Genomic DNA, 60,948 nt, shown 5'->3' with positions numbered 1-60,948 from the left:
AAATATAAATTACCACTCCACCAGTCTATGTGTATAAGTTGAGACACGTTTGTAGAAAACACTAAAAAGGCAAACTTCTAAACAATTTTAAAATATTTACAACTTTAATTATATAGAAATGTTCATAACACAGTAAGTAATTCCATTAGTTGCATAAGCTTTTACGTGAGTCTTTTTAATTAATTGAAAATTAAGTCTGTAATAACTCCTAAAATAGCTCCTGTAATACCGGTACTTGATAATTGCTTGATTTCTAGCAACGAGTACACAAAAGTTAAAAATTCAACAATGCATTAACATAACAAGCTCTCTTTCACGCTGCAAGACTAGTAAACGGCAGAAGTAAGGCAGAACGGCAGAACTGCGGTATTGGTTTACCATACACGCCTGCAACGATGCGCTGCAAACCGCGCGACGAGTAGCTAAATGAACCGTAGAGTAAGTGAGCCTTCTAATATTTGTAGAGGGTTCACTTACTCTACAGATCATTGTGCCAATGAACTGTAGAGTAAGTGAGCCGTCTTCTATTTGTGTAATAGTTATCATGAAATAGGCTCGTATAGTATACGAGCCTACTCCTGTAATTTATTTAAATTCAGTATTTTGGCTCGTATACTATACGAGCTTATTCCTGAATTATTCAAGAATTCATACGCTTGGCTCATAGGCACTATGATCTGTAGAGTAAGTGAACCCTCTTCATTTATTTGATATTTTTGATCGGCTCGTATAGTATACGAGCCTGTAGTGCAAGTGAACCTTCAATATTATTTACGAAGCTCGTATAGACTATGATTTGTAGAGTAAGTGAGCCATGTGTTTTAAGAATTACATATTTGGAGGCTCATTGTGTCAATGATTCGTAGAGTAAGTGAACCCTAACCGCTACAGCGACTCGCGAACACTGTTTACGGCGAAGGCTCTATGACTAACTGAATCGGACTGTACTGGATTGAGTTAGGTATCGTTCTTTCCGTAATATTCTAAGCTTTCTCCTAGGTCTGTCTCTAAGCACTATTCATTTTAGTTCCGAAAATATTGTAGCAGACAGCTGACTGAGCTGACGTGCGTGCGTGTATTTGTAAACAGCTAGGTTACCCTCGGACCGATGACTGATGTGTTTTATTACATTTATCATTGTTTTAGTGTTAAAAATCAAAAGTAGTGATATACGTGGTGCATTATAAGAAGATTTAAGTGGTTTTGAAGTGCTGGTTGATGATCCTGAAGAAGTAGGTAGTGATATTGATGTAAATTATCAGCCAGATTCCTAGCTATGGTTGGGCTATGCATTCTTAGCTAAACGCTATGTACTGAAATCTGTTTTTTGCCCATAACATATTTATTTGCAAATCTACTTCCTTATATTATTATATATTTGTAATCCTCATAAAATTTAGAACAAAGTGGCTATTTTCAAATATTTATAGGCCTATAATTTATACAATTTCATTGAGCGCAAACTTATTTTTTTTTTTAAATTTTCGAAATTATACATTTTTTTTTACCTAAAAAATTTTTTTTTTAAAAATCTTTCTTATGTTTTATATATAATATTGAAGCCCAAGATTTTCCAAACAAAATGGTATATAGAACAGTATAATTAACATTGTTTTTAAGCTTCTCAGATCAGTTTTAATAAAATCTTGCAAATGAGCAAAAAATAGGCTGACATTAAGGCCAAAACACGTGACACTCGGAGGGTTAGATGATCCACAAAAACTCAAGCTTGTTTCTGCTTCATCCTGCATAAGCTGGATTATTTTATCAGTATAATGTTGAAATGGAATTTTATGTTTCCATCTTCAACAGTTCAAGTTCTGCGTCTAAAAACCAAAATATTACTCTGATTCAACAGCGGGACGAGGTCAATGTCAATTTTTGTTAGTTTTGGCGAATTTTCCCATAGACAGATCTTTATTACCGTAGGTAGCTCAGACATGGCTCAGACATAGACCCAGGATTGATTTACTTTTTCATTTTGATGTCCTTCATTTTCATTTTGTGTAATTGTTCGTGAACACGATAGCTCGAGTATTGATGGTACAACTCAAAATTGTCAATAGAGTCGTCGTGTAGAGCTTGAAAAAACAAATATTTAGTTAATTGAAGAACTGTCGTGTGTCAATTGTGTCCTACAACCGAAACTTCTCGAAATTTACCCTCACACCTGCAACGTTCAACGTTGTCCCTTCCCTTTGTAATTGTTTACCAGGAATCCTTCGAGGCGTTATGAGGGTTGAAAAGATTTGTGAAGTTGTAAATCTAGCGGGATACATGGCATTGGGACTGTTTTCAAACTGAACCCTATTATTGTTCGCGCTCTCTCTCCCTCTCCCTCTGTCTCTGTCCCACCCATCGGCCCCTCTGCACTCTCTACGTGACCTACCCCACGTGGTAGCTGCAACGGTGCAACGACCGCGTGCTGCGGTCTGTGGCGAGGAAGCTTCTGGAACTGTGGGAGAGAGAGAGAGATAATGAGAGAGCGAGGAGGGTAATTTTCTGAGGCTGATGGAATATTCCATGACCGAAGAACACAAAGGTGCACAAAAGCCTCTACGAATCTAGAATAATTACCGGAATTTATTAATTTTGTGTCACAAATGCGTTAAAAAGACAACCAGAACTTCTATTACCGTATTTTTAACTCTACTATCATAATTCATACATTATTATTAGTGAGAAAGATTGGATGTATGGATGTATGTTTGTGACAAGTAAACGCGAAAAATAATACTAAACCGACAGGGTTGAAATTTGGTATGATGATAGCCCACATTCCCGATTAACATATAGACATATTCTTATTGCAAAAATCCTTTCGGGCTCCACCCTAGTAGCCCTGGAGTTTCCCATGTTAACCATATGAGAATACAAAGCATTGCAGCAAGAAAACTAAACATGTGTTGTTTCTAAATTAGTAGTTGACGAATTCAAAAGCATGACGAAACACGTAATTTATTTTTATGGTAGTATAATAAATACCCCCGCCGCAGCAAACCTGCAGACTAAGCGAATTTCCATTTGACTGATTTGATTTACACTGAAATGTCTACTTAAAAATATAACATTTATTCCCGATTTAAATAGAATTAGCAAGTACTTAGGTTTGCTGCATCAGGGAGGGTAAAACTTTTTTTTATGTTAATAGTTAGTAAGAAATAAAAACATTTTCCAAATTTAATCAAAATATGTTCATAAACAAGCAAACTACAACAGTTTACTTATTCTCCATAAGAATAACATGGGAATTGTAAATTTACAATTTTTTGGAATTTTCTCCGTAACCATTAGGCGCATAATAACGCTTCAATATACTAAATTATTTGTTTTTTTAAGCTCTACAAAATGGTTTGGAAAGAAATTGCTAAATTTTATGTTTTTTGGGTCAAAAATGGGAAAAACCTATTTTTACCCCATAAAACCCCCCGTAAACCCCCGTTCCCATAGTCCGATCATGCTGGATCGCGAACTCGTTCGAATAAACGTAGGTTTACACGTTTGTACCAAATTTCATCAAAATCGGACCATTTTTGCTCGAGTTATCGTGCTAACGGACACATATATAAATATATATATAAATATATATATATAAATATATATATATAAATATATATATATATGAATTTGAACGGATGGTGTTTTTGGCCTCTAGGGACCTCAAAACGAAAAAAAAAATCGGTCCCGCGTCCAAGTCTTACCATGAGTACTACGGTAATAGCTTATTCCCTATATGGGAAATTCGCTAAAACCACACTAAAACGAATATTCTCACACAATAAATCTTATTGTTGGGACAGGATTTTGATGGCTACGCTCAAATACGTTTGATTAAGTGCAATCTCAAAAATCTGGTAGTCATAAACACACAAATACAATATAGCGAAAATTCTCCAAATGAGGTTACATGCGTAAACGTAAACGCATGAAAGATGGCTCTATTGATGTCGGTTGGTTCTAGAACAGAACAGCTGTTTGAATGGGAGGGGGGAGGGGGAAGGTTCTAGACCATTGTTGTATCGCTCAGCTCTGGAACGTTCCAGAACCTAAAAACCGTTGTTCCCGTCCCGTTTCAAACTCCTAGTTCCAAATAATTCAGTCCAACGTATCCAAGACAATGAAACTACAAAATAATTGTGGGAAAATATAAAATATTTAGAGATTTTGTCTGATACTAAATGAACTGAAAAATTACTATTAACTGAAAAAGTATTTTCAAAATCGAACCCGAACTGTTTACTCAAATTATTGATTCCTACCGAATGAAAAATAATTGGGTACTTTCCTGTTATCTGGTACCTGCGAAAAAATTCTTTAACAACTTCGTCGATCCAGAGTCCGGAGCACATACTACCGTTTAGGTTAGGTTTGGTTAGGTTCGTTTACTTACAATACTCATGTTATTGATAAACTAACCTAACCTAACCTAACCAAAGTACAACCAGGTACCAGATAACAGGAAAGAATTTTTTCGCAGGTACCAGATAACAGGAAAGTACCAATAATTGATCACTGAAATGTTTTTCCATTTTTACTATTTCATTTTCCTATGACTTAACGTATTTTCTGACTTAGTTCACAATACAGTACTGTCTACTGTCAATGGTTGAATTATATTTGGACCATCATTAGACCTCACATTCACATTGGGAATAAAGTAATTTCAGCTCAAATAAATTTTCATCCAATCTAAAAACTACGCTTTTAACTAATCACACACTTGGGTAATCTCTTAGTTTATTGGAACGTAAATAAATTCAATCCCTCATTAACGTAGTATACTAACGTCGTACATTAACGTCGTATACTTTATAAAGTATTAAGTTTGAATAAACCAAGACATTTTTTAATTTCACACAATTGTGGTTTTTGGCTTTTCAATGAGCATTTGAATTAGAGCCAGTTGTAAAATTGTTTTGTGGCGTCCAAAGATTATTGAATCTTCTTAAATCATTTTGCCCTATAGCTTCTACAGTTAACACGTACAGGATACATCTACATTGGTATCTAATATTGATACCTTCGTTCTTGAGGTTAAAGTTTAACACATTTTTCATATTCATCCCTAAAGGTTGGTCCTTTACCGGTACTACACGAAGAGCGCAGGCAACAAAAGAAGGTAATTAATCCAGTTCTCAAAACTGGGATGACACAAAAAATTCAGAGTTTTTGTTGTCAAATTAAGTACATGGTGAAAGAGTACAAAGTAAGGGAAGCAAAAAACTACATTGTCGGATTAGTACATATTAATAAGAAATAACATCTACGATCGAGGGACTATGTTTAATTGTGTTAGTTACGTTGCTGCTGTTGTTGTAATTATTGTAGTATTTATATCACATCTTGCTTGGATTTTTATTGTTATTTCTTGTTATGTATGGCTATTTTATTGTTATTTCTTGGTAATGTTTCAATGTAATGGGTTTCCCGTTGGAATAAATAAATAAATTTACGATGAAAATATACTCAGAAGAAATAAATATCACCTGCGATCAAGATCGATTATTTACAGACTAAAGTTATTATAACCCTTTAAAATCTGCAAAACTTGCGATTGGAATATATTGAAGTAAATAAGATTATAAAAAACAAGGATTAGTAGTAGTAGTGAGAGAATTATTTAAATTTGTTCAAGGTCGAATATAGGTCACTAGCCTGCTATCCGAGCGTAGTAGTTGAGTCACATTTGTTTAGTTTTTGGCACGTGAATCAGCTGTTGTAATCAGCTGATAGAGCTTCTAGATTATTGTCCTAATTCTGGCACACACCCACAGACAGCCTACGTCACAGCTGTCTTCAATCTATAATTAGCATCAGCTGTTTACCTAGAATCTTCGGTAAACAGGAAATTTTACGTTGGAAATCTATAGACGTTTTGGAGATTTGTATTGTTAGTCAAAGTAAATAGGCAAAAAATAATAATTATAGGTGTTGATTAAAATTGATAGTATATGGATAAACAAGTATCAAAAGCAGCTATCCAATTTTGTGATATACTACGGTAAAAACCACGAAACCGTAAAACGAATATTCTTCCATAGCATGTTGTGCTGTAGTTTCATAATAAAATAAAACAACCTCGTTTAGAGTTAGACCGACAACAAGGATATTTTGTACGAATAAAAGGACGGTTTCTATGTTGGCTGCTTCAATGTGGAGTTTGAATCTCTGATGATATTTTTGTTACAACCAAAAATACCTATGTGCGGTGGAACTTTCAAAGTCAATGAAAATACAAAACTGACCAAGAAGTTTGTGATTTTTACATCAGGCAGGTTTTGTACCGTTTTTGATCAAAGGATTAACCGTGCCCAATTTGAGAAATTACTGTTCTGTTTAAAATGACACAACTATTAACTTAGACCTATTTACTCTGTCGTATATAACCTAATGGCTAATAAATAATGTCCTTTTGGTAGCTTTTCACTACAATTGTGCAACTATCAATACAGTATTGTATATTCAAACAAACTGAAGACGAAATTATTACTATATTTCCAGAGTCAGTTTCAGTTTTCTTGATCAAAAATGACCTGAGAAAAAACTAAAATATCTCCAGATTCGTTGCCTAAATTACACTTGTATATTTGGTAGGTACTTGATAAATGAATAATTCGATTTGAGTATAAATTATCAGCGTAATAATACAAGTTTACCAAACCCAGTTTCATTTATGTTGAATAAAACAACAAATTTGAGCTATTAACTTGATTCGAAAGATGTGAAGGTAATTTAGTACAAAGTATGATATAAAAGTGTTTACAACTTCAACAAATAAAGTCAATAATACAGTTTATTGGTTCATTTCTAAAGATATATAAACCTGATAATAATATTAGAATAATTAAATGTTAGGTAGTTTCTAGAATTTTAAAGTACTTAAAATGAAATAAATATTTCAAAATCATATTAAATTTATAATTTAAAAATGTTTCAAATGTTTAAGAGATAAATAATATAAAATTTGAAATAATATTGATGTCTGTATTTGTTATCATAATAAATTAAATTCACAATTAAAACCAATAATATTGTAATAATATCGTCTTAATATTGTATAGTTAAATTCACACGAAGGAAAACGAAATTATTTTGGCAAAGTTATTCCCAAAATAGCGTTGTATTCTACAAAGAATCAGAATCTGACAGAAGTTTGCGTTTGCTAGAAAGTTCGTGAAAGAGCGGGAACAGCGGTGGAGATCAATACACGCGCCGTCGACCAATCAGAGCGCAGCTCGAGAAGCTTCTCGGCCAATGAGAGCGCCGCAGCGCCTCAAACAGCTGAGAAGCTTCGAGAACAAGTCAGCTGGTTATAAATACGAGCCGCTCGCCCTAGCTCTTCAGTTTGAAAGAGTCAGCGCAACACAAAGTGACTAAAGCGATCTTATCCAGTGCGTTTATTTGTTCAGTGCGATATCTGAAGTGATTTTATTCTGTGTCAAGTGTATTATAGACGATCATCATGCCAGGAAAAATGCCAGCTATTGGAATCGACTTGGGAACGACCTACTCCTGCGTTGGTGTGTGGCAGCAGGGGAAGGTGGAGATCATCGCCAACGACCAAGGCAACAGGACGACTCCCAGCTACGTCGCCTTCACAGACACAGAGAGGCTGATAGGAGATGCCGCCAAGAACCAGGTAGCCATGAACCCAGAAAACACAGTATTCGATGCTAAAAGATTAATTGGCAGAAAATTTGATGACCCCAAAATTCAACAAGACATCAAACATTGGCCATTCAAAGTAGTTAGTGACTGTGGTAAACCTAAAATCCAAGTAGAGTTTAAAGGTGAAAGAAAAGTATTTGCCCCAGAAGAAATTAGTTCCATGGTTTTAACAAAAATGAAGGAGACCGCAGAGGCCTACCTCGGCGGTACAGTTAGAGATGCAGTTATCACAGTTCCGGCTTACTTTAATGACTCGCAAAGACAGGCTACAAAAGATGCGGGGGCCATTGCTGGGTTGAATGTCCTCCGAATCATCAATGAACCCACAGCAGCAGCTTTAGCTTATGGATTAGATAAGAACCTTAAAGGAGAGAGGAATGTTTTAATTTTCGATCTTGGCGGCGGCACTTTTGATGTCTCCATCCTGACCATCGACGAGGGCTCCCTCTTCGAGGTGAAAGCTACGGCAGGCGACACACATCTGGGAGGTGAGGACTTTGACAACCGTCTAGTCACCCATCTAGCCGAGGAGTTCAAGAGGAAGTTCCGCAAGGACATCCGCTCCAACCCAAGGGCTCTCCGCAGGTTGAGGACAGCGGCCGAGCGAGCCAAGCGCACTCTGTCATCCAGCACCGAGGCCAACATCGAGATTGATGCACTCTACGAGGGTATCGACTTCTACACCAAGGTCTCGAGAGCACGCTTCGAGGAACTCTGCTCAGACCTGTTCCGCAACACACTACAGCCTGTCGAGAAGGCGTTGAATGATGCCAAACTCGACAAATCATCCATCCACGATGTAGTCCTTGTGGGAGGATCCACCCGCATTCCAAAGATCCAGAATCTGCTGCAGAACTTCTTCAACGGCAAGTCTCTAAACCTCTCCATCAACCCTGACGAGGCTGTCGCCTACGGTGCTGCGGTCCAGGCTGCCATCCTCTCCGGGGACCAGAGTACTGCCATCCAGGACGTGCTGCTTGTTGACGTCGCTCCTCTGTCACTTGGTATCGAGACGGCAGGCGGAGTGATGACCAAGATCATCGAGAGGAATGCCAGAATCCCGTGCAAGCAGACACAAACCTTCACCACCTACGCAGACAACCAACCAGCTGTCACCATCCAGGTCTTCGAGGGCGAGCGTGTGATGACCAAGGACAACAACCTCTTGGGAACATTCGACCTAACAGGAATCCCGCCCGCACCTCGAGGCGTACCCAAGATCGACGTCACCTTTGACCTGGACGCCAATGGTATCCTGAACGTCTCCGCCAAAGACACCAGCTCTGGTAAATCAAAGAACATCACGATCCAGAACAACAAGGGTCGACTGAGCAAGGAGGAGATTGACAGGATGGTCAACGAGGCCGAGAGGTATAAGGAAGAAGATGAGAAGCAGAGAGAAAGGATCTCAGCTAGGAACCAACTGGAGAGTTACACCTTCAACGTGAAGCAGGCGGTTGATGACGCCGGGGACAAACTGAGTGAAGCTGACAAGAACACCGTCAAGCGAGAATGTGACGAGGTGCTGCAGTGGCTCGACAACAACACTTTGGCGGACAAGGAGGAATATGAACACCGACTCCGAGAACTGACCAAGCAGTGCTCTCCGATCATGTCCAAGCTCCACGGCGCAGGCCAAGGTGCTCCCGGCGCAGGTGGTTGTAACCCCGGTGCAGGCGGCTTCAACCCCGGCGCAGGTGGCTTTCCCGGTGCAGGCGGCTTCAACCCCGGTGCTGGTGGCTTCCCCGGAGCAGGCGGCTTCAACCCCGGCGCAGGTGGCTTCCCCGGCGCAGGCGGCTTCAACCCCAACTCTGGCCGAGGAGGACCAACCATTGAAGAGGTTGACTAAATTTCACCACCCATGTATGTTGTATTTTAATTCTCAAGACTGGTTCCTATTTACATCTTTTTTATAATTTCCTGTTATGATTTTTGTTTATTTTAATTAAGATTAGCTTATTGTGATGTTCTGTAGTTATATTGCATTATACACAATAAACTAGTGTTAATTATTTAAAATCTGAGTTATTATTTTCCCTAAATACTCTATTTTATTTTTAGTATCAAACTGACAATTAACTTTCAGTAATATATAGGCCTGTGAGAAGAAATTATAAATTTTTAAAAACATATTTCAAAGTGGAAGTAAGAAATAAATTAGCTTATTAAATCAGTGTCCAATCTACTGGTTAAAAAAATATTTTTTTGCTATAATTTCAAAGAGAAATAATATGTCTTCCTATTAGAAAGTGTGTAAGAACAATGAGTGTTCAAGAGGCAATTCATAACTTGAATATATCATTTGTGTAATGGCTTAAACATTAGGCCTATATTATTGATATTGAGTACAAAAGATAGAATACAATAGAAATATAGTTAGCCAAAAACAATCAGATAAATAATTGAGCCAACATTATCAACAGAACTGACAAAAATTGGTTACAAACTATATCTTTGGTTGCAAGTTTTATGTCAGAAAGATCATCTTAATGGTGTCCATAAAGAAATCAAAAAGGTATTTACAATTCAATGATTGTTATAAATTGAGGAAAGATAGATATCACAGATTAGGAGTTTGAAATGCTAAATAAGAAATAATCAAAAAAATAATTTATAATAAATGTATTTAATTGTTTGGATTGCATTAACTAATATCCTATGAGGATACCTCACATCAATGATTTTTACTTAGGATACAACAAAGTGTATAAACTATAGGCCAACTATAATTGTTACGTATGAGTGTATTTATTTAAAAATTGAATATTAAAAGTGATTATTCATAGGTAAATTACGAAGGACCACCGCAAATTACATTGCGGAAAATAATAAGAAACTTGAAAACATGTACCTTTACAAACTCCAGTGCAGACGTAGGGGGAAGTGGGAAAGATGGCGTATTTGAACTTCAGATTAGTGTCGGCGCTGTGACGAACCCTTGGTAGTTGGATGTTGGATGAGACGATTTTCGCTCTTCTTTCTGCTTGAAGGCTTGATGTTCGCACGTAACGCTAAGTCTTTTATTGTTCGTGGCCACTTTAATTACACGGAAGTCGCGACACCGCACAGGACACTTTGATTACTTGATGGTGCATGATTCGTGAGTTAATAAAACGCAAATAAAAATACTACTTGTCACTAAAACAACAAAAAATAACTTCAGAATAAGATTGGGCAATATTAATTGCAATAAAAATGAAAACTGAAACAACTTGATGAAATAATGTAAATAGAAATGAGATTAAAAGAGGTGGCCGGTACTAGACCATATTAATAGGGCCGTGGACAGAGAGAGAATGACCAGGATACCTGTCTGAGGCGAACGACAAGCGATAAGGACAATGACATGAATAGAGCGATAAGATTGTTGTCTGAAGATAAAATGGACTTGGGTTCTGTGGCTTTGGCGTTTGGCATTACCATTTGTATTTAAAATAAAATAAATATTCTTCTTTTGAATTAATATAAAGTTAATAGTTCCTTTTTCCTTCTAAATACTAAACAATAATGATTTATAAAGCTACCAGTTTGAAAAATGAATAGCTTACATATGTTCGTAAGCAACCAAATGTGAAATGTCTTTTACAAGGTAGATGCTATCAACTTTTCAAGATTAGTTTTGCAAGACAATTTAAAAATTGAATGATGTCTGTTCATGACACAATACTTAATACTTTAATACATGGCTTTTATACACATTCACTACCAGGTGTCAGTAGACTACACAAAGGCCTACAGAGGAGAGTGAACTTGAACTAGTAATTGTTAGTTGGTTTACTGGTACTTGCACAATTGCCTAAATCTCACTTTACTTCATGATGCCTACCATAGGCACAATTCCATAGCAGCTACTTCTGATTGGGAGGCCTGCAGAACCAACAACAATACAAGCAGCACAAGCACAGGTAAAGGTAAGTTTCAAACCAGATAAACTGTAAAATTATTTTAAAATCATGTTTTTCATGTCCAGTAAATACTAATGAGTGAGTGATTAAATAGTTCTCATATTGGTAAAATTAAATCTGCTTTAATCTCTATAGGCTATTATAAACGCGCAGTAATATAAAATATAAAATCACCCAAGATATAAAAATGTTTGTTTTACCATTGTTGCACCATGACTCGTCGGTGATACGTTGGTGAGGTATGATGCGGCGGTCTGGACCATGCGCGGTCTCACATAAATTGTTTTACCTTGGTTGTTTATTAACCGATCTTTCAAAAATCTGTCAAAAACCGTTGGATTAGTCATAACATTTCCTGAAAACGTATACTCTTGATAGTTTTTGTATCATCACTGGTTTTAAACTTATTTACAAAATTTTTTAAATGGCTGTCATTTTGGATTGGTACAATTTTTATAAACCTGATACTAGACATAGACATAGACATACTGTCATTTTGGATTGGTACAATTTTTATAAACCTGATACTCTGTGCAAAGATTAGACTTACCTGTCACTACTTAGGTACCAAGTTTCAAGTCAATCGCAAGGAGTTCGAAAGTTGTGGATTCATTTTTGAAAATTACATACACACACATAGACAGAAAACCAGTCATCTTAGCAACTTAGACTCATTCTTATATGGTGTTTATTGCATTTTTTTAACGTAAGGAACAAATAAATACACAAAAGAGAGTTCCGGGACACCCTGTATACCAAACCGTTTGCAAGACGAAGGCGTCATGATGATGTGTACTTACGTCCCTTTCTTACAAGCGACATAATGGAATAAAACTTGTAGTAAATGATGTAGTTAGGATGACAAAAACCTAAAATTTTAATCAAAAAGGTATAAAAATGCGATATACTTGTACAAAAATATTTTTTTTTATTTTCAGCAAACCAACAACTCTCAAAAAACTATAAAATTGAAACAAAACGACTAATGGTAGATTTTAACAGATCTCTAAATATAGTTTATGATTGACCTTCAGTCCAAACAAATCAGACGTGAATATTCAAATAGAGATTTTTCAGTTGCCTTTAATGCCTATACTTGGCATTAACCTATTTTAGACGGTTTAATCACACTACTCTAAGTAAATGCAAATGTAAATACAATATGTGCATTTGTAACATATAATACATTAAGATATTCTTCAAAATATACTGAAGCAAATAATATATCTACAACTAAAGTCAGATCTATTTAAATGTCACTGCTACATCATTTGACGTTTTTGTATATCTTAAAGCCCTTTGACTTGTGTAAGCTAGTTGGACTCGGTCCCTAAAAAACGTATTTCACATACAATTAATTGTAAAATTTAGTTCAAGAATTTAACTTGGAAGAGCTTCTTGGATCTTAAAAACAATACATAAAATACTACAAATAAATCTTTTTATACCTAAACACGAGTATATAAATCTTACAACAAAATACTTGTTAGTGTTAGAATTTAATTATTGATATCAGTATGTCAGAAAATATTTGTCGGTATCATAGAAAATGTTACATGAACAGTCAATATAAATTACGTTTATGTCTTTTAACACTTAAATAAATAAGTTATTTCTAGTTTGAAAACAAATAACACCTTGCAAAATAAACTCTTATTATATATCAACAAATTACTGTATTAATTATAGGTAGTCATGGAAGAAAATATAGTTCAAGGCTTTTGGGAGGAACAAATTGGAAATCCCAATTAAGGCACTTCATTTACAACTATCACAGATATATGATAAAGAATACAGCTTGTGTCTTAAAAAACTAAATCCATACATTAGTATGAAATATAGTATGTACAGAACCATGAGGCACGGAATGTTTATATTAAACGGAATGTCTTACAAAACATAAAACATATAGCCTCTACGCTTTAAAATAATAGACTCAAGCAATCAATTTTATTTCTAAACTTAAAAATATTTTTAGGTATGTCAGTTTGATACAGATTTTTAAGATTTATAACAAAAACTGAGAGTGTGGACGGATTACAACAAAAATAGTCAAAAATTGTAGCAAAATATTTTTTGGCTAATATAAAAAAATGCAGTTTCGTCTTTAAGGTAATTTCAAGTGAAAATGTCAAATATAGTACGATAATGAGACAATCATTCTTAATCTTAGGAAGAATTAACATACCACATGTTAAACATCAAGAAAATCAATGGTTGGCAGAGTTGGAAGACGAAGTAAGAGTTTCAACAGGAAATGCACTTTCAAGCAATCACGTTCTGTATTCTACAGGCTGCTTCCTGCGACAACGCAGCTTCCCTCAACACCTGAAAAATTATAACAACATTTAAATGTAACGATAAACATGACATAAACCTAAACGTTAATGCATCAGTTGACTGGTTTGCAGTGTCGAGTTTCCTGGGTTTCCCATGCAGCCTACACTTTTCAAAGTGAGCACTCATCTCCATTAATACGGTAGGCTACTTGGCTTAAAATACCTACCTTTGTATGGTCGCCATTTCAGATTAAAGTATTAAAGTAAATTATAAAGTATGCTTTGACCATGAAAGCCTACCTCCTACTTTATTGTACTGTAGTTTGTTATTAAACACATAATGTGAGCCTTAAAAACATATCCATTCGATGTTATATACGGACTGATGGTTTGGAATTATTTTATTTTGAAGAGCGAGAGGGATTATACTGTGATTCTCTCCTCTGGATTGAATCGCTTTACCACAAGTTATGGGATTTTGCACTGCACACTGTATTGGCCAAGGAAAGATGTCTTATTGAAATTTCTGAGAAAATGTAATAAATTAGAATGTTCTAAACACATACCAAGAGGTGTGTGTCCATTTCCGCAAGTGATTGTTGTATCCAGTCAGGCTTGGTTCCTACGCGGGCCACCAGAGTGAGGTGAGAGACAGACAACACCAGACCCACCGTCCTCGCTTCGAGCAGTCTAGCGTCTAGAGGAGGGTACATGGCCCTTACCATGTCATCTGCTCTGATAGAGATCCTCCTAGCCACCTGTAATAGCAAATATCTTACCTAATATTTTGTTTCACAGATACCATGAAGTACTACCCACATACCAAATTTCTTCAAAATCAGACCACAGATGTAATTTTAGCTATGTACACAACCACACACACACACACAGAGATATCACTTAGAAAAATAACTTTTTGGGTTCTAGGGGACCCAAGGGTCAAGACAAATATTGCCACCCTAAACTCAAACTTAAACATTTTTACGAAAACAATATTTTTTCCATATAAAAGGGGGAGAAAGTAAAAAATCAGCAGCGCATTTTATCGACAAGGGAACTTTCCCTCGGAGGATTCACACCCTTCACATTTCCTGACTGCATCACCCACCTGTATTATATCCTGAAGTCTGTTCTGGTGTTCCGGATGAACCGCGACGTCTGCTACGTGGTTGACCAGCCGATGGCATATCTTGAGTATCGCCATGCAGTGAGACACCAGTCCCGTAGCGTCCCCCACCCATTCCTGCGCAAGGATGCTCTCTATGTGCGGATGCAGGCAGACCTCACCTAACTCTACGTCCGATTCCATTAAGCAGTCTTCAAATTGGCTACAACATGTTGATTATCATTACAGTACAATTAAATATGAAAGCATGATTAGCGTAGTTTAGAATAGAGTGGATCTGTGTATCTGTGAGTCTTAGTAAGATAAGCTGTTTTATTAGCCAGGACCATTTATTTAAAGCCCAATGGCCAAGGACAGCTGGGCTTAGTTTTAAATTGTCGAAAAGCTACTGACATTTCTCAGGATCGAATCGGCCAGTCAGCGACTTTCCGATTGTGAGTTAAGCAAGCACTATAACAACTGAACTTAAGCTATTTTATCATCAGTGAAGATATAGGGCCTACAAGGATTTTGAACTACGCCTATTGAGTTTGCAGTTAGAGGCCAAGTAGAAATTGCCCCAGATTGAACAAAGTCACACAAATGTACTTCGCTAAAAAACCTTATTAACAAACAACAACAACAAATTAAATGTGTTTTAATGTGGTCGACCCTCAAAATAAAAGCAATACAAACATCTCCAAGCTATTGGATAAGTGGAGTTAAAATCCATAGTGAATAAGAGGCTAGAATAAACTTAAAAATGTTGTGTAAAATTGTGGGTTGAGAAGCAACAATTTTAAATGTTAAGAAATGTAGTAGGCCTAGTTAAATTACAACATTTTTTTAAATTTTGTCTGGTGGATTAATCCAAGGGAGTATTTATTTCAATTTGGGTCTAGAAATAAACTTCATAGGCTACATCATATAAATTCACACTAGGCAACTTACCTTACATCAGACTTAGCAAGCTTTTTTACGTATCTTGAAGTTTTGTCTCTAATATTCTTATGTTGGCAGATCAAAACCAAACTTAGGAAAGCTCCAGTAAATATGACTCCAAGAATCACAATGGCTGCTGTGACGACTAGCTCCATGATCAGATTCAGATTATTTTCCTTTCAAAACTAGCAACAAACACAGAACTGACCAAATTCTGAAACACACCAGGGTAACAGCTTTAAAAATTTAGGTTAGTACAATTGTCATATTATCAAGTTAGGTATAAATTTTAATCTAGTCTAGATTTTAATTAGCAGAGTCTTGAGTGTCCATTTTTACTTTCTCCCCTTATAGGCCTAGGTATAATGGAGAAGGTATTGTTTACACAAATTTCTCAGGGTGGATTGGAGGGGGGTACCCCCGAACACCTCGGTTCACACATCCCCCCCCCCCTTGTGACTGTTTCAGATCCGCCACTGTCCCAAAATAAAAAATCGGATTTTAAAAGCTTCACCGATTTTGAACCAAATTTTTTATGGTATCACAACTTTAAGTTTAGTCCTTTTAATTCTATAAAAAATGCAAATGTTGTGATGATCCTTATAAAATGTAATTTTCCATACATCCACCGCTTAGGCTACCCATGATAAGGGTTGTTAGCTAATTGGAGAAAGTAAATTTATTATTAAATAAACGGTATTGCTGATACCGTTTATTTAATTAATTTATGAGACTTTCTTGAGGAAGATGAGATGAGATTAAAACGTAGTATGCTATTTATGTGTGGTATGACTGTAGGCTACATCGTAGCTGGTCCTCAGTAGGAACCTACTCAAGACAAGTTTTTTGGACATGTAAGTTAGGCTGGGGTACTTGTCTGCAATCTAACTTGCTCTCGATTTTATCGCGTGCAACTTATTATACTTCTTAAACTTTCAAAACTCTCTTAGCTACACCTCTTGTCTTAGTCGCAGCCCTTTGCAACAGCCAGATAATCGAAAAATTGACGCAAAATCTAGGGCTAGGCCTAAATTGTTAATGGAACTTGGTTGATAATATGGTAAACATATCCAACAAAATTACGTGTTGTCTTCGCCTAGGCATGGGTGTTTAGTAATGAATTGTCTGATAAGCAAAGGTACCTGTCTTAAGTAATAATGCAGGGTCTAATTGACAAAACCAAGCAGGCCTGGCCTAAATTAGTACAACAGTGACAAGAAAACTGTTTCTATAATAAACTAAAATATTTAAATGTAAAACATATAAATGATTATCGAAAGCTTGAAAATGCTTTAAGTTAAAACGTAGTAAATAAGTTAGGTATATTACCACACAAATTAATTTGATAATAAACAACTTAAAAAGACAACACAAAACAAAAACACAACAGACAGCCTGACTGAGACAGAGACATAACAAAACTCAAAGACATCCAATCCCAATGACAACGATTAACATTTCTCCACCGGCCCCTAAAATAAATGAATAATACAGACTAAAAGTATAATAACTATTGACTATTGATCTAAAGGTCGCCGTCAAGCCACCACGAAAACCCGTCATCGGCGCCTCCTCAGTGTTATGGTCAGAGGGGCGAATAACCCATCACCACAAAAATACAAAAGTAGTGGGTTACCTACCCTACCCATTCTAGGCACCACCACAACCACGGATGCCTTTAACTCCAGGCCGCGGCCTTCGAACTGGCAACGTCGCAAGTGGTATTGTAACAGCCTGTTTTGTTTGGAAGCAGCTAATGGTATTTGTGTACTGTATTTACGAAAGATTGGTTACTGGACTATGTCAATATTGACTCCCCTTAAAATTGTACAGAATAGATATAGATTTTTAATTCATATTGTTTCGGTTTTAGATTCTGTATGTTCTATTTTCAATACTTCAATAAATTTATGTTCATACATTTTTTATTTAAATCAATAAAGTGCAAATTAATGAACTGATGTCACCTGTCTGCCATGTTATCTTATGGGACGTCTGTCACTGAACAACACATCTTGCGACGTTGCCAATTCTACCAGGCCGCGGCCTGTAGCACAGCCACCTCTAATACACCTGTAGTTACCGCCACCAGCAGTTTAATCATGGTGGAAGGAAAAACATAGGTGTGCTATTCCCGTCATATTCTGACGTCACTCGGATTGCAAACAAAAGATCACCAGATTAACTGTCAAATGTAACTGTCAAATTAGTGTTTTGTTTTGGTTTGATTGTTATTGTTGGACTCCAAGTTCAAGTTCCAGGCTCGAGTTCCAATCCAAGTCCAACTAAGTCCAAGCCCAAGCCAAGAAGAGTGAAGTGAAGAGTCCAAGCTCCCTCCAATCCAAGCCTATATGCCAATAATAATTGTATTGTTCAAGAAATCATCAATGAAGTAGGAAGTAGGCTTATGAGGCCGGAGTTATTCACAACAACGATTCCCGAATTGTTGTGACTTTTGGCGGTGTGCTAATTTATAATCTAGCAATAGATTTCCCAGGTAGGCATAAACTTATCAATTCCCTTTGTGTTAAGACAAACTAACCTTAAACTAAACAAGAAAATAGCCTAGGCATATCCTTTACTAACTGACAAGGTGATTGATTGAGGTGATGCTACATAGGCTAATCCAACCAATTAAGTAAGTACCGGCAAAGCCGGGTTTACACTATGTAGCAAAACCTACTATGTAAATTTTGCTATAGCCTAGGCCTATAGCTTAACCTCACACACAACCTCATTCGCATTCCGTATCGAAAATCTCACGCCGAAGAGACATTGTTCGTGGCAGCTATCAGTGCTATCACAGTGATCTTAGGAAGTCTGAGACGGAAGTGAAGGTTTTAGCAAGTTTTAGGTTCAACCGCTTCTTGCTTTGAGAAAAAAGTACAGTGTAGCTGATTTACTACGGGACCTTAATGATGATGATCACGCTAACGATTCATAATTAAAACGCGAAATAAGGCAATTTGGTAGCTTCAAAAACGTTTTACGTATGACCACAACACCGGTTGTCCACGGAAAAGTTCAAATTGCCCACGGAACAGTTCAGATTGCATCCCGATCCTGCGCACTGTCCAGTCCTTCCATTGAAACAAAGATCGCTGAGCAACCAGGAGGCTACAACTGTGCACCGGTGACACTAAATGCTACATATAGCAGATGCTAGACAAAAAATATTTTTATAGGCTAACATTGCTACATGTAGCAATGTTAGATGTAGCATGTATTTCTGTTGATCTGTACCGACTCCCGGTGGATAGCACAATTTTTGCTATATATAGCAGGATCTGCTACATATAGCCTAGCAGTGTTATATAGCACTTTTAAAAAGTTACTTTTTCTACTTCTAGCAAATGCCATATAACATTGCTAGATGTTACACAAATCTGCTATAGCCTATAGCAGGTTTTGCTACATAGTGTAAACCTGGCTTAAGGCCTATTATAAGCTTTCCACAGTTTTTTGCACATTACAAATCAATCACTAACCCACTAAGTTATAGACTTGGGGTTTAGTTTATGAGCCTACCTCAAGCTTAACGTAATAAAACAGAGAATGGATTTTATATTCTTTAAATAAGTATACTTAAGGCCTAGCTAGACCTATATTAACTTATACTAGTCATGTTATAGCAATGGGTTCGGCTGCAGTTCCAAGCGTACAATAAGTTATAGGCCTAAGTATATGAAACTTATTGTTCGGTTTGATAGCCTATTTAGATTAACTTAACTTAGTCTATATTTTTCTATTAGGCTATAAACATTGATTTCAAAATTGGTTTGTTTACGTTTTAATGAATGTATAGGCTAACTATAAATAAGTAAAAACAAAAACACAATTTGTTGTATAAAAATTAAGTTAACAAAAAACAATTACTAAAACGTAAATTAAATTATAACTTAGTTAGATGAAAATATAAAGAAATATATACCTACTTAATAAACCTACTTAATTAACGTTGTTCTGATGCTTCGATTTTGAGGATTTTTTGCATCTAAAAATTTAGCTGGTTTTCAGCTATTATTCTGTTCTTCATCTTGTCTCCACATATTCGCATTTTGCACTGTCGATGCGATACTCCCTGGTGTGGATTAATGTCCGCACCAGTGAGTACTACGACTATCCGCAGTACTATCCTGAAAATTAGACCAATTCGTATATACCAAGGCAAAAATATGGTTCGGATTCCACTATAAACTGTAGGGTCCCTTAGTTGCCATTAGCTGTATTGGCTATTAATTAACAGCTGTGTCTAAGGAATAAGTCGGCCTTAGTCACTAACAAGACTACAAGATCGCACCAGTCATCCTACACTCATCTCCATTCATAATTGGCTTAAAATACCTACTTTGTATGGTCGCCATTTCATTAAAAAAGTATTAACAGTTACTGTAGCTTGTTTTGGAATCAAACATTTTTCTGGTATTTATTCCGTATAGGTGCCTCCAAACGAATTGTTAATTTTGATATCTTACTTTATAGTTTTTTACCTCCTGAATCCAAATATACCATTATTTTTCACCGCTGATAAATATTTCTCAAGATATCGCCGTAAAACATGCTTAACATTACAATAAACAAGATAGGATGGATAACATTTCAAGTGATTCTGTAGTCAAATAACTTAATGTTCTCTATAATAGGAATTTCGTCACATTATGGAGATATAGATGGACTGGTGGACTAATTACTTGTAGTTCTTATTTAGGCATGTCAGGGTGGTAGGTCGTGCTGTATGTGAATTGGTAATGGATTAAGTGTTTTGAAGTTAGGTTAGATTAGGAAGGTAAAGTTTAGGTTATAATGTATCGAGTTGTTAGTTTATGTTGCCTGCAGACTGTTTTTGTAAAATTAAAATCCTGAGAAAAACACTTGCTTGCATTTTTGAAATAGTAATTTGAAGTGTTTTTTCTGGATTTTAATTTTACAAAAATAGTCTGCAGGTAGCATAAACTAACAACTTGATACATTATAACCTAAACTTTAACTTACCTAATCTAACCTACCTTCAAAGGACTTAATGCAGTCACCAATTCACATAAAGCACGACCTATCACCCTGACATACCTTTTCTGACATCAAAAGGAGTTTGCTTACACATTCTAGAGGTTTGGTTAGGTTAGGTTATGTTAGAATAGCACCATTTTAGTATGTAATTTCTAAACGGCGAAATATAAGTAAATCAATAAATCATTAATAAGGATAAAATACCCATAGTACATTCCACTTTTAAATGGCATCCATCCTACCTTGTTTATTGTAATGTTGTATATTATTACGGCGATATCTTGAGAAATATTCATCAGCTAGCTGTGAAAAATAATGGTATATTTGGATTCAGGAGGTAAAAAACTATAAAGTAAGATATCAAAATTAAAAATTCGTTTGGAGGCACCTATACGGAATAATTACCATTTTTCTTTGAAAATCAACAAAATTTACAAAAGTGATGATAGCCTATTGTTAGCACACAAATAAGTTTAACTTAAGTTATCTAAAATTCACAGTTTCTTCCGTTTTTAAGCTAAGTTAGTATTTTTTCCGTGGAAACAAGGGATATAACGGTGTTGTTTTTGTTTATATCAAATGGTACAATCAAAATCGTTAAGATATTATTATAGATGATAAGTTGTATTTCGGTATGTATCGTTATTCATCCGATAATATATCGTAAGCTCTAGGCCTATACAGAACTGCAGCCATGGGTTCCGTTAATTTACATTCAAAGCAGGATGAGCCAATGGTAACAGCTTTAGCCGCACAACCAAAGCCGCTGTTGTCGTTGCTTAGGATGCTACCTTAAGCTAGCCAATGACAGCCGCCATTTATTTTCTTCCGTCTTTTTTCACTAGCTATTTTTATAGAGGTACCCCAATAACATTGTTTACTGGGTAATTATGCAGGAGAGGTTAAGTGTATGCCTAGGTTATAGTAAACCAAGTTGTTGATTTATATCACGTCCAGACTGTTTTTGTGTTATTCAAACAGTGGGTGAAACACAAAAAAATAAATACTTCAAAAACGCTTGCATCGGAGAGATCTTTACACCATGTAATATTCAGCTAAACATCTAGTTTCTGGTGATAGCCTATAGGCCTAAATCAATATAGGTAATGAACTTGGTCACATTATTTTAAATTATTAAGTAACTCAATTTTACTAAGAACAAAAAAAATCTGAAACACCTTTTGAATGTCAATCTTGGGCCTTTTGTTTTTATTATAGGGGAGTAGCCTAATTTGTTACAAGAACAGAACACTGACGTGTGTTATTTCCTCCATCGGTAGCACTGCTTGATGAGTTTCATCTACGGTAGCTACCACATTGCATCTATGCTTTGTAATGGGCGAGTTCTGTATCCATCCTGTACTCATGCGCTTTTCTACAAAAGGTAGGCCACTAATTCAAATAGAAAAGAGTATCAAAATGGTGTTATTCAAATTTCCTGCCTATTGCAACTTATAATACAAAATGCTTTAACGATTTTGGGTTTTGTTCTAGGGTTACTAAAATGTGGCCATGTGTCTCATAGTTTTAGACTGCAGCACCTAAAGCAAGTGCAATAAAATTCTATAAACTGCAAGATGAGTAACAGAAAAGTAAATTACTTCTACGATCACGATGTTGGGAACTTTCACTATGGACCTGGACATCCGATGAAACCACATAGACTGTCAGTGATTCACAGTTTAGTCATGAACTATGGCTTGCACAAAAAAATGGAGATTTACCGACCTTACCGAGCAACTTCCTTAGACATGTGTCGCTTTCATTCGGAAGACTACATAGAGTTCTTGCAAAGAGTAACGCCACAGAATCTACAAGGGTATACCAAGTTCCTTACTCAGTGTAATGTGGGGGACGATTGCCCATTGTTTGACGGACTCTTTGACTTTTGCTCTATGTACACTGGTGCGTCTCTGCAAGGTGCGACAAAGTTGAATCATAATTCTTGCGACATCGCAATTAATTGGTCAGGTGGGTTGCATCATGCAAAAAAATTTGAAGCGTCAGGGTTTTGTTATGTGAATGACATAGTAATCGCTATTCTTGAACTTTTGAAGTATCACGCTCGAGTGCTGTATATTGATATTGACGTGCATCACGGTGACGGCGTGCAAGAGGCGTTTTACCTCACTGACCGAGTAATGACAGTTTCATTTCATAAGTTTGGGAATTTCTTTTTCCCCGGGACAGGGGACATGTACGAAATCGGAGCAGAGAATGGTAGGTATTATTCCCTCAATGTTCCGCTGAAGGAAGGTATAGACGACACAAGCTACTACCAAGTATTCCAGCCAGTAATACAGTATGTGATGGACTTCTATCGTCCGACAGCTATTGTGTTACAGTGTGGTGCAGACTCACTGGCTGGAGACAGGCTAGGTTGTTTTTGTTTGAGCACCAAAGGACATGGTGAGTGTGTGAAATTTGTCAGAGATTTGAACGTACCTTTGCTGGCCGTTGGGGGAGGGGGTTACACGTTGCGTAATGTCGCACGTTGTTGGACTTATGAGACCTCCTTATTGGTTGATGAACCGATCAGTAACGAGTTACCTTATACAGAATACCTCGAATACTTCGCTCCCGATTTTACTCTTCATCCCGACATCGTGACAAGACAAGACAACGCTAACAGTAAGCAGTACTTGGAAACGATCGTGAAAAACGTGTACGACAACTTGAAGTTGTTACAGAATTCACCGAGTGTTCAGATGCAAGACGTTCCTGGTGATGCTTTCCCAGACATGGCCAACAATAATGTTGATGACAAAGATCCAGATGTGAGAATAACGAAGGAAGAAGAAGAAGCTAAAATCGAGCCTGTAAATGAGTTTTATAATGGTGATAAAGATCAAGATGGTGAAGAGGTATCGACTACGTAGTCCAACACTGGTGGAAAAGCTGCTGAGAAAAATCTGCCTCTAAAAACAAAAGTGTAAAACAGTAAAATGAAACAGTAGAAAAACTGTTAAGTGGTACATAATCATGTAAAGACTGAATTACAATAGGTACTGTTCTAGGTACTTTAGTAACAAGGTTATGTCTGCCCTCCTCTTGGTTAGTGTTTGCAAATAATAATGATGACAACATAAATGCTTAGACACAAAAAGTACTATACCTTTTTGTAAAGCTTCTTTTTATATTACTATACATAAGAGAACAGAGAGGAAGATGCTGGGTGTTTAAGCTATTCCTTATTTATGTATTATATGGTATTATTAATCACATTTGAATGTTGTACTTTATGTACTCAAAAGTTAATTTTTATACAAAACGTTATTACTTACAACCAAGATTTTACATTATTATGTATATATTTGTATAATTTTTATTTTATCATACGATCAATGCAGTTATTATCACCAACTTTATATGTTTTTATTGTGTTTTTGTTTTAATTATGTTAATATTTTTTATTAGGCTAGATGTATACTATAGGAATATTTATATTTTATTGGTAACTTTCTATTTATCAATGGAAATGTTTACAAATTATAATAACTAGGCCTATGCTATCATATTTATTTTTTGTTTTTACACCGAATGGTTCTGGATCAGCCTCAGAAAAAATCACAGTTTTTATAAGAAACATTGTACAGTAATCTTAATGTAATCTTATAATCAAAGTAGACTACAAAACTACAATCTTTTAGGTTTATTTATTAGGTTTATTTATAAACTATTTGTTAAGTTATAGACAATTTTTAAATTTATTTACATGCTTTTAGCGAATTTCCCATATAGGGAACAAGCTATTCCCGTTGGACTCATGGTAAGAGCTGGCCTGAGCCGATTTCATTTTTTGTTTTGATATTGGCCCAGAGGCCAAAAAACACCATCTGTTCAAATTCATATATATAATTGTGTCCATTAGCACGATAACTGAATAAAAATTGATCAAGTTTACAAATGTGTAAACCTACGTTTATTCTAACAAGTTCGCTAACCAGCATGATCGGACCATGGGAACGTAATATGGGGAAAAAATAGGGGGGTTTTCAATTTTTTACCCTCAAAACATAAGATTTCCCAATTTCTCTCTTAACCATTATCAAGAGCTTTAAAAAAGAAAGAATTTTGTATATTAAAGTGAGTTTGTGCAGTCAATGGTTACGGAGAAAATTCCAAAAAAGAGTTAAGATGTTATTATTATGGTAGACTGTTGTAATTTGCTTGTTTATGGATATATTTTGATCAAACTTGGCAAATCTATTTAATTTATACTAAGCTATTGATTTACAAAAAAAAAAAACACTTTTTTACCCTCCCTGTAACAGCAAACCTAGACGTACTCGTTAATCCTAATGTTATTAAAATAGATTTTATTGAAAATCAAATCAGACAAATGGAAATTCACTTAGTCTGCAGGTTAGCTGCAGCGGGGTTTTAAACTTAGATAAGAGTATAAATAGTATAAATGTTTAGGCCTGGTGGCCTTAATCGCTCATAATTGTTTAGTTCGCTGGGCAACATTTCAAGAGATTGTCATATGCAACCTATTAACTATTTTTGTCTAGATCACAAAATAGCATTACCCTTTTCTGTTAAGCAATCTCAAAATTTCAAAAAAATTTACTATATTGATTTACAACTTAACAATACAGATTGGGAGGTTAAATATAAAATACTTGTATTATCAAAGACACGTTATATTCTGTATTTACAATCTACAAGCCTTAAAAATGAATAGCATAACATTTTTGATTCAGTACAATAAGGCCTAATTAGGTTTAAAATAAGCTGGTACTGCAACTTAGCAAATAATCATAAACTACTATCAGAGTTTAGAATGTTGTTTTTTTTTTCATAATTTGGTATTCTTGAAATTTGGCATTGTGTATGAGAGGTTGTTATTAACTTAAACTTAGGGTTATTTAATTATATCAATAAGATTAAACAATATGGATTAAGATATTTGCACATAATACATTTTGGAAGATTCAAATAAAAACTCATGTGAAGCTTTGCAATTTAACTTATTACAAGTATAGAAGCATGAACGAGGTTAGTAATGTGTTTTTTTCTCAGCTATCTGTAATTAAAAAAAAAAATGTTCCTATTTTAATAAAGGTAACTATCAACAAACAGACAATATCAAGAAACCAACCACACTAAGTTTGTTTACTTTTTGATAACCATCAGGCTGCGATGACACCTTGTGCTTTAGAAATACTTTTGTATTTTAAATACCTCGTTCATGCTCTATGCTTTGTGTATAGCCTATGCTAGATGTACATAACATTTTTAACTGTACGAATTTGTGTATTTATCAGTAAAAAAAATATCAGTTTGGACTGTAAAACCGTATGTATATATTTATCATTAAAATTAAATATATTTTTGTCAAACTATGTATTTATTTATTTTTCAAACCTTAAACACATTCCTTATTAAAAATAGTTTAATACAACATATTTTGTCACCAAGTTTCAGTTAGTTACTATTACAAGGCACTAATCTCTCCAATGGGGAAAGGAGGGTAAAAAACAAAATCAAATTTAATAAGCTTTGAAAACCTTGAAACAGTTGGATTGCAGGTAAAGTTTTAGAGCAAAATTTAACCTGTAGGTAAGTGATAATAAAATAATACACATAAGGTTTAAAAATAAAGGACCCAGTTTGATTTTATATTGTAGTGAAATAAGTGTTTTAATAGACTCCAATTAAAACGTAGCCCACTGATTAACAGTAAACTGTTTTAAAAATTTGTTTTATCGGCCAAAAGTATAAAAACCTAGAAAAAATGTAATTACTGAAATTTGTTGTGTCTGAAACTAGGCGATACCTAAATATTTTGAAAGAAGGTGAAATGAATGTCTATCAGTTAGTCTCTTAGTCAAGCCGATCCCTTTAACCAGTAAAAAATCACAGTGCACACAATATTATCTTCTTATTTTGATAAAGCCAATTTCAATTTCCATTTTCTGTAGATCACTTAGGCCAATCTACCTTAGAAATCACATATACATAAAAAATAAATATTGTGATGCAATTTACAAAACTCGCATGTTACACCATATTACAGTTCCATCCCGCACAAGATTGTGGCTCGTGTTCGGAACTTCCGCCCGTAACTGAGATGGCCTTGTTGCTAGGGTTCGTCTCCCAAAGTCCCGGTGTTTGGATGATCTGAAACAAAATGTTTATTTATTCATAAAATCAAAAGTAATACCTTTTTGACCACCCTGGCTTTAAAGCTACACAAGGTGCATTCAGTGGCGGATCTAGAACAGTCACAAGAGGGGGGAGACATCCCAAAAATTTTTTGTAAACTACGTCTCCAAAATGGCAGTTTTATACAATTTCATTGTCCAAAGTTAATGTGACAAATTATTTTACGCAATGTATGCACTTAGTAAAAAAAATATATATATGTGTAGGCTATGCTCGAGAGGGAGGGGCAGTCGCCCCCTTCGCTCCCCCCCCCACTGTATCCACCTCTGGGCGCATTGAGTAATATAAAAAAAATCACTACAAATTAATGAACCCCATTCCTATCCGTTCCTGCCTCTACTACTACGGTGGGGGGTTAGCAGTGGTGGGTTGGTGGGAGGACACACATACATTTTTTGGGGGGATACAGAAGGAAGGTTAAAATAAAAATTTGAGTTATTTAAACGTTGGTTTAGGCCAAATTTGTTCATATAAACTGTTTTATTCATACTGTAAATGGATTTCACTGTGTCTTTGTTTATCACTCCTCACCTAGCTCATACCTCTCATACGTTGGATAAATATGTGAAACAGAATTCATAATTCATTAGCATCCCCGAACAATACTTCTAGAGAAACAATAGTATGCTAGTCAATTAAATAGCACCTCCAATACCGGCGGATGAACATAGCCTATACGAGTCACTAAATATACTGCATTCACTTATTTGACAGATTTTCTGTGTTGACGATGCGTCCATTATCAACCATGCAGGAATAAATATCATATTAATGTTTATTATTACTATTGTCTAGAAAATGGGAGGACTCCGTCCCAGAGTCCTTATGAACCAACCTTCACTGGGGATTAGTGTACAATGTAACCTTGAATTTTGTTGATTAAGGACAGAGGATTGAAAATATAACCTAATCGATCCCAATTGCCGCAGCAAGCTGTAAAAGGGGTAGCCTCAAATAAAAAAAAAAAAAATTAATTACCTTTTGGACAAGTTCTTCAAAACAACACTGGACTCCGTCTTTGGTTTTGACGCTGGACTCTATGAACAACGTGGCATGCCTCTTGGCAAACCTCATACCGTCCTCCCTCGACACTTCTCTGTTGCTCTGGAAAAGATCACAAATGTTTACAATAAACAAGATAGTGTACCGGTACTTAATTTTAGTTCATTACTTTTTTTAACAGTTTCAAATCAAATACAGAACAGTTTAATGACATTAACAGCACTGAGAAATAACTCGGATGTGTTCCTATAGTCTCAGATTATCAGCTGACTGTTTATCTAATATATCAAAAAACAGCTGTTTCCAGTTGGGCTGTATAACAATAGTTTTAAGTTGAACTAGCAGCCTGTGTCACTTCCTGACTTCAAAATCCTGGAATATTTGATATATAGTTGATCTTGATAAGGGAGAAAACGATTATTTCTCATATCCCTATTATTTGCTTTGCGTTCGCGATCTCTTCGAGGCATCTAAGTAAAATTGCAAATGCTAATGAAACATACTATGAAACCACAAAATCTCTTCTTTACATTTTAAACATAACAATATTTTGCTTAAATTCCCTAAAACATCAATAAAACATATTGAACATAATGAAACCACAAAATCCAACGTAAGTCAATTTCTTCTTTACATTTTATACAAATAGCATTACAATATTTTACTTTAAAGCAAGGAGCTACCTAGTTCAACGGATTGCTATGGCCTTTCAAAAAGGAAATGTCGCCAGCGTCATTGGATCCTCACCCGCAGACAACAATCTTTCATCAATATTTTATTTGTAAAATTATTGTAAAAATGTTTATACTAGCAATAAATTATTTTTCAACACCAAAAAAATATTTTTCATTAATTCACTGAAACCTCACCAACTACAGATAACCCCATTGTTGTATGCATGTAAACAAAATTGTATTATGGCCATCTGTTTTTATGTAAACAAATATGTAAACTTGAAACAGTTCAGATTAATGACAACAGAATTCAGCACAAACTCTGAAATTGTAAAAAGCCTGTAGGACGAAGGGCTTTCACGATATATCATCCAAAACCGCAAAAGGCGCATCTAGAGGGCTTTAGATTGATGCCCAATACCTATGAAAATAAATATTTAGAGGTTGATTTGCTGCACACAAAAATCCAACAAATTCTTTTAATAATATATATTGAAATATTACAATGATCTGGGAAAGCTGAGGAAGCAGGGACTACCTACTATTGCTTTATGGTCGAGGTCGACTATAGATTATTTTATTTAATCATGCCCCAAGCGATGATTAATATATGGAAATTGAAGCTTAAAAATAATTTTGTTTAGTTTTGAAACATAGTAGGCCCTACTAATTATGCACATACTTATCAATTGCTTTTTTCAAATATTAGTTTTGGAATTTTGTAATTGAAGCATAGGTAACTACTATCAAATTGTAATTTTCATTGTACATAACCACTTTCACAGAGGGCTACACATGGTTCCACTGGCAGTTCAGTGGTTCCGCAAACTCATCACTGTCAGTCTTCATTTTTGTGTTAATTTTATTTACTTTTAAAACATAGCACTAATCAACGGGTCTGACTTAGGGGAGGTACGAATGAGGCATTTAGTTCAAAATTCCTCCGCGAACAGCGCTGTAGTAGAGAGCACTTTGTCAATGAAGGTTTACTATTCGCAAAAATAGTTCTGTTCATAAAATAAAATTATAAATGCCTCAAATTCAATTTTATAATTTTTTAATTATAAAATTAAACTATCATAACCTAACCAAACTAACCAAACTTGCTGATAATTAAATCATATAAATAAAAAAGATTAGTAATAGTAAAAATAATTATGTTTATTAAATAAAACTAGAAATTGCTCAATTAAAATTTTATAATGACTTAATAATAAAATTAAACTGTCATAACCGAACCAAACCAACCAAACTTGCTGATAATGAAAAAATCTGAGACAAAAAGTTAATGCAACCAGCGAGATTCGAACCCGGGACATTTGCACGCCGGCCCGGCACGCTAACCACTAGACCACCGAAGCCGTTGTCCACAAATCGTATTGTTACGGTAATAGCGTTCCCTCAGCTAATAAGAAGCCCACAGCTGTCATCGTAGCCTCTTCCGTACCTCCCCTGAGTAAATACCCTAATCAACTGCATACTTACCAAATAAATGCTTTCATTTTTTAGATTCTACATTTGAACTTTTTGTAGTTTGAGCATAGTTTCTATTAAATTTTGATTTTTGTCATACATATATACTTTACAATATGGTGAAACACATTTGTATTCTTTTTTTCTAAGATTTAAAAAATATTAAATTTTTGTAACTCTTTATAACGTCATAAATGATAAATCAGATACAAAGTGTATTATTTCATTTACACAGAATAGCAACTAACATAAACAATAACAATTCAAAGAATAAAGATCATATTATCAGCTGGTAATTAAAATGCAGTCTATTAGAAATTATAACAATAATCAATGAATTGTTTGGAAGATTTAAATATCTGACGTATAAAAACTCCCATTTTTGAGGCTTAGTCATGTCCATCGTAATGTATGAAAGTTGAAGTTTAAAAACAATTTTTTGTAGTTTTGAAACATGGCACTAACTATCCGCATAATAATTACTCATTGAATTCTTCCTTTTTGTTTTTAATATTCCTATTTAAATACTTTTATAAATTTTATATAAATAATCATACAAATTAATATAATAGTATCTAAATATAAATAAATAAATATATATTTATACCTATATGTAGGCCTATATATAAAGCAAAATTCTTCGCAATTTGCAACTAGTGTTTTTTTCCCGGATTGAGTAACTTAGTACATAAATAATTTTTCTAAGAAACTGAACTTAATAAATTTAACTTAAGCTTTATATAAATCTAGCTTAAAGTGAAATACGGTAATACAGTGGAACCTTGATAAGAAGACCCTCGATAACAATTCGCCCTTGATAACAAGTGTCATTTTCAAATCCCCTTAAAATTATTTTACACCTAATCACAAACCTCGATAAGAAGTCAACCTTGATAACAAGTCTTATTTTACAATCCCCATGAGAGTCTTGTTATCAAGGTTCTACTGTAATAACTCGTCAAGATGATTTTAATCATAATATCATAATATTATTAAGGATTACACACACTGAAAAAATATAAATTTTGGTTCAATTGCTTTGAAAACTCCATAAGTTATCCCCAATCACATTTTTACACAATTGTTAGGAGAATTTTACAATTTAAATTACGTAGGTAATAAGTTTAACAACCTAAAAACTACTTGTATTTCCATTTAACCAATTTAAATGTCAATGGTTCTAAGCCAACAAATAAAATAACTGTTCATAAACAAATAAATATTAATCATAGGATTAACTTACTCTGTCAATTTTATTGCCGACCAACATTTTGACGATGTTACTCTTGGTCGAATACGTATCCAGTTCATTCAGCCACATCTCCAGCTTATTGAACGTGTTTTTGTCGGTAACATCGTAAACGAGGATGGCTCCTTGAGCATCGCGGTAGTAGCTTGGCGTAAGCGTTCGAAACCTTTCTTGGCCTGCTGTGTCCTAAAGGAATAACAAACCAATTTAATTTTTGATACTTAAAATAATAGAATACCAGTACTGTGAACTACCATTAAAACATATAAATTTAATTTATGAGTCCATATACTTTTTTTTACAAGGTTTATTTTGATAAAGATAATTTTTCAATGTTTTGGATGATTATGCTTCCTTGAATACAGGTTCACAGTAGGGTGTATTTTAAACTAGAAATAAATACTTGTTATAGACATTTTTAACTTTATGTTTAGAGAAAGGAGAAATCAAATAAGTTTCACATGTAACTTGCCTGAAATAAAAATAAAGACTACAGAAAGACACATTTGTGCATAAAGACAATGGTTATAACTAGTGCACCCACTTACCCAAATAGCTAATTTAACTGTGTTTCCATCAATAGTTAATTTTGTAGTTTTGAAATCGACACCAATCGTTGTTGATTGATCAGGGTCGAATCTATCTTCTATAAACCGCAGTAGTAGACTAAAACAAATTAAAAAATCATAAATTTATTTAAATGTTTATACCTACTTTACAATAGGAACGAACATAAAAATAATTTAATATGCTGTGTTAGTGCACAGAGAAGTAAATTACAGAGGAAACACGCTTATGGGACAACCGTTTGTATTCAGCCCTAGTATGTTGTGTCGGAAATAGGCTAAGTTGTGATTAGCAAGGAAGAGCTCAGCAGCGGAAGATTCAGAACGGAACTCTTGTTTGCGACTGCTAGAGAGTGTTTCAGTCAAAATAGGCTGAAACTTAATGAAGAAAAGACACAGAAACTGATCTGCTCCCTGAAACCATCGCTGGAGCAGGTGTTGAGAAATGTGTCACTGCTTGGATTTATTCTAGATTCTAAGTTAACCTGGGGAGACCACATTGATAACATCTGCAAGAGATTAGCGAGGGTCGCCTTCCTGCTCCAGAAATTCACCAAACTGGTCCCCAAATCCTACCTGGTATAGTTCGGTCGCTTAGAAAGCGACCTCCTCTAGCAATGGTTAGAATTAGCGCGCAGGTCGCTTTCTAAGCGACCGAACTATAGTGAAATGTTAGTCTATGCCTTGTTCAATAACCACGTCTTGTATGGTCTACAGCTTTGGGCCATGCACCTGCCTGCCTCAAAATCCTACGGCAGCAAAAGAAGGATTTGCGATGGATGGAGTGGTCAACTTTGTCAAATGCCTTGTCAAAATCAATAAAGGCAACATCAAGCTGTTTACCTGATCCTAAAGGCCTAGCAGATGACATGCTTTCCTCGAATATCATCAGGTTGGTTACGGTTGATCTAGAGGAGGTAAAACCATGTTGACTGGGACTTATTAGCAGGTTTAGAAAGGGTTTAAGGGGAGAGAGCACTAATATTTCAAACACCTTCTCCACTGATAAAAGGATGGTGATAGGTCTATAGTTCTCGACTTTTGATGGATCACCTCCTTTTAGAATCGGAACAATATAAAACAAAATAAATTTAAATGTATTTAAAAATTATATGGACACACCCTATCCAGTGCAAACTGGTCTCAGGCAAAGAAGGAGGAAGGTGATTTCATTCAGCTATTCAGGGACCTTAGAGCCTACCGGTACCTACTCTAAACAAAATTGAAGATTACCAAAATCCAGCAACACTCCACTACATACAGGGCCACGTTTCTTCAACCTACTTCCAGAACATCTCAAATCCCCAAACGACAACAGTAAATTAAAACAGTACGGTGCATATTTGACCGTTCTCTGAATTCATAAAAGAACACAACTTTCAACATCGAAACTTAGGTAGCCTAACACACAACTACACAAAGCCTACGATAAACATAACAAAAATCACTCTACTGCCAAGGAGTGAAGAAACTTGAAGAAGATGACGACTCTCCTATTCCTTGGATAGTGGCAAGGACTTCAGACGGTAACTTAAATGGTAAATGACAAGGATGGAGAAGGACCCATATCTGGTCAATTCTATAAATTAAGATGCATCCTCCAATAAGTGACAGCAGTAGGAAGGTTAGCTAACCAAACTAGGCCTAGCCTAAGTTACTTTGACAAGGTAGGCCTAATAACCAACAACCCAATAAGAAGGTGGGCTCAGTACAATATATGGAACCATAGCCTAGTCACCCAAATACTTACCTAAACAGGATATGAACCTAGAGTGTTAGCCTAAGTTGACAATGGACTGTATAAACCAGTAGCCTAATAGGCGTATGCTTGATACAGTTCTTTATTCCTGAAATACACCTATTTGTAAAAATTACTTACCTTGACTTGCCAACACCACTTTCACCAATGATAAGAAGTTTTAGAGTAGTAAGCACATCCTCTTCTAGTTTAAAAGATGACATTTTAACGTTGGACTAGTACAATGTTATTTGTAAACACAGAACTTACAAAATGGTTTCAAATCTTTTTATGGAATAAATAAAACATACGATACAAAAACTTGGCTGCTATATTTAGCTATAATATTTTCTTTTTAGTTATTTGCAATTTGCAATAGGTCTTTTAAGGTTTTATCACTGAGCACAACTGTTTGCTGCAAATAAGATTGACAATGACATGAATGGATGATGACATTTGACAATTTGTTTTATCGGCTGTCGTATTAGTATTGCGTCTTTCTCTTTTACGTCTGCTTCAGCATATCAGCACCATCAGCACCAGCAGTAGACCAACGAAGAAGAGACAGACCAAAGACCAACAGACAAGGCGATGTTTGCGCAAGAACTAGGTTCTCTATGGACGCGATTGCAATCTTTTTTACAGTACAACCACAACCATCACTGAGCTATAGCTCAGTGACAACCATAGATAAAACATACTCCTCAAGGAGTATGTTTTATCTATGGTACGACGAAGTACTAAACGAGCACTATTATGTGCTCGTTGGTGCTGTAGGAATTACAATTTATTCGATGCTCTTTGATTTGGAGCTATTACTTTAGAATTCTATAAACAAATACTATACAGAGTAAAAGTTTCATAACAGCATATTTAACGAGTTTTATATTTAATTAATGAAATATCTTAAATATACAGGAAATAAAAATCATAGTTCTTTGAATGACCAGACACGGTCACATGTTTCAATATAGATTTGGAGTATGATTAAATTCAATTGGGCCAGGGGAGCACAAAAAACTTGATAAAAAAAAGATTGTGAAGGGTCAAACAAAAATAAATGTTCGTAGTACAAATATAAATTTAAAGAAATAGGTGGACTTTTAAGGTCTGGTATTATGTTAAAATCAAACCTTTGGAATTTTAAATATAGCCTAAGTTTAAATTTTTGAATGGGTTATACATTTAAGATTATGTTTTCATAACTAAAGTCAAAGGCTAAAAAAGTCTAAATGTTTAAATGTCGAGCCGATCACTGAGCTATAATTCTAACTGGAGGTAGCACTGAATGTCAAAGATGCGTGTCGCCAGCCGCCATGTTTGCGTGAGGTGGGTGTCCATAAGAAGCCATATTATTGCTATAACTATTATTATACTTGGCTTAAAATACCTACTTTGTATGTTCGCCATTTCAAAGAAAATTATTAAAGTATTAAAAGTATTCAAGTATGACAAAAATACTCACTGCTATACCAACCTAGTTATAAGAAGCCATGTTATTGCTATGGTAATAAAACTTACTGCTATACCAACCTAACAAAATCAGCGACTCGCTTTTGACAGACTTCTGCCATGGCAGTGCTACCTCCAGTTATAATTTTAGCTCAGTGGAGCCGATCGAATGGCCAATTTGAAAGCCTTTGCGGCTGGAGCGGAGCCTGAAAACCCATCCAGCATATTTCTGCACGTGAAAATTTTATTTTCTTATAAATTTTTGGTATGTATTGTCAAGTTGTGGATAATTTTGGTTCGATTTAAGTTATAGGTTAATTATTGGAAGTATTTTTCATTATGTTTTCCCCAATTAACTTAAATAATATCAAATTTGCACGTCTACAGAACAAAGGTAGTTGATCCCTTTTTTGGTCAATATTGGTTTCGCATAAATCCCTGTAGGCCCTAATAGTTTTAACATAAAATATCATATCATTGAACAAAGGTTTATTAAAAGGCCATACCCTACTTTACATTAAGAATGGTTCTAGATTGGCATTAGGTATTTTGCAAAATAAATGTAATAAGGGTGGGATAACCTAAATTTTCTAAGTGTATAACTTAACTTATAGCCCAAGTAATTGAGTAAGCCAGTATGATTTAATTCATTTGGGCTAGGGGAGCACAAAAAACTTGATTATAAAAAATGATTACATGTATGGTATAATAAGTTAACTTAGGCTGATTATATTTAGCTATTGTAAGTTTAGCCTATATTTTAAGTTTCACACACATCTTTTCCAGTTGAATCATAATCATGCCTTCTGACGCCAAGAAAAAACAAGCTCAAAAGAAGAAAGATGCAGCAAAGGCCCGCCAAAGTGGGAAGAAACCTGTTGGCACTAAAGCCGAAAACGGTGATAGGGAAACAAGTCCCAGCGAGGTCAACGGAACTCAAGAAAATGGATCTGTTGAAATAAGTGCAGAAGGTAGGCGCCCTTATTAATTTAGCCTTCTCAACTAGATTTATATCTTTGTACCTAAATACTTAATTTATACATAAATAAACGGTATCAGCATTCTGACACATACTTTCTCCCATAAGTTTGCCAACAACCTTTATCATGTGTAAGTGGTGAGAGTAAAAATACAGAAATGGGATTTGTACAATTTGTTTCAGAATTTAAAGGACTAAGTTATAACACAGGCCTACCTACTAAATTTTTATCAAAATTGTTCTGGCCATTTTTGGGAAATCCTAACCTACCTACACTATTAGTGGTAGTAAATTAACTTAAGTGGTAGTGAATCACCAAAAAAACAATATAGGCTACGATTCATTAGAAGCATCACCAATGAAGTTCTACCTAAGGTACTAATTTTTTATCATTTTATAATTTTCAGAGGCTCTCTGTCAAAAATTGGAAGCTGATGCAAGATTGAACGCTGAAGCTCGCTCTTGTACGGGGAGTTTGGCAGTACATCCTCGGTCAAGAGATATCAAGATTGATACTTTCTCGATAACGTTTCATGGCTGTGAATTGCTCCAGGATACCTTGCTAGAATTGAACTGTGGTCGACGATATGGTCTGATTGGTCTGAATGGCAGTGGTGAGTATTTAATAAGTATTCTCAAGTTTACCCATAAGGCTAGAAGATACGTAATTACATCACCTATGTTGATTACAAAAATAGCACCTGTTTTCAGATAAATAATTTTTTGGGATGAATACAATAGATCTTATTTTTAATCACATGCTGTGGAGATAAGCATTTGGTTCCCATCGCCCAAAGTGGGAGTGGAAATGCCAAGATTCCTAGAAAGCTGTGGTTAAACTGAACTGCTCTCAAAGCAAGATCGGTTAAAACAAACTCAAGCTGTAATATTTTACGATCGTGGGCAGATAATCTGATTAATGGTTAATTATTGATCTGGTTAATGCAAGGTTGTTTAAGGGGGTAGTTTTTTTAGTTACAATAATCTATCACTTTCCATGCTTGTTCACATACTGTTGCACAACTTATATTTAGTCACATGGTCTTTGGAGGTTAGTTTAAAATTATTATGTAGCCTATTTCACATATTTACGGAATTTGATTCAATGCCAATTGATGTTTTTAGGTAAATCAACACTACTATCAGTTTTGGGCAACCGAGAAGTTCCTATTCCCGATCATATTGACATATTCCATCTGACGAGAGAGATGCCTGCTTCGGACAAATCTGCCTTGCAGTGTGTCATGGAAGTAGACCAGGAGAGAGTTCGGCTAGAGAAACTTGCAGAGGAATTGATTGCTTGCGATGACGATGGTAGGTGCAGTTGAAAATATATATATTTTTTTTAGCCTGGAATTGTGGTCCACATTGCTTCATGCTGGTTCTACTAAGGGTCACGGTATTACCACTTGGATAAATTCACTAGTGATTAACGGGATTTTAACCCAGGGCCTTCGGGACTGAAGACCTGCGCTCTATACCATTAAACCAGCTTGGTCTCTACAAAATATATGTTAGAAATTAGTTGTTTCCTAGGTTCAACAATGCGTAAAGAATTATTTTTACAGAAGACATGAGTAGATCTAAGGTTTGTTTAATATGAGGTAGTAGACTCCCTCTTATCCGGACACCTTTTAACTGGACTACACTCGGTGGAAATGACATCTCTTTAACCGGACAATTTTTATCAGCACATCGGTTTAACCGGACCAGATCGGCAGGAAGTGGGCGGTACTGAAACGACTGTTTTCGTGGGAAAGATTTGAGACCAGTTATCATGTCTCTAAATACGATGCTCTCCTAAATTTAAGTAAAATACTGTATACAGTATGCATTTAAATGGTCCGTTGAAACCAGTTTCTGGAGACATCGGTTTAAACGGAAAACCCGTTTTCTGTACTGGCCTCTGTCCAAATTCAAATTCAAATTATTTATTAACTCATAACATCTTTTGGAGTACAATGTACATAGATAGGAGTTTTGTCAATATTTATAAAACTAATACTACACTGATATATTTGATATAACTAATTACAATTATTCAAACTTTAAAAATGTAATAGTAATACTGTAAACTAACTAAAGCATTTCATTTCATTCATTTTTACAAAAAGAAAAAATATCTGTCAATTCTTAAAACTAAGCTCAAACTACATGACGAAATACCAGTCTGGTCTGTATCAGGACAGGATATAGGCTTTGTCCTGTATATAATTCTACTACAGCAAAAAAAAAAAATAATAATATTAATAATAGGCTAATAATAATAGTAAATAAATAAAATAAAAATAATAAGGACTCTTTAAAGCATTATTGATTGCTCAACAACAATGATATGGAATATGATATGGAATTATATACAGTCCCGAGAAGTCCGGATAAGAGGGAGTCTACTGTATGTAATATTTTGAAGCCATGTCAATGATATTGTGACTCATTCGTGAACAAGTTTTATAAGATTGATACATTTTTCAATTATTGTAGCCTAAGCATTGACTTAATGAATTACATAGTCGCCTTATCCAATAATAGAATATGGTCAAATGAGCCTCTTACTGAGTGCACTACACAGTCAAAATTAAATGTTTCTCCTACACAATGATTTATGGTGATGTGATCTAAAGAATGCTGTAAAAATTATTTAAAACCGTTGAAAATTGTTTAATTTGTAAATTTTCTTGTAACAAAAAATAATTTTAATCAAGATAACTTTGAATATTTTATAGATTCATTGTGGAAGGTAATTAAAAAGAATAGATCTACAGATACTGGAGCTACTAAGTGTATACCGTTATGTAAAGCCTCGTCTTGCTTTCTAGATGCCCAGGAGCAGCTGATGGACGTGTATGAGCGTTTGGATGACATGAACGCAGACACGGCAGAGGCTCGCGCCGCGTACATCCTGCACGGTCTCGGCTTCACTAAGGAGATGCAGCAGAAGAAGACCAAGGACTTTTCGGGTGGGTGCATGATTTAGTTAGTGTTTCATAACAACTATGTTTTGGTCTGGAATGCATAAACAAATGACTAGATACTTAAGAATACATTTTGTTGGTTTTTTAAATGTAAAATCGGATGAACCACCTAGATTTTTCCAGGAGGACATTTACAATAGAGTTTTCCTTTCACGTTTGAGAATGTTTTTATCTTTGTTTCCATTCAGTAAAATATCAATTATTGTCATTTTAGTAACTTAAACACCTTTAAATTTACTATATTCAGATATTGGTATCACTATTGTAAAACATCGTGCTGTAACTTTACTGACATGCTTGCTTTGGTACACAGGAGGTTGGCGGATGAGGATTGCACTGGCCAGGGCATTGTACGTTAAGCCTCATCTGTTACTGCTCGATGAACCTACCAACCATCTCGATCTGGACGCCTGCGTGTGGCTTGAGGAAGAACTCAAAACGTAAGCTTAGGCAACCATTAGTATTACCATAGACTAAGCAACACAAGTAGACTCCTCATCCCATTGTAAATTTTGATGCTTGTTTTTAACAAAACATAACCTCTATAGTTGGACGTACAGAACTAACAATAAAATTGGCTTCAGCTGTTCCATTAGGATGACTAATCTACTAAGGGAGTATGTTTTATCTATGGTATTACCCTACTCAAAGACGGAATCTTTAAACTACATATGAAGTTTAAGTTCTGTAGGCTACTGTACCACAATGATTTTCGAACAAGCAACTAATTTTGGATTTGATGCGGGTTGTACAACATCCGGGAAGACGCTGCTTCCAGTTATATTTTTTAAATATTGCACTAGCCCCTAAAAGAGGTATTTCAGAGGTTTATGAATGTTACTTAGTAGATTTTCTGCAACACTTGTTGTTATGTAAAGGTTAGTGACATTTTCTGATTATCCTATTTCTGACTATCCTATTCACACCTCAGTTTTAAATCAATGTAAGGGTGAGAAGGCAAAGGTGAAATTCCACCAAACCATCCAATGTTGGCTAAGAACACATTAAAACCCCAAAAGGCATACAGGATCCAAGGTTCAATCGAGATGTTGTTACTGAAGAATTTGTAATATTTTGTTATGACGGTATTAGATCAAGTGTTGTCTAAAGCCTCTGAAAGTGACTACATAGTTTGAGCTATGATAGGCTAGTATTGTTGAATTTGTTAGATACAAGTTTAAATTTACTTTTTATAGGCATACTAAATACATGGACAAATTCTTCTTCTGTTTTCCAGTTATTTTACATGTTCTAGGCATAAAGTAGACTTCTTCCCTCCTAGATAAGGTCAAATAAGCCCTCTTCCTTCCTAGATAAAGCCAAATAGCCCCTCTTCTCTCTTAGAAGGTCAAATAGGCAATTTTCCTTCCCAGATAAAGTCAAATAAGCTCTTAGATAGGGTCAAATAGGCCCTCCTCCTTCCTAGATAAGGTCAAATAGGCCCCCTTCCCTCCTAGACAGGGCATCTTCTCCTATTCACAGTTCCCCTGCACCATTTTCCATCTCACTCATCTTTTCACTACAATTCTCTGTACCCATCCACAGTATCCGCCTTCCTCTTAGTCTTCCCCTGAATATACTTCTCTCTATAACCTACAACTCCATACTTTGTGTAAAATGTAACCAGCTCATTCATACCTAAATTCAACGGTCAAAGAGGAAGCTCAAAATTACAAACAATTTTGTTTTCAGGTAGGCTATAAAAGAATATTGGTGATAATAGCTCACTCTCATCTTTTCACTACAATTCTCTTCACCGTATCCGCCTTCCTCTTAGTCTTCCCCTGAGTATACTTCTCTCTATAACCTACAACTCCCATTCCATACTTTGTGTACAATCTAACCAGCTCATTCATACCTAAATTCAATGGTCAAAGAGGAAGCTCAAAATTACAAAACAATTTTGTTTTCAGGTATAAAAGAATATTGGTGATAATATCTCACTCTCAAGATTTTATGAATGGAGTCTGCACCAATATTGTCCATTTAAATAAGAACAGGCTAAAATACTATACTGTGAGTATGCCTACATGTTTATTGATCAACTAAGTATATGTAGAGTTGTATTTATAATTTTAAAAGTAGTGCTAATGTTAATTGTAGCGATTATTGTCTTATTGTGAGCTAAAATCTTAAAAACAAGTTAAGTATAGTGGTTACTGTACTACCGACTAATGCTCTCCAGACTGGAGTCTATAGTCCTCGCCACCCTAACTTGAGGCAGCCCAAGGCCGCACTAGATAGACGGCGTGCGGACTTGGGCAGCCTCAAGTTAGGGTGGCGAGGACTATACACTGTGTGAACAAGCTGATTAAACTGTAATAGTATATGTCATCACTAGGGTGTAAAGTGACTCTTTTCAACCCGAACTTGAGTTTAACGACCGAGGAAAATTCAAGGTTGGAAAATGTGTGAGGGTTGTAAAGGCACCTTTTGTCTGTGTGATGAACTATATTTTTCTAACAGTATTTAATAAACTAAGTTAGAAAAAATATTTTTATATATTATTTTATATAAAGTATACATTTTTTTATCTATTTGTGTTTCAGGGTAACTACGATGCCTTTGTGCGTACCAGACTTGAACTGCTCGAGAACCAGATGAAACAGTACAACTGGGAGCAGGACCAGATCGCCCATATGAAGGTAATACAGAATGCAACACAAGGACTTTCAGATGCCTTGGTTTTAATACCTCCTGTGCAACAGTGTGTTATTTGATAGAAATAGGTTTGGTGTAAACATATGTTTTCCCCTACCAAAAACCTAAAAAGGTCAATGTCGTTAATTCACAAAGAACAAAAGGCTATGTTTGAAAAGTTGCAATTTCAGTAAGTCACTGATGAGTCAATTTCGGAGTTGGAAACACTGTTTTTGTACATTCACTTATTTCTAATAATCTTTATCAAAAACTCATGTTTTAGAGAAGTATATGCAATTCAGCCGTAGAAAAAATTTACGGTCTCAATGAATTCCCTCCAACGTTGGTCCTTGATCGTCCGTTGTCATGGTGTTGAGCATTTGGAACTGATGACAGTACGATACAAACAACAATATGTAATGGGATTCACACAAACTATTTCCCATACATTATATGATAATTTTTGTTTGTTTAGGTTTACACCCTAAATTTTACGCTCAATACACTAGAATTATAATCAAGAAAACCACACTTGAGTCTAAAACTTAGTTTGGTTGCAGAACTACATCGCCCGGTTCGGTCACGGAAGCGCCAAGCTTGCAAGACAGGCTCAGAGTAAGGAGAAGACGTTGGCCAAGATGGTCGCTCAGGGACTGACGGAGAAAGTCACCAACGACAAGACGGTGACGTTCCACTTCCCTTCCTGTGGTACCATCCCTCCCCCGGTCATCATGGTTCAGGTAAGCACCAAGGGTGAACGTTGCGAAAGGGAAGTTATTTTTTAGAAACACCTTTGTTTCAAGGATTTACCACAAAAAAAGGTTATACTCATTTGCACATTCATTGTGCCGAACGTGTCTTATAGGAGAGAGTTGTGCTATTACCATTGCTAGAAATTTTACTAATGTGTGTGTAGTATACAAACCTAAAGAAAATGAAAAGATCAAGAGTGGTTTACATGGTCTTTTGAAATAGATTGCTTATGAACACTATGCAAGTACTGTAAAGTGAAAGTGGAAACATGGGGTAAATTTTTAGAGTTTTTGGATTGGTAGTAGGTTTACCTGAGTGCAAACAAGGTCATACTGGCACATGAAATACAACATTTTAGACTAGTCCTAAAAAAATTAATATTCAATTTTTCCGTGACAGCATGTTCAACAGATGAAGGTTTGGATTTCTGGAAGTTAGAGGAACTACTTGCCACCATTTTACTTTGGTTGGAAATGCTGTCAATGAAAGTGAAATAGGCTATTAAAATTTCTGTGAATAATGAAAAATGTAGCGTTTCTTGTGTCAGAGAATATTTTTCCATTGAGGCAAGCCTGCTTTCCTCTGAAAAAATGTGGATTTAAAATTTGAAGGTTAATGTAAGTAGAGTATTTTATAAAATATTCGATTGTTAAGGACCTTTTGATTGAATTTATTGAATGAAATAATATTCTTTTGTCCCTTGATGTTGAATTCAATAGGCTAGGCTTACAGGCTAATATATGTCTTTTTACAGAACGTCAGCTTCCGTTATACAGACGACAGTCCGTATATTTACAAGAATTTGGAATTCGGAATTGATTTGGATACACGACTCGCTCTTGTGGGTCCGAATGGAGCGGGAAAGAGTACGCTTCTGAAACTTCTGTATGGAGACGTAAGTTGGTTGCTTTTTTAAGTTCGCTCTTAAAATCTGAGCACAAAATGTAACTGATGAATAAATAGTCCCAACCAGGTTGAGATTTGCAACAGCACAAAAAGACATTAGACGTTCTAATCTGTAACATTCTGTTCATTACAATGGCGGATTACCCAAGTTGCTTGATTACCAAGTGGCATCAAAAATACCCGTTGCTGCGAGTATAGCAAAATCTAGGGATGGACGAGATTGGATTTTTAGTTCGAGACGAGACGAGATTTTTTATTTCTCATAAAATTTCGAGACGGGATTTCCCTTCTCATACACAACGGGAAATGCACGTTCGGAATTTTTACCTGATTTTGTAACATTGTTAGATGACTGTTTAAATACAAAAATAATGATAATAGGCAAGAATATTTACAATCTTGCCTTGTCGGACATCAACCAATTGTCTAATAACGCCTGAAATCTGAAACAATATTTCCGAATGTAATCAGAAGTTACATTCGGTATTAATATAGCCTACCCAAGAACATTGCCATTGCTGGATTATAAAATGTGTTGCATTAGCAGGGTTATATTGTAGCAGTGTCTGAAGTCAATGGTTAAAATCAGTATCTTAAAATACTTCTCAACAGGCACGTATCTTTTTCCAGAACTAACATTTAATGTTTCTAAATATTTGATTCTCGGATAGGCCTATGACAGAAAGTATTTAATATCATTCTGATTCTCTCCTCAGTTGATCCCCACTGAGGGAATGATCCGTAAGAACTCCCACTTGAGGATCGCCAGATATCACCAACATCTGCACGAGCTGCTGGACTTGGACATCTCCCCGCTCGACTACATGTTGAAGAGCTTCCCCGACGTCAAGGAACGCGAGGAGATGAGGAAGATCATCGGAAGATACGGTCTAACCGGTAGGCAACAGGTACTGTGCTCGGCTGTTGATAGATGTGAAGGTTTGGTAACGGCCAAAGTTTTTGCTGTTGATAGTGGTTTATTATCTGTACTTTAAGGTTAGGTTTTTAAAAATAGCCTACATTCAGGAAGAAGGAATGTATACACAACTATCTTCTTCAAAGAAACCTCTTGTAGGGGTTAAATATCAAGTTTATTGTTGTGAATATTATTTTTGCTTTCAACTAGCTGGAACTCTTTTCTAAGGTTAGTTGTCTATCCATTCCTACCTCCTTAATGTATTATCTGTACTTATTTTGCATATTTTAAGCTAAATGTGAGTGAATGGATTGAGATGATCTGTGTAGCTTTGCTCTGACCAAAACGCACTGCATTTTAGCTATGACCAATTATTTTACTAATGCGCAATCAAGGAATAAACTAACAAAAAAGTACTGCTCAGGATGAACTGACAACTTTTGATTGTCTGGCGCACTTCTAAGCTTTTATCCATTGATTGGTTTTGACTGTTTAATATTTGTTTAAAAAAAACGTTAAGGTTCAAACAAGATATCGTCACCGTAGTTGGCTTTGGTCAGATATTTTTGTGTATTAAAGACTTTCTAGATATGAAGTATACGGTGTGTAAAGTCAAAGATATTTGCAACTCTACTTGATATATTTACTTTTATTGAAATTGTTTTCAAGACAGACCAGATAAAGATGTTGTATTGGCTATTAATTTTGAGCAGTCTCACCAGTTATCAGAAGGCCCCATCCAATAAAATCATTTTAAGTGTACACCTAAGTTTAGTTAAATGAGAATTAATATTTTAACAATACGGTAAGTTTTGACCTTGAAGTTTTAAATTTTGAACATGGAAAACACGAATGCCCTTTTAATTTTATTTTAATGACTGTACACTCTTACTCTTTCTCCTAGGCTATAGCCCGGAATAGTTTTTTCACCTACAGGCGAGGCTAAAGGTTTGTGGATGACATACATTTTTAACTATTTAGGACTTACGTAAATAAAACCCACTGGTGATTTGGTAGGATTTAAACCCAGTAAGTTTACCTCAGGGACTGAAGTCCCATGCTCTATACTCTACTACTAGATCAGCTCACTGCGCAACCTAATTTTAGTGAAATTTTAATCACCAAAATTTGTGTTTCAGATCTGCCCTATCAGACAGCTGAGTGATGGCCAGCGTTGTCGCGTTGTGTTCGCCTACCTGGCCTGGCAATGCCCACACCTGCTGTTGTTGGACGAACCTACCAACCATCTGGACATGGAGACCATCGACGCACTCGCCGAAGCCATCGCAGAGTTTGAGGGAGGTATGGTCCTCGTCAGTCACGACTTCCGACTTATCAGTCAGGTGAGTTTAGGACAATCCTAACATTACAATGTGCTGATTTTAATTTGATAGTGTGAACACAAAGATATTATATACAGAGAAAACACGTTTATGGGACAACCGTGCACTTTCAGTTCTAGTATGTTGTACCAGAAATACACTTGTGACAAGCAAGAAAAAGTCTGTGCAACACACACTGTGCTGAAATTCTTATTGCAAAGGGTCTTGTTCCACCATGAGCTTTGAAAAATTAGGGTGAGAGGGGCGTTGTTGGACTTTGCCATGCTGCACTTAATTGTACGATTGAATTTTTCTTCTTTACTTTACTTCTCTGTGGTGTGAATAAATTATGTTTGACTTTTTGGAATTTTGTGTGCCATCAATTGGTCAATTGGTCTCTAAACGCCATTTTCTATGTAATTGAAACTTGACTTTATTTTAATACTTAACTTAATAGCCTTCTTTTTTTCATTTTTGGCCTCACCGTCATTACTTTTTATTCTGTTAGAAGATGTATAACCAAATCTATTGATTGACAGTCTTTTTCTACCAAGTGGTATTCCTTCTGAGGCTCTTAGGATTCGAAAAAGAACCATTAGGTACTAAGTCTTAATTAATGTACACTAATGTTTTATCTTTTGTAGGTGGCCGAAGAGATCTGGGTATGCGAGAAGGGAACAGTGACTAAATGGCAAGGCGGTATCCTGGACTACAAGGACCATTTGAAGCAGAAGATTTTGAAGAATGCGAGCAAAGAAAAAGAGCCACCAATGAGAAGGAAATAATGAGTTTGGTAAGAGATTGTTTGACTTATTGTACTTGTTACAATCTTTGTATGAAAGTTGTCCGTAATATAAGGTCTCCAATGAGCCTAGACGCAGTCAGTCGATTCTGTTTGGATTTCAACTAGCTCGCTTGGCTGCGTTTGGTGCTTGGAGACCTTACTATTTGGACGGTCTCTTGAGTGTTGTATATTTTTCCTGGAGGTGAATGTAGGCCTACACCATGGTTGTCTTTTACCGCCAGATTACAGCGTTATCATCATTGCTGAACACCATTCTTGATCGGCAGGATTGGAAGTCGAGCCTCTTCCATAAAAGAAAGTTCTTTGCTCCAAAAACTACTAACTAGAACACTAATAACTTTATGAAATTTGAAGCTTATTGTTTTCAAAATGTTGGTTTTGTTTCAGCCCTCACTCAACATGGCACACAAAGACCCTCCTGACGTCCGTCGGGAAATGAAAATATCTCGGTTTTCCTGGAGCACTCTGCTAACTAATTGTTACTGTTTTATTGGAAATATTGTTTTAATTTAATTAGATTCAATCAATCATCATATTGTATTCATTTCTTTAATTAAACTTAGTCGAAAACCGAATTATACTTGTTATAAATACCCTTCTGCCAGTCCTGTTATTTATTTTTTAATTGAGAATATTAAATTTAAATTTTTTATAGTTATTAGTTTTATTTTCTTCCCTCATCGTTTCCTAGTGTAAGCTGTAGGATTTAATTTTATAATGTAGATTTCATGTGCTGCAAGTTATAGTAATCCGTGACATTGGCTTTGTTTTTTGTATATTAGGGAGCTAACCAGTCTAGTGGAACTAACGAGGAACTCCAGTCCTGAGTTTAAATCCCGCCAAATCAATGGATTTGATCTAAAATATGTTTTCGTCATACTTGCAGCAAAAACAGCCGTTTTTTAAATGCATTTGTTGCGGGTCTAAAGTAGCATTTTTAGTCTCTAGGGAGTAAAAGTCATCTTAAGCCTAGATCTAAAAATAAGTCTAGGGAGTAAAAATCAGCTGTTGTAAATTTTGATTGTTGCAATTGTATCGATCTAAATTATTGATTGATTGATATATTAGGTAAGGTTTAGCCTATTGTTGTTGATGGGTCGAAATATCGATGGTATAATGTACTGTAACACAATCGTAATAGACGAAATGATTGAATCACTTACTAAACAGCTGCTCATTTACATTAGTGGAATTGAGTTGTTTTGAGATGTTATCTTAACATACAAATTATTTTGTTTTCTAGCGTAGTTTGTTAATTAATGATGCAATCTGACGAAAAATATAGTTCACCACACAGGCAAAAAGTGTCTATTAACCCTTGCTCATATTCCGACCTCGGCTTCGCCTTGATTGTAAAACTTGACCTGTGGTCAAAAAGAGTCCTAGTGATGAAATATACTATTTTAATGTTTTTTTGTTGAAACATAGACTAATACTTTCATGTTCTTACAAATTTTGTAGAATAAAAAACAAGAACTTAACTGGTCTTTTTTCCTTCATGTATTTGGTTAAAGAAAATCAAACACATTCTGAACCAATCACATTTTTGTGGTTTTACCACGGATTGAATTAATCTTAGTTCAAGACAACCATTAGGCTTACAGTGAAACTCCTTACAAAAGCAATACTTAAAAGTAACAAAAAAAAAATTAAAATCAATTGAAAAATTAATGGGGTCCTGTGCCCAACAGAACATAATGGAGCAGACTACAATACAGCTTTCATACCGTAATAGAATAATGGTCAGAAAATACAATTCAATATTTGAATAGGTTATGTGTTTGTATCTCACCGACAGCAATTAAAATATTGTAAAAAACTACTGTTATATGTCTCTAATAGCCTCTAAGTTCCAACCATTGATAAAAAAAAAGGTTATTGAAAAAGCTCCGTCCTCTTTATTTTGGTTAGTTAAGGTTTTACTGAACACCAAAATTGATTTCACTTTATTGATTCAAATGATATCATTCCAAAATTGTTAGAAATTCCAGTAGGCCTACATAGCTTTCATTAAAAACCATGGCTTATGAAAGTGAAAATCTAACAGATTTCACATTAGCCTGCTTATCAATTCATTTATTTAATACTTTGAACTCAGAAAAATAAATTGAAGAAGAATGTTGAAAAAGAACTTTGATATTAACATACTTTGGATGTAGGTTTTTTAAGGATTCCAGAAAATGCTTAAATAGATGGAATTAGGTTTTCAATGTAAAACACATGACCTTAAAATAACATAATTTTATCTTGCATTTTTGTTACAAAAGACTAACGAATAGCATAGTGCATAAATGTACTGTACTTAATAACTACAGTACCTAACTTAACACTGCTAAAGTTAATTCAGCTCTTCAGAGTGTAATTCATATTCTGGCCTGTATTTACAAGTAAATGCATCATCGTTCTTTATATTTTTCACATGCTAATATTCCTGGTCTTATGGTCTTTGTCTAGAGTTGTATTCATTACTTAAAAGTCTGAAACAAAAATAAACCAAATATATAGTATCAATAAATGTAGTAACCTTCTGTGATCATCGGTGACTATCCAACAAAGATAGGCCTACTGGGATAAATGACGGGCGAGACTGTGGCAGGGCCTTCATTGTAGATGTTATCCTCCGGATTGTCAAATAATATTAAAAGGTTCAAATAAGTTACCTGCTATTAGGCAATCCAATGTTGTAGTAAAGTAAACACAACTAGTTTCGGTACCTGTATGGCACCAACATAAGGCTGTACAAGGACAGTTTTCTTACTTCATACAAAGAGCGTCATATTGTTTAACAAGAAAAAAAATAATTTTATAAACATTTAAACATGACACAAACAAGAATACGAAACATTTATATAGTAACTGATCAGTTAAGAAAACAGACGACGCTAACACGGTGGATTTGAGTTTAGACTACCCCTAAGCGTGGAAGCGGAGTCCGTCTTAGGTAATTTGATGGTAATGTTTTCCAATAAGTCAAACAGACTGCCGCTGGATGAGCAGAAGATCGCTCCCTGTACTCCGTACCAGGAAAATTTATTTAAATATTACCTATATGCTAAGCAAAAAAATTTTAGGATTACTGAAAAACTTTTCATTAAATTCCCTCAACTGTACTAAATAATAAAGCGTTTTGGCTTTTAATTCATTTGTTGCACTCAAACAATGGATTAAAAATGGTCAGTATCTGACATTGGGTCTGTATGGACGTGCTAACAGAAAACATTTGCTTTCACAGCTTTTTTGGCGTTATGACATAATACCTACTGTTCTCTCGCTAGGTCTTCAGATTTTAAGAATCAGTTTCCTATTCATGATGTGTTACACAATCAAAAGCCTAAAAATTAGTAAGGAAGAACTTTCATTTTTAAAAGACTCTTGATAGCCAAATCAATAGTCATAATAATTAAGCTTAACCTAGGGCCTAGAATTTATTAAGTTTACAAAATGATAAAAACAGGAACTTATAAGTTAGACGTTATAAGTTATTGTTGATAGGTCATCACTTTACTTAAATCATGTTCTTGGGTTGGGTTACGCTAGGTTTTTCACTCTTTGTTTAGGCTATTATACTCTAGATTGAAAGCGTTCCGGTTATCAAAAGAAGAGTATAGGTTCTTCATAGAGCCAAGCACAATTTTGAAATAGCCTAGTCCTACGATTGAGAATATCAATTGAATTTATGGTTATTGATATTTTTATGAATACAATGGAGTCAAATAATTATTTCACTAAATAGGCCTAAGGCTACCGGATACCTTACCCTGCTACCGGTGTTTAGGGGCTATCACAGCTTCAACTCCGAGGCAGTATCAACAATTGTCTCTCTTCCTTCTTTCAACAAATCTTCTTTAGCAGATTTTTCTTCCTCTAAAAGTTTAGGCCTTACTTTAAATGTGAGCTCATACATGCCATACATAACAAAAGCAGTGCCAACCAGTGTAGAGGCGATGCAAATTTTGACGAGCCCAATATGAAGTCTGCTAGCCAAATTATTTAACTGCTTGAGATTCATGGTGATCATGAAATAATAGACTTAAACTTTCCTAGGCTATTCAGGGTTTTTTTAGGAACCTAAAACACAGCAATCCACCAAGTTAAATAATTGCAATGACACATCTAACACACTGTAAATAAATAGCAGACGACGGATACCAATACAGCTGTGACACTGATGAGAGCTCAGCTGACATTCTTTTCCCCAACTGACTTCACTGACAGAGTAGCCACAACACAAAACACAATAATTATTATCTGTCGTAAGCGACCTATTAATTGCATTTAGACACTATAACAAATTCAGCATGGCTGACAAAGCCTTATTTTATCATTTTGGAACGGGACTTAAAAATTTCATAGAACTAAATAAATTGACTGTCTAATTTCTGCTACAATAACTTTGTTTTTGAATAACAATAACATTTTTACGACTACGTACCTATATATTATTAATAATATATAAGAGATATACTTAATACAATAAGGGTTTTCTCTGTTACATCCGTTTTCCAGCCGTCCTACGATTTCCGACTTTTACGATTGAGGTGTAATTTTTAAAACTGATGATCCGGGGGCCCTGCGAATGGTAACGATAAAGTGACTTCCATAAGGGCTTCGCCCCATTTCAATTATTTCTTAGGTTCCCTTTCAAAGGTCCAGTGTTGCTGATAAACTTTCTTGATAACTTTTTAAATATGAATTGTAATCTAACATCTAATAATTCAGTCGAATGTTTATCCAAAGTGAGATTGTAAAAAATACACAGACGATATAGTACGATAATAGGTTCAATAATTAATTTTAAGATCAAATACCAAATTTTTTTCTTGACGTGTCATGGAGAAAAACAAAAAGACACACACATGCTAAGAGCTACACATAAATTAATAGGGACTCTGGGTGGATGAAAAGAAAAATAATTTAAAATCTTCCACGTGCCCCTCTGATCCACCGGTCATAAAAATCTGGCTGAATTGAGGGTAATTATTGAGGAGAAATCATTATAACAACACGTATAAACTATATTTATTCTGGTGATAGTGTGCAATAAGTTGTTAAATAATTTTCCTTTTTAACAGTCCTTCCAAACATTATTAAAATGTCGTTAAAACACAATTAACGTCACTCCGAGTTATCCCTAAATGGCAATGAATCATTTAATAACGTCCAAACCCAACTTGTACCTTGTGAAAAAGAACTGTGTTTTCACGTTGAATATAAATAGTTGATCATAGGATAATATAAGGAGTTTATAGTTTTAAAATGTTATTATATATAGTGTTTCCATAAAATATACATGCGTGGTTTTCCATTACTATTTTGTACTGGAATCAAAAGAACTTTGAAAGTGTATAAACATAAATTTTTTCGTTGTTTACAGGCTGGAAGTTTTCATACCAATTTTTAAAAATAACTGAAATTTTCTTGCTGCAGTTAAAATAACTAAAAAAAGAAATAACGAAACAAACGTGACAACTTGAGTAAGAGCTTTGTTGTAAGCGGAACCTAAATCTAAAGAAGATAAACAGAGCATAAGGGAAATCTTTAGCCCGAGATCGAGCCAAATCCAAGGGTTTTGTGAAAATTCAATTCTGTGATAGACTATTTGATGTACTAAAGCTTGAATGTCAAAATTGAATTTATAGGGTTGAGTTAGATTAGGCTAGGGTCAATTTATGTTAATACTATGTTAGGTTATCATGTAGCCTAAATGAATTTCAGGAAAGTATAAGATAAAATATGCCTTAAAATAAATAGGTCTACTATTTGAATTGTTAGAAAATATTTCCAAAAATTTTATGACGATATTATGTACTTTTAACTTACATAATGTCTCGTTAATGTTCCACATTTTATTTGAGTTAGTAATATGATTTAATAATTCTTAAGAATCTCTATGTACAAAATTTAATAATTAATGATCCACGCGTAAGTTTGTAGATTTATGGACTTCATCTGTCAACCCATTCAGTTTAACACACTGTTATAGAATATATTTTATGTTTTTTATCCACACATATTTTGTAACTTTTTTGGTTGTAAAATCATTTAGGAGTAAGCCAAAGTTTGTATTTTGTTGTGCATTAATTTCTTTAAAGTGCAAAGCCTGAACAAAATCTACTGTAACTTAAAATACGAGTATAAAAAACGTCTCTACAACAAATATCTGTACAACAATATCTGACATTGCTCTAGAATCTACATTTCCCATTACAACAATGTTGTCCAGGAAATAAGGCAAACAAACCAAGTAAACTCTCAAAGGGGTAGTACGTTTCCATCCCTTATTCTCTCGGTTTTAGGAAGAGCTTTTTAAACAAAACAAATAAATACAATTATTTTAAAGTGCTGTAAAGACGAATTCCACATCTGTAATGAGCTTGGGGGAAAGCTTTAAAGCAATTTTAGTCTATATTAATTGTTGTCTATATTAAATGTCAAATATTAAAGTTTCTTAAAGCAAATTCAGGCAAAAAGAATTTTTGCACTTAAATTTCTAACTTGTATAGAATATGAATATCTTTATATAGGCAAACATGTTAAAACATTTTTTCTCAGCTCGTGTCCATCTTAGGGAAAATCTACGCATACTGTTAGACAGATATCTTCCTGTAGGTGTGCAAAATCCCTTTATAAATTAAAATATGCTAAAAATAAGCACAAAAACAAGAATTTAAAATTTAACAAAATTAACATGGATCTTAAGGGTTGCCATGCTGGTGACGAATAACAACGAAATGTAAACAGAAAATGAAAACAAATTGAAGAAATTCCAAACACATATTTTATTTAGGCCCCTACTGCGTGGGGTGAAAATATAGAAGTCTGTAGGCCTACATTAGATATTTTTGGTCGTGTTTTCGACCACTGGACGACCTCTAGTACATATAAAATTACTGTTTCCAGAGAATAAAGTTACAAAAGCGATTTTAGACCAAGTGCATTTTCAAACTTGTAAGGATTAGTTTTCAATGTAGGTCAATGCAGCCTTAATGCAATGTTAATAATTAATGTAAGACATGATTGCTCTTAGAATCATGAATGATTCAATACATTTCCCCGATTTAATTATTGTGAGTTAAGATGACTTAGTAGAATCAGAATCAGAATCATAATCAGATTTTCTTTTGTGCTCTAAAAAAGACAAATATACATGACATGTACATTTGTCTTTTACATTGCATATAGAAAGGCCCACTTAAAAACTAGGATTATGAAAATAATGAAAAAAAACTGTAACTGACTTGAGAAATTATCCCAATTACAATTTTACTAATGAAGACTACGAAGAGAAACTACACTGTAAACCTCTTTGTCAAAAAGGTAACTTAAACTATTGCCTAAATTTTCGGGTTCAGTTTTCTATTTTTGAAAAATATGATTTTATTTGATTGTATTACGAGGAAGAGTACTAACTAAGAGGTACAGTAAGCGCTAAAAATTCTCAATGCAAAAGATATTTTTGGCTGCTTAGCATATACATGTGAATAAAAAAAAAACAAAAAAACAATAGTGCTTTCTTTAATGTTGAGTTGTGGTAATGCAACTTCTTCATAGCATGATGGTGACCTTTTACTTTCGTCTTCGAAAAATTATTGTTTTCGTCAAAATCTTTGAGTCAGAGTTTTGGGTTACTCTCAACCCAATAAATTGGTTGTCAGATGTCTGTATGTGTGGATGTATACGGAGACAGACACCTGTGGTCCGATTTTGATTATTTGGTATGTGGTTTCTATTTTATGGTAACTCCAGGAATTTTAATTTATTAGAAATTTTGGTTTTTAATGGTGATTTTCTCACAGAACTTACTTAAACTCATGTAAATCGGCTCAAACGATTTTTATTAGAATATAGCATGTTTTGGCCCTTACAACTCTAAATAAATTTGTAAAACTTCCTATGCAACGAGTTGCTCCTATGCTGTAAACATCACGGTTCAAATGTTATTGCAAATTTTGTGCTTTTACCCATAGCATAATAATACTCCTACCGGTCCATTATTGTTGATAAGCTAATGGGAGAAATTCTATGTCAAATTGCCGATACCATTTATTTTTAAAAATTGTAGCCTCTATGAAATACTGTACAACCATGCAACGATAGGTCTGTGTATTCATCGGTTAGGCATACATACAATGTATGGCCATAACGAGTATGCAGAAGGTTTCGACAAATACGCAGAATTGTGTATTGTGTCACGGATTTGGGTTTAGGACATCACAATATCCCTACAAGCTGTCACAACTATAGTTTTTTTTTATTTAAGAATAAAATGTAAATTAAACATTGAATTGATGAAGTCAAAAATATGGTTAAAAAAATACTAGGCTACCTATTTTAAATACGTTTAAAATAGTATTGTGAACCTTAGATACTAGAAACCCCATTTCAACATATTTTACCAAGCATTATAATAATTCAAAGATTTTGTGTGTGTAAGGAAGGAAGCTATTTTATCTATAGGAAACCATACTAGTCTTTTTGGTAAAGGTACAATTTATTTATCGTATTGTAATGGTGGATAGGAAGATTCCATAATAAGCCGATAAATGATTTATTTTACACAGTTGGCCTCCGAACTATCAGATCAAGGATCTTTAAAGGCGCTGCCGTCTGAATAAATAAATAAAATCCCCAATCGTATTAAGTAAATGAGAATTCTACTAGTACCATTCGTCAATGGTACAATTGTATTAGTATGGTAATACAAATCTGAAAAAATCGACCCTATAGAGCTTAAACATGTTTACATTAAAACCTTTTTTAAGAATTAAAAGTTAACTTTGTATAAATATATTTGGATTCATATTCTAGCGAACAAAATGTGATGAATATTAGTTAATGAATCAAATAATATGAAAAAGGCATAATTAACAAATGCCTATGACATCATTGGCAGCCACGAGAATACCAGCTAACGAAGCAAGTATGTTAGTGTCAGATGTCATATTGATAATGACAGTCACAATAACATCACACAACGTTTAATTTGCATTGTTGTCGGTGACAGAATGCCAAACAAAGCAACTCAGGTGTTGGTGGCGGATTTTCAATAATATTTAAGGTTGTGATTTTTATTTATTTTTAACGCAGAAGTAGTAATTAAATTTGTGGAACAATCTGTAACTTACGAATCTGATTAAAATAGGGAAATACAAGAATATACTTATATACTTTGGGGATAGCATAATATTTCTTTCTTTTGACAAGTAATTATCTAAATAAATTAAAGGACCAGTAACTGAAATATTGATACAAAGTTGTAAAATATTATTCTTCTCGTGGATTAATGTCTAATTAGAAATAATTAAATTGATTCCCAATTTGGATTAAGTATTTTTGTAGGTCATAGAGTCAGGCAGTAAAATTGTGTAATTGTTAATTCATTTTATAACTTAGGTAAACTGTCATGGCCTTACTTAAAGTTTTATAACATCTATATACTTATAAACTTATTATATCAAGGTATTTCACTTGGACTAAAAAATTTAAAAACATTTCCTAGACTGCAATCAAGGTGGCTTAGAAAGTTTAACGAAAAATAAATCAAAGAAGCTTCCTCTGTCAGCTGATGATTGGAAGTATAAATAACCAAAGTGACTGATTGTCTTTAACAAGATTACTTCTTTTCGATTGCTTGTCATCGCAATTGCAAATATAATCAACAATTTAAATATTTCAAATTTAGTTTTTACCAAAGGTTTTTGTGACTTATTTTTCACTCTGGATCACAAAAAACAGAGTTTTAAAGTCAGTTTAAAAGTATACAATTTACTAAATACCACTCAAGGTCCCTGATACTTCAATTTCAGTGATCTTGGTATATTTGTGCATGGTTTCAGTTGAGAATGACTGAAACCTTGTACAAACTCAATCGTAAGTTTAGTGTAGTATGATAAAATATACCCTCGCCGCAGCAAACCTGCCGACTAAGCGAATTTCCATTTGTCTGAATTGATTTTCAGTTAAATATATTTTAATAACATTAGGTTTAACGAGTACCTTGGTTTGCTGCTACAAGGAAACTAATAAAGTGTGTTTTTGAGTAAAATATTGATAGCTTAGTACAAAATAAATAAATTTGCCAAGTTTGATCAAATATATTCATAAACAAGCAAACTACAACATTTGACAATATTCTCCAAAAGAATAACATGGGAATTTTAAATTTACAATTTTTTTAATTTTCTCCGTTACTAATAATAAAAAAAAAATACTTTTATATACTAAATTATTTGTTTTTTTAAGCTCTTTAAAAAGGTCTAAAGAGAAATTGGGAAATTTTGTGTTTTGAGGGTCAAAAGTGAGAAAAACCAATTTTTACCCCATAAAACCCCCCGTAAAGCCCCGTTCCCATGATCCGATCGTGCTGGTTCGCGAACTCATTCAAGTTTATCCCGCTTTACACCTTTAAACCAAATTTCATCAAAATCGGACAAAAATTACTCAAGTTATCGCGTTCACGGACGTATATATATATATATATATATATATATATATATATATATATATATATATAAGTCTATATATATATATATATATACATATATAAAAATTTGAACGAATAGTGTTTTTGGCCTCTGGGGACATCAAAATGAAAAAGTAAATCGGTCCCGGGTCTAGGTCTTACCGTGCCACCTACGGTAATAGCTACTTCCCTATAGGGAAATTCGCTAAAATAAAATAAAGACCAAATAGGGTAAAACTTAATAACAAATTGGTGAAGATGAGTAAAGTTTGACGACTAAATTTTTACCTAAGGGTAAAACAGTCATTGCCATTGCTCTATATTTTTACAGAAATATGCAAAGTCATTACTTACTAGAACTTAATAAATTAACATCGACTATGTAGTATCTATCCTTACATACGTTTAGATCTTAATATCGAGTGAGGAATAATAAGCAAACTATTTTAGTGAATATTTATCTTTGATGAAACGCCAATGGGAAATAACATAAGAGGCCAAATATTGATTTACAGAACAAACAAAAAATAAATATAAGACTAACATAAACAAAGTTTTAAAGTATTGGAAGAACATAGAATGTAATGAGCCAAAAATTAAAAGATTCTGCTTTCCTTAATGGATAGAAAGCGAAAAACAAGAATAGGATAAATAGATTAAAGTTGGTTTAGGAAATTTCAGAGTATGGTTTTATATTTTTATATTAAATCCAACATTTACAAAATAAAGAATTCGCTTAAGCAACAAAAAATGAATACATCTGTTATGTCCTATGTTCGTAACACATTTTCTATTAAGTAGTAGATAAACAGTTTTGTTGTACACTTTTCAAAAATGTAACTGGGTATTTATTTACGGTAAAAAAACTTAACAATTAAAATGAAGTTGATTAATACATCAATGCTAATAAGGACTTTATTCATAATCGACCAAACAACTAATTCTATAGAACTATAACAAACCTAATAGGTTGAGTACCTGGTATGTGTCCTATTGATTGTAACAGACACTAGAAGAGTCAGTTTCAACCCAGGTTTCAACCAACAATCAATAAGCCACAAACTTGCCTAATTATCCATTGCAGTTTGGATCCAAGTTTGTCAAAGTTTGTATGATTGAGTTTCTGCTCCCGTCTAATTTGAGACTAACATTGTTTAACACTGTACAATCTTCCGATATGAAGGTAATAATATGCCTTTGAAGAGAATACATGGAATATGTACCAGTTTGTAATTATGGAAGCCAATTATTCATGATCCGCTAATTTCTCATCAACAAAATATCCTGTGTTCAATAAAATACCATACAAAGTATTGAACAAAATTAATAATAAAACCAAATAAATTGACTATTGACACTAAAGTAGTATCATGGGTAAACATATTATGTATAATACTGTGAAAAGGAATAAAAAATCACAAAGAAACGTATCCTCAACATAGATTAGAAATACAAACAAAACATAACAAATGGGACACAAACAGCTGATTTGATTGTTGTAACGCCTATTTTTATTCTAAAGGCATCCCAAATAAGCCCATATGTCAGTACAAAGCCATAAAACTGTCCGCATATGCGATTTGGCAAAGGCAAAGATGTTGGTTTGTCCGTTTGGATAGATAATGATGATAAAGCCCTTACTTAGAGAAAATTGGGCTGGATACAAATTTTAGTATTAAGGAAACATTATTTTTATGGTGTTTTAAATTTAGGCCAAACTAATTAATGAAGTTTTTTTGATGGGTGTTATATAATAACTGTCAGTATTGTAGTTTAGTTTATGTATTGAAATTCAATAATTATGTTCATGCAAATATCTGCAAACTATATTTATTTAAAGGCTTTATTATGAACTGAGGTAGCGGCTGGTACAGTTAGAGTTCGGATTTTGGTTCTTAGCTTGCTGTAATATCGGCTCTATGAGTGCCATGACCAATGCTTCAGACCTAAACTGTCTTTGTCAAACGCCCCCTAAAATCCATAAAATCACGTAGAAAATAAGATCTAGCTGTTTTAAACTGAGTAGAACACTCTTCTGCTGAAAGAAACTTACAAAAGTGTGACGTAATTTAGTAAAAGACAGAAAACTTGTTTTGCCATTGATTGCACAGTTTCTTTTCAATATCCAACACTCATTCAGCAACAGGTTATTTGCCATAAGATGTATCACATATAAGCTGAGTATTCGTTTTTCCCTCCAAATAAACGTCCTCCCTCCAAAACTCCTTGCACCATATGTTTACATCTAGTTCGCAATGTTTTCGTCGTTAGTGTGATAAACAGCTGAAGATGGAGGCGGGTAAAATATACGCCATCTTTCTCACTCTGCACGCTTTGAATTCATAATATCCTTCCTTTGTTGAGATTTACACCTTATCCAAATCATTATATTAGATTTAATACTCCGTTAGTTGTAATTCTCAAATAACTTTGGTATCGTTTCATAAATTGACTGTTAGCCTGTCACTTATGTTTATGACTAGTATTTATTTTATTTTATTTTACTACTTGTTCTTTAAGAATTTTATCATAGTCATAAAGTTGTCTCAATTTGATACATACAACGTATTTAACATTCTAAGTAAAGGCATTTAAATTTAAATAAAGACATTGAAGAAGTAGGCTACATTAAAAATGTTCAAAGTGGTTGTTGTGCTCGCCTTTAAGCTGAAAGTTGCTGGATCGATTCATCCTAAACCCAACACTAACTTTCTTTGGGATACCAAATAATGGTACTATGTAACAAAATATTGAAGTTACGGAGTTACAAGACTAGGATTTAGACAGTTTCTTAAAAAAATAAATATTATAATAGCGTTAAACACAAAAAATGCAGAAATCATTGTCCCACTTGTGGATGTTATTTACATTAATAAAACTGTTTTTTTACCTTAATGCTTGCTAGAAAATTGACTAAATAAAACATATGGCCAATAACTAATCAGCCTGTCAGCTCTAAAAATAACTTTTTGAAAATAGATTTTAAAATTAATTATGTATGTAGTACTCAAACTTCTCGTACGCCTAAATAATCTATTGTTTACTGTTGAACAAGTTGCCACAAGTTGAGTTAGGGTAAAGTTTCTCAAGTTCAGAGTTTGTATCGTGTTTCCTGTTGTGCAATACGACCTGTAATCTCAAGAGGTTTGTACAACAAACTTGTATAGAATCGAACAAGATACTGTATTAGTTTTTTGGAACATTTGAAATGTAAAAAAATATTTGATAAACATAATTTGACCTATTAATATGATAATAGTCACTCATTAATTCTGTGTTGTGATTAACTTTGACGAAGTCTAATGTTATTAACTCATTTGAGAAGAAATTGGAAAAGTATTTAAGTGATATAAATATCCGATTGGGACGATTCGGCTCAAAATATTTGATTTTGAGGAAAGTTACTTCCAAATGAAAAACAAAATGAGAATAGGTTTGGAGTTTCTGTTTTGGGGGTTAAACCAATTTTTACAGTTACTTGTCGATCCCAGGGAACTAAATTCGACCATTTTTACGTTTAACTTGGAGGTTAATAGCTTTAAACTTGGTAAGATGTAGTTGGTCGAGGTTTAGAAATTAACCTTTATGTTATTTTTATGATCGCCATGAATGGTACAGTGGAACCTTGATAAGAAGACCCTCGATAACAAGTCGCCCTTGATACTGTAACATGTCATTTTCAAATCCCCTTAAAATTATTTTACCCCTAATCACATGTTATTACAAACCTTGATAAGAAGTCAACCTTGATAACAAGTCTTATTTTACAATCCCCATGAGAGTCTTGTTATCAAGGTTCTACTGTATAATGTTATCTAAAATCTCAGTGATGGTAAATATTCACAAAGCCACGACATTGCCCGTTTCTCAGAAAACCGTCATACATTTGAACACTTCATTTGGTCCCAAAGAATGTTACAAATTCTAACATATTAAAAGGAGTTCAAAATATCCACATG

At 34.5% G+C, this 60,948-nt stretch overlaps 5 protein-coding genes and 1 long non-coding RNA gene across 9 annotated transcripts; 3 read left to right on the top strand and 3 right to left on the bottom strand.

Annotated features, from left to right (window-relative positions):
- The first annotated feature begins 7,353 nt into the window (after window positions 1-7,353).
- Window positions 7,354-9,687, top strand: LOC128991752 (heat shock protein 70 A1-like). Of its 3 annotated transcripts, none has more exons than XM_054414925.1 (2): window positions 7,354-9,365; window positions 9,444-9,687. In XM_054414925.1, exons 1-2 carry the CDS (start codon window positions 7,463-7,465, stop codon window positions 9,515-9,517), a joined length of 1,977 nt encoding a protein of 658 aa, XP_054270900.1. In that variant the 5' UTR covers window positions 7,354-7,462; the 3' UTR covers window positions 9,518-9,687. The 3 variants fall into 3 exon arrangements, with proteins under 3 accessions (XP_054270900.1, XP_054270898.1, XP_054270897.1); XM_054414923.1 differs by having other exon boundaries at window positions 9,423-9,687; XM_054414922.1 differs by having other exon boundaries at window positions 7,354-9,687.
- A 4,024-nt stretch (window positions 9,688-13,711) lies between these two features.
- On the bottom strand, window positions 13,712-17,314 carry LOC128992296 (transmembrane protein 98-like). 2 transcript variants are annotated; one of them, XM_054415793.1, is made up of 5 exons: window positions 17,229-17,314; window positions 15,909-16,113; window positions 14,961-15,180; window positions 14,419-14,610; window positions 13,712-13,901 (listed from the first exon to the last, which is right to left on the bottom strand). In XM_054415793.1, exons 2-5 carry the CDS (start codon window positions 16,052-16,054, stop codon window positions 13,839-13,841), a joined length of 621 nt encoding a protein of 206 aa, XP_054271768.1. In that variant the 5' UTR covers window positions 16,055-16,113; window positions 17,229-17,314; the 3' UTR covers window positions 13,712-13,838. The 2 variants fall into 2 exon arrangements, with proteins under 2 accessions (XP_054271768.1, XP_054271767.1); XM_054415792.1 differs by lacking the exon at window positions 17,229-17,314 and adding an exon at window positions 17,042-17,208.
- A 967-nt stretch (window positions 17,315-18,281) lies between these two features.
- On the top strand, window positions 18,282-24,541 carry LOC128991575 (histone deacetylase 3). Its single transcript, XM_054414587.1, has 2 exons — window positions 18,282-18,396; window positions 22,401-24,541. The coding sequence occupies exon 2, from the start codon at window positions 22,484-22,486 to the stop codon at window positions 23,783-23,785; it is 1,302 nt and encodes a 433-aa protein (XP_054270562.1). The 5' UTR covers window positions 18,282-18,396; window positions 22,401-22,483; the 3' UTR covers window positions 23,786-24,541.
- A 694-nt stretch (window positions 24,542-25,235) lies between these two features.
- Window positions 25,236-34,245, bottom strand: LOC128991576 (ras-related protein Rab-18A-like). The gene is made up of 5 exons (XM_054414588.1): window positions 33,921-34,245; window positions 32,024-32,141; window positions 31,470-31,661; window positions 28,056-28,181; window positions 25,236-27,032 (listed from the first exon to the last, which is right to left on the bottom strand). Exons 1-5 carry the CDS (start codon window positions 34,001-34,003, stop codon window positions 26,913-26,915), a joined length of 639 nt encoding a protein of 212 aa, XP_054270563.1. The 5' UTR covers window positions 34,004-34,245; the 3' UTR covers window positions 25,236-26,912.
- A 1,151-nt stretch (window positions 34,246-35,396) lies between these two features.
- Window positions 35,397-47,181, top strand: LOC128992682 (ATP-binding cassette sub-family F member 2). The gene is made up of 14 exons (XM_054416383.1): window positions 35,397-35,496; window positions 36,018-36,202; window positions 36,618-36,824; window positions 37,336-37,524; window positions 39,030-39,170; window positions 39,499-39,625; window positions 41,099-41,201; window positions 41,735-41,830; window positions 42,386-42,565; window positions 43,333-43,473; window positions 44,201-44,392; window positions 45,540-45,743; window positions 46,367-46,515; window positions 46,915-47,181. Exons 2-13 carry the CDS (start codon window positions 36,031-36,033, stop codon window positions 46,505-46,507), a joined length of 1,893 nt encoding a protein of 630 aa, XP_054272358.1. The 5' UTR covers window positions 35,397-35,496; window positions 36,018-36,030; the 3' UTR covers window positions 46,508-46,515; window positions 46,915-47,181.
- Window positions 47,182-48,753: 1,572 nt separating this feature from the next.
- LOC128993211 (uncharacterized) lies at window positions 48,754-50,683 on the bottom strand. The gene is made up of 2 exons (XR_008490741.1): window positions 50,285-50,683; window positions 48,754-49,004 (listed from the first exon to the last, which is right to left on the bottom strand). It is a non-coding gene; the product is annotated as an uncharacterized LOC128993211 (long non-coding RNA).
- Window positions 50,684-60,948: the final 10,265 nt, after the last annotated feature.

Source organism: Macrosteles quadrilineatus, unplaced genomic scaffold, assembly GCF_028750875.1.
Source record: "Macrosteles quadrilineatus isolate MER2022 unplaced genomic scaffold, UCM_ALF_1.0 Scaffold_4__1_contigs__length_99947679, whole genome shotgun sequence".
Taxonomy (NCBI): domain Eukaryota; kingdom Metazoa; phylum Arthropoda; class Insecta; order Hemiptera; family Cicadellidae; genus Macrosteles; species Macrosteles quadrilineatus.
The sequence above is the reverse complement of the archived record's forward strand: the minus strand, read 5'-3'. Positions and strand labels throughout refer to the sequence as shown.

Coding starts and splice junctions, on each gene's coding strand:
- LOC128991752 (XM_054414922.1), top strand. CDS start 7,463: ATGCCAGGAAAAATGCCAGCTATTGGAATCGACTTGGGAACGACCTAC.
- LOC128992296 (XM_054415793.1), bottom strand. CDS start 16,054: ATGGAGCTAGTCGTCACAGCAGCCATTGTGATTCTTGGAGTCATATTT. Junction 15,181..15,908: donor CTTGCTAAGTCTGATGTAAG/GTAAGTTGCCTA, acceptor AACATGTTGTAG/CCAATTTGAAGACTGCTTAA. Junction 13,902..14,418: donor AAATGGACACACACCTCTTG/GTATGTGTTTAG, acceptor ATAATTTTTCAG/GTGTTGAGGGAAGCTGCGTT.
- LOC128991575 (XM_054414587.1), top strand. CDS start 22,484: ATGAGTAACAGAAAAGTAAATTACTTCTACGATCACGATGTTGGGAAC.
- LOC128991576 (XM_054414588.1), bottom strand. CDS start 34,003: ATGTCATCTTTTAAACTAGAAGAGGATGTGCTTACTACTCTAAAACTT. Junction 28,182..31,469: donor TCGGCAATAAAATTGACAGA/GTAAGTTAATCC, acceptor GATCTTTTCCAG/AGCAACAGAGAAGTGTCGAG. Junction 27,033..28,055: donor TTGAAGAACTTGTCCAAAAG/GTAATTAATTTT, acceptor ATTTTGTTTCAG/ATCATCCAAACACCGGGACT.
- LOC128992682 (XM_054416383.1), top strand. CDS start 36,031: ATGCCTTCTGACGCCAAGAAAAAACAAGCTCAAAAGAAGAAAGATGCA. Junction 41,831..42,385: donor ACCAGATCGCCCATATGAAG/GTAATACAGAAT, acceptor GTTTGGTTGCAG/AACTACATCGCCCGGTTCGG. Junction 45,744..46,366: donor ACTTCCGACTTATCAGTCAG/GTGAGTTTAGGA, acceptor TATCTTTTGTAG/GTGGCCGAAGAGATCTGGGT.